Source organism: Lycium ferocissimum, chromosome 4 (genome assembly GCF_029784015.1).
Source record: "Lycium ferocissimum isolate CSIRO_LF1 chromosome 4, AGI_CSIRO_Lferr_CH_V1, whole genome shotgun sequence".
Taxonomy (NCBI): Eukaryota; Viridiplantae; Streptophyta; class Magnoliopsida; order Solanales; family Solanaceae; genus Lycium; species Lycium ferocissimum.
In genome coordinates, this window is record NC_081345.1 from 8,603,625 (window position 1) to 8,675,474 (window position 71,850).

The 71,850-nt window shown below is 34.7% G+C and overlaps 5 protein-coding genes across 8 annotated transcripts; 1 reads left to right on the plus strand and 4 right to left on the minus strand.

Moving 5' to 3' along the window:
- Window positions 1–15,402: 15,402 nt before the first annotated feature.
- Window positions 15,403–19,386, minus strand: LOC132051502 (calcium-dependent protein kinase 32-like). Its single transcript, XM_059442610.1, has 8 exons — window positions 18,360–19,386; window positions 17,720–17,843; window positions 17,501–17,644; window positions 17,164–17,316; window positions 16,940–17,055; window positions 16,620–16,787; window positions 16,004–16,234; window positions 15,403–15,837 (listed from the first exon to the last, which is right to left on the minus strand). Exons 1-8 carry the CDS (start codon window positions 18,870–18,872, stop codon window positions 15,682–15,684), a joined length of 1,605 nt encoding a protein of 534 aa, XP_059298593.1. The 5' UTR covers window positions 18,873–19,386; the 3' UTR covers window positions 15,403–15,681.
- Window positions 19,387–22,475: 3,089 nt separating this feature from the next.
- LOC132051503 (putative elongation factor TypA-like SVR3, chloroplastic) lies at window positions 22,476–36,593 on the minus strand. Its single transcript, XM_059442611.1, has 14 exons — window positions 36,303–36,593; window positions 35,688–35,797; window positions 34,811–35,014; window positions 33,054–33,230; window positions 32,411–32,563; window positions 31,681–31,770; window positions 30,223–30,357; window positions 29,976–30,092; window positions 25,510–25,661; window positions 25,357–25,441; window positions 24,874–24,968; window positions 23,674–23,839; window positions 23,197–23,392; window positions 22,476–23,033 (listed from the first exon to the last, which is right to left on the minus strand). Exons 1-14 carry the CDS (start codon window positions 36,505–36,507, stop codon window positions 22,900–22,902), a joined length of 2,019 nt encoding a protein of 672 aa, XP_059298594.1. The 5' UTR covers window positions 36,508–36,593; the 3' UTR covers window positions 22,476–22,899.
- Window positions 36,594–41,356: 4,763 nt separating this feature from the next.
- LOC132051504 (aspartate carbamoyltransferase, chloroplastic-like) lies at window positions 41,357–44,889 on the minus strand. Of its 3 annotated transcripts, none has more exons than XR_009413742.1 (7): window positions 44,681–44,889; window positions 43,951–44,470; window positions 43,729–43,868; window positions 42,940–43,113; window positions 42,513–42,749; window positions 42,262–42,422; window positions 41,357–41,709 (listed from the first exon to the last, which is right to left on the minus strand). XR_009413742.1 is itself a non-coding variant. In XM_059442612.1 (6 exons), the coding sequence occupies exons 2-6, from the start codon at window positions 44,453–44,455 to the stop codon at window positions 42,315–42,317; spliced, it is 1,164 nt and encodes a 387-aa protein (XP_059298595.1). In that variant the 5' UTR covers window positions 44,456–44,470; window positions 44,681–44,889; the 3' UTR covers window positions 42,175–42,314. The 3 variants fall into 3 exon arrangements, 1 of the variants encoding a protein (XP_059298595.1); XR_009413741.1 differs by having other exon boundaries at window positions 41,357–41,714; XM_059442612.1 differs by lacking the exon at window positions 41,357–41,709 and having other exon boundaries at window positions 42,175–42,422.
- Window positions 44,890–52,651: 7,762 nt separating this feature from the next.
- LOC132051505 (aspartic proteinase 36-like) lies at window positions 52,652–63,027 on the plus strand. The gene is made up of 10 exons (XM_059442613.1): window positions 52,652–53,159; window positions 56,342–56,471; window positions 56,601–56,848; window positions 57,671–57,895; window positions 59,350–59,506; window positions 59,605–59,672; window positions 59,756–59,846; window positions 60,431–60,503; window positions 60,981–61,052; window positions 62,610–63,027. Exons 1-10 carry the CDS (start codon window positions 52,906–52,908, stop codon window positions 62,759–62,761), a joined length of 1,470 nt encoding a protein of 489 aa, XP_059298596.1. The 5' UTR covers window positions 52,652–52,905; the 3' UTR covers window positions 62,762–63,027.
- Window positions 63,028–65,321: 2,294 nt separating this feature from the next.
- LOC132051506 (probable protein phosphatase 2C 33) lies at window positions 65,322–69,398 on the minus strand. 2 transcript variants are annotated; one of them, XM_059442615.1, is made up of 5 exons: window positions 68,955–69,398; window positions 67,516–67,905; window positions 67,312–67,429; window positions 66,078–66,301; window positions 65,322–65,922 (listed from the first exon to the last, which is right to left on the minus strand). In XM_059442615.1, the coding sequence occupies exons 1-5, from the start codon at window positions 69,207–69,209 to the stop codon at window positions 65,575–65,577; spliced, it is 1,335 nt and encodes a 444-aa protein (XP_059298598.1). In that variant the 5' UTR covers window positions 69,210–69,398; the 3' UTR covers window positions 65,322–65,574. The 2 variants fall into 2 exon arrangements, with proteins under 2 accessions (XP_059298598.1, XP_059298597.1); XM_059442614.1 differs by having other exon boundaries at window positions 65,322–65,992.
- Window positions 69,399–71,850: the final 2,452 nt, after the last annotated feature.

Below are 71,850 nucleotides of genomic sequence, written 5' to 3' on the forward strand. Positions count from 1 at the left end.
GTAAAGCATAATCAATAGCATAATGAAAGCATATGAAATAACATAGTATGGACGAGTTATGAAATGAGAGAGAGCTAGGTATACCTCTAGCGATGCTCGTTATACTTACTTATCCTCTTTCTACTAGGAAACTTCCTTGTCATACATTTGAATACATAGTAGTATCATACCCGACCATCTAAGTTCAGTGTCTTACGTACCCATCCATGATAAATCTTGGTGTTATACGTACCTGGCCCTACAAAGGCTCAGTGGTGTCCGTACCTGGCCCTACCAAGGCTCAGTGCTATCCGTACCTGGCCCTACCAAGGCTCAGTGTTGTCCGTACCCAACTACTGTGGTGTGCGCGCAATAGATATCATACCCGGCCATATAGGCTCGGTGTCACAACATAGCATTCATACATTTATAAAATACATATGTATCCGAGAGAAACATTTCGACACTGTGGGGGTTACCCAAAGTCTATATAAACTCCCGATTTCTATTATTGAATCACTGTCATCTTTATCGTCATCACTATTATCATCGTCATCATTATCACCATCACTATTATCATCGTCATCATTATCTTTATCATTATTACCATCGTCATCATTATCATCATCACTATTATCGTCGTCACTATTATCGTTATCACTATTATCATCGTCATCATTATCATCATCACTATTATCATCGTCATCATTATCGTGCTCGTGCCGTAGCTCTTTTCTTTATCTTATACATATATAGCTCTTTATAGTTATAGACTCATAATTTTCGTTATATAGGAAGATCATGGAAAATAGGAAGATTCATGCCATAGGAGGCATGCTTTAGAAAGAAGGGACTAGCATCATAAGGTGGGTCAGCAACAATGAATAATATCAAGAATCATATGAAGGTCATTAGCTTCGTAATAATATCATATCATGAGCTTTAGGGTCTCTAGACTTGGGCTCATCATCATATTCATAACATATCTCTTAATTTTATCTCATGAGAGCTCTTTATAACATATAATCATCATTTCCGGTATATACATATATGTAGAGAAGTCATAGAAAGATAGGAAGATTCATATCATAAAGTCATGCCTTGGAAAGAAAGGACTAGCCTTACATACCTTTTCGTTTAGCTATTCTATCGCTTGATCGTTCTCCTTCAATGCTCGCCTTTCTACCTTCAAGAGAGTTCGTATTAACATTAGCTAATCGATTATATGAACGTGCTTATTAAAGCTAGAGAAAATTGGGCAGCATTTCCTTTATTTATACAACTTTCCTCATATCATATATCAACTCCCAATCGTCTATAATAACATTCACAACATTATAACCAACAATCTTCATTCATCTACATCATCCCACATTTCACAATTTCACTTCAATTCCTCTATAATCATGGTCATAGTTCATTATGGCGTTTTCTCACATATAATACTTATCCCATGTTCTAAATGGCATTTATAGCACACTTACAATCACAGCATATCAATATTCAAGACTCATTCCAAACTACTACTCAAAATCTCATTGTTCCTATCTTTGTGACCCATTTTCTATCTCCCTCTATAATCTAAGTCTTTCAACCACTCATCATCTTAATCAACATGAAAAGATCATAAAACTTACCTTATATAGTGTAGTAATAAGCCTTGAGTGGAAATACTTCTCTTGCACCAAAACCCTAGTTCACTTCCATTGGAATTCCTTGGCTTGGATGAACTTCAATGTGTTTCATACACTTGATTTTTGTTGGTTTGATGAAGTTGATCATCAATTTCTCTTGGATTCTTGTATGGGAAGTGTGGAGAGAGTTCTTGAGGTGAGGAGAGGAAAATGAGAAGATGGGAAATGAAAATAATGAACTTGGGTCCCTTATTTAAAACTCAAAATGCTGTCCCGACACATTTATACGGACACACATACGGTCCGTACAATTTATACGGTCCCTATGTGTGACCGTATAATGGTTCCAGTGGAGGTTCTTCTCTGGACAGGTTATACGGCCATACATACGGCCAGTATCTTTTATATGGTCTGTATAGTGGACCGTACAATCCACAGTTTTCCGAAACTCGTGCTCTTCGACTCGTTTATCCTTATGGAACCTTCTTAACACTTGTTTAACATCTCATTAACAATCTAAGGGACGTTATATCTCTTCTCCAAAACATCATTAAGTCATCATTAATTCGTTACTCATAAATCCTTTCCGATACATAACGTATGCCTTGCCTTTCTTGGCAAACTTTCTTCTATTACCTCGAATGCCTTTGAAATCTCAATTAGTATCATCCAATGCTATTTCTTACTTATTGAAACATCGTATACTTCGTGCCCCTCGTTAGTCTATCCACTGTACATCAACGAAAAAAAATTTGAGGTGTAACACTCAGTATCGAAAGCATGTATAATCCGCAGCGAACTCAACATCTCGTCTATAAAACCCTGCGGGTCTTCATCCGGCTTTGACCTGAAAAATTCTGGCGGGTTCAAACTCATAAAATCACGAGCTCTGGCACTAGTGGCTCTATCACCGGGACACACGCACTGTCGCAGGCACAGGCGGCAACTAAGCACGTCAAAAACTAAATGGCCTCGGTCGTACGGTGACCGAGGCACCGGTGGAGAGGGAGCGGAGGCACCGGAACTGGAGCTAGAGCCCCTTCGTGCTCCTCCGAAACAGGCGGAGTATGAGAGGTGTGAGATGTAGCCTCATTGTAGGACTCACCCTCCACTATATTTACTGGGGGCTCCCGTTTAATTCGTCGTTCTATTGTAGCCTTGCCTTTCTGGGCGGCTGTTGCTTTCCTCTTTACCGGCATCGCTGAAATCATAACGCATAATTAGAAAAGGGAAAGATCTTATATTATAGCTCTATCGCATGATCCATAGAAGAGAAAAATGATCATTATTCCTAAATGCCCCGCAGCCTCTTGTTTATAAGTGTGGCGCGCTTCACACCCGTAAACAAGACTCTACTGGACACGGCTCGTAGACACCTGTGGGACGGGCGCTGCGATACCACTTTTGTCGGGACCCAACTAGGGGCCATGACGGAGCTACCGGCCCGACTACCGAGCACCGCATTTATCATGCGCGACTATTATGCTCAACCGGGGCATACATCATTCTCAATACAAACCTATCATGAAATAATCTCCCAAAACATATGTATGTACATAATATATAATGGAGAAGTCACATAACATCTATAACCCACATATAAGTATCTACGAGCCACTATCTGAAATGCTGAAATCATAAAGACGGGACAGGACCCCACCATGCCCCAAATATGTACACAAAAGAATAAACTAATAAGCTGCACCTCTGAAGTAGAGGGGTGCTCCTGTACAACTGCTGAGTAAGCTCCTAAGCGTCTGCACCGTCTCCCTGTCCACCTGTGGGCATGAACACAACTTCCATAAAAATAAAGGATGTCAGTACAAATAATGTACTGAGTATGTAAGGCATACACAATAACATGATAAAAAGATGCAAGAATATAAGATAAAGGGGATAACCTATAACTGATTGTCTCTTAAGGCGGAGTCATGTGTGCTAACTTATATATATATATATATATATATAACTGCCCGACCATGTAGGTACGGTGTGATCATCATTAGCCCGCGTTCGGGGTAAACATTTCAAGCCGCCCACTAGTGGTGTCTGCCCATGCCCTCTAGACATGGTGTAATCATCATCATAGCTGCCCACTACGCATGTCGTAGTGGTGACTGCCCCTTGACCATATAGGCACGGTGTAATCATACATATACATAATATGAGGCATGCATGGGAGCTCAAGTAAAATCTATAACTCTATCGGAGTGACGTAAGGTCGGGAACCTCCGATTACATTATGGAACATCATGATCGTTATGTCTCACCTTGAAGGAGCTAGCATTATAAGGTGAGGTTATGAACAATGAATAGCACCAAGGAATCATGTAAAGATCATTAACATCGTAATAGCATCACATCATTATCATGGAACATATCTCATCTCTATCTCGTAGGAAACTTTTAATACTCTTTAGCTTTCATCTTTTGGAATGTAAGAAGGTCATGGAATGTAGAGAAGATAGTAATATAGGAGTCATGCCTTTACGAAAGAAAGGGACTAGCCTTACATACCTTTGTCTCTTTTTAACTCTATTGTCTGCTTACTTGCCTTTCGAGCTCGCGATTCTACCTTCAAGGGAATTTGTACTAAGATTAGACAACCGGAAACATACTTAAGCTTAAGCTAAAGCAACTAAGAGTTAATGAAAATTTGGCGATATTTCCTTTGTTTTGAAAACTTCCTCCATAACATAAGGAAAATTCCAAACGTCGATAAGAACACCCATAATAACATAATCAATAAATTCTTCAAGTTAAACATTGTTTACTTCTTAAATCCACCTTCAAAATCATCCATAAACATACCTATAATACAACATAATATTCATTCTCATATAATACTCCTTTAACATCATTTGTATTATTCACCACAAGATTGTGCTCATAACATGTCAAGAACTTTTATTCAAGTCAAGTCATCATTCAAGAATATCACTATTTCCATATTTGCACTCCATATTCTTCTTCCTTCCATAATCCAAGTCTTTCAACCACTCAATATTCTTAATAACATGAATTGAACATAACACTCACCTTCGATGATGTAGGGATGGGCTTTAGATGAAAGTACTTCACTTGGAGAAAACCGCACTTCACTACAAAAGGACTTCTTGATCTCTACAAACCCTAGTGAGCATCCGTACACTTGATTTTCACTAATTCTTGGTGTTTACTCCTTGATTTCCCTTGGATATATGATAATATGGTGAGAGAAATATTCTAGAACCTTCAAGACTTAGAGAGAGGACGAAATCTGAAAATTGGGAGCATGACTCGTCTATTTATAGCTGAAACTGGAAAGTTTCAGAGAAGCAGTTCGACGAGCGGGTTGACGACCCGTCGGCGTGTCGACAGCCCGTTGACTTGCTTCGTCGACTTACACCTATAATTCCCCTGATTGCAGAAACATGTTGACGGCTGGGTCGACGGTCCCGTCGACGTGTCGACGGTCTGTCAACTTGGTCCGTCGACTCGCGTCTGCAGGTCTCAGTCTGTAGAAACATGTTGACGGTGCACAGTGACGGTCCGTCGACATGTAGATGGCCCGTTGGCACTGACTGGTGTCTGCAGAATTTCCTGAATCCATTCACATTGCGTCGATTCAATTTGTTCAACTTCCAACCCCATAAATCACCAGGAATACACCTAGTACGTTGTATTCGGGGTAAGGTATTCTCTACTTTAACTTTCTCCAAGAAGCTTTCTTGTCTCTCCTCATTGTCTTTGGAATCTTAATTAGAATCATTAAGCATCCCTTCTTACTTGTAGGGACATCATATACACCTTAACTAACGTTAGTCTATTCACCGCCCAGCAGCCCGAAATTCCGAGGTGTAACAAGATTGAAGTTAGTGACAACTCTATCTCTTTTCTTTGAGGAAGGTAAAATGACAACTCTATCATAATTCATCTACTTCCATGGGAATGATCAGCTGTAGTCTACCGATTTCTTATCTGTTTATGTATATCTTGTGATTCGTCACTCACTCAGACATTTTAGATTTAGAAAGCAAATCAAACTCTATTGGTTAGCAGCAGCACATTCAACCTGATTTGAACTGGAATCATTCAGAACCAGATTTTATGGGTAGAGAAGGGTCATGTTTCCATTGTGGCGTCAAGCGTAAGTTCTATTGACCACCTGTATCCCACCTTTTATGTTTATCAATAATCTCATGCTTTGCAGGATGCTAGATTCAGTGATGCTTAGAATTTACGTGCCTGATGTGACAACAAATAAACTTTGAAGATTCACATGCAGGAAACGCTAAATACCCAAATTTCCCTAAATTGCCTATCTGATAAATATAAAACATGGAGTACTTTGATTCTCTCACCTCTCGAGCCAAATGCTAATTGATTTTCAACACAGTAACCATTAGTCTAACAGGAAATGACGTCATCTAGGATAAATAGCAGATCCCCAATCCCTAGCATCCATGCACATTTAGTCCCATTTAATCTTTTGACAATTGTGGTCCTTAGCTTCTAGATGATTTATATTCCGAACTTTTTTCTGAGCAGAAGTTGTTCATAGACACTTGGTTCAGAATGGCAAGTAACAAGGAGGGGACCACGTCCTGAATGCACACATGCTATACTTTAACCATAAAAATAATAAAAGCTTAACCCCAAAAAAAGATCTGTTGTATTAATACCTTATTGTTTTACGTGCACTAACGTTCACCTTTTGTTAGGAGAAGCAGACAAAGATCCTCTCTGGAATCCTAACAGTGTCCCAAGAAGAAAGAGATCAGATCTTAGACAACACATTTTGTCACCTGTTGAAAGACTCCAAAGGCAACTTTATAACATTCTACAGGAACAAGACTTTGAAAATATATCTGCCGATGATGAAAATATTCTAATTTATGAAAAGAACATAAATGTTCCTACTAATGATATTGGTCATGGAGCTATACTTCCTGTATCACCAACTACTACTACAGAACGCTCGACGTCTCTATCTCCAATGGAAGAAGATAATGCCTCTTGCTCAGTGAATGTTCCTGTAGAAAAATCATATATGTAAGTGAATTTTGAGATGCTTGCATAAGTTTCAAGTTGGTATGTGAAGCCAAACTCTTACTGTCTAGGAAGTGCGATGTTAGTTAAAATCAATTTGGGGTGTTCCAACTTCACTGGATATTCCCAACGGCAACGCACAACAACTTGGGTGTTTTTTTTTTTTTTTTTTAACAAAAACAACAATTTAGGTGTATTGAGACCATCTAATTTGCCAGTTCTGCATACATTTTTTCAATATGTTGATTCATTTTTTTGGGTGCATTTAATATGTCAATTCTGATGTCTGTCACCGCGTGCTTACCTACAAGTTTGTTAGTTTGTGTGGACTCCACGATAGACTTACATAGTAACATCTCAAAGGGCATTTGACTTACATATGCTTGTCATTATAACTGTAATGGCTTGCATTATACTTTGTTTCAGGATAAACAACAATGCACTAGATTATGTGGCTATTCAAAATGAAGCTATTGGAAATGAGGGTGGAAAAGCAAAGGCACGTGAAAATAGATACGCTCTACATCATATTGATACTACATCAAGGGTATGTAAATAAATTATTCTCTAAGATGGTGCTGCTATTGAATCTTCTTCTGTATACTGAAATGAAAGTATGATTATTGAAGAAATAGGTATATTAGGATAAGGTATGCTCGACCACAAAAAGTTTGAAACTAAGTGGACTAAAAAGTCTCTTCGATCTCCTTTTAAGTATAACGACAAGTCGATAAGCTACTACACCTTTCAATAACATCAACACTAAAGAGAAGTTAGAGAGCTACCAATACATAATCCAGGAGCAATTAAGAATGAGAATAATATAGTACCGAGTTTCATAAATGCCCTCAAGTAGCAACATAGCACTTTTTAAAATAGATCTACACTCTTATATTACTTGGTAATCTTTGATGTAATTATGAAGTAGACATAGTACAAGCAAAAAGACAACACTCTTTTGTGGCATTCATGATTCAACTACCTATACTACTACTCTAGTAACAAGTATTGCAGAAACCGAAAAAATGGATCGACTATTCACAACCATAAAACTTCTTAGAAGGACAGAAAGTACTAAAACAACATAAAGGAGCAAAGAGAGTAAAACATGTTACTCCTTAGAAAAGGAAAATGGGACGTCGGATGAACTGAGAACGTTAAAATCTCTGGCATTCTTTAGAACCGTGGCAGGGCAATGTAGATGATGATATATAGCTGAAAAGATTAGGAAACAACAAGAATCGATTCATGGGACTGGATAAGCATATCTTAGGCTCCGAGCATCATCCAACTGAAGAAAGCTACTATTGTGTGGTACCTTTGTATTCTTAGTTTTGTTCGAAACTTAGGATGATTAATCTACAAAATTAATTATTTCGCCAAAAAATGAAGTAGAATTGGCAGGAGAGATAATTTTATGCCCAAAAAAAAAAAAAAAAAAAAAAAGAAGAAGAAGAAGAAGATAAATGGTGGAGTGAAAATTTTCTACTATATACTACCAACTGTGCTCCCTAATCCTGAAAGGAGTCCCCTCCTAATTTATGAGTTAGTTCACAATATTAGTCTAGCACAGAAAAGTTTAATCAATATCAAAAGCACCTATTAGCCGAAAAAGATCGGGGACATTAGACATTTATATACTACCTTAGATCCTATTCAAATGTCATTTAAGCTTTTGGCACAAATATTAAGAAAATCATTTAATAACATTTATTATACGGAAAAGGATTCATTAAATACCTTCGTTATCTTTAAGGCGATTATCCACTTTACCATTATCTTATGTATAATCAATTATAATTTATGTCTAACAAATGCGTATATCATCCCAACCCTTCAAAATTATTTTCCACTAAATAATAATTTTTTACCCACTAAAATAACCCAACCCGACCACTTTTTTTTCCAAAATAAATCGATACGGACCCAACCCATTACCCCTTGTTTGGAAAAAAAAAAAATCGGGTCGGGTTGGGTTATTTTTTAGGGTAAATAATTATTTGAGGGAAAATAATTTTGAAGGGTTGATGATGAATCGCAGGTAACCAAGTATAGACATAAGGATAATTGATCCCAAGATAAAGATAACCTTGCGATAATCGTCCTAAAGATATGGATGATGAACTGTTTCCCAAAGTTCAGGGGTAATTTTGGCCCTTTTCCGTTTATTATATGGTTATTTGTCTAAGTAACCCTTTATATCTCTTCAAATTACCCATTGTCTTTCCACAGACTTGTTAGATCATTTATTGGAGCAAGAGTAAATTTGGAAAGGCTAAAACGATATTTAAAAATGGACCGTAGGTAGCATTATTTCTTTTCTTTTTTCTTCATAGTATTATTTCTCTGATATGGTAAACTTACTAGCACCACCACCCTAATTAAACCTCATAACCAAGAGCCCAATAGTGACTCTTTTTCTAAATTACTCCATGGGTGACTCAAACCTCATGTTATCTCAGAAGGTGGAGGGTCCTTACCACTAGACCATCCCTCCGTTTTCACACTTATATACTATTTATAGAAAGAGCTTTTAGGAGTTATATGTTACGCGTAGTAGTCATGTTCCGTGCTCAATGTTGCTCTTCCAATCACACCTCATTTCTAACACTGAAGTTTTTCTATGCCATTGCAATTAAATGCTTTCTGAATGTATCAGCTCACATGCAAGCCTCACTTCTATCATGAAAATTGTAAATACAATTGACATAAGGAAAGATAAATATGTTAATCGTTGTTGAAGCGTGTAACCATCTCATCTAAAAGCTTAAGTTGTTAGAGATAGTACAATTTGGGCTCCTAGCACATGATTATTTAGTTTAATTATGGGTGACAATGAGACTCAAATCCCAGACCTGTGCCCCCTCTAATACCATTTTGAAGTGCGTCACAAGTCGATGCTATAAAGTCTAGCTAAAACCAACTTATCATAAAAAATAAAATAAAAAATACATGTTACGGTTAAAACCTTATCATGTAAATTACTTATCAAAAGAGAATTACCATTGTCTTTTTAATCACTACCCATGTCTACAAATTAATTACTTCTTGAAGTGACAAAAGATTCACTTTAGCTTATAAAATTTTCTGTCCCTTTGATTCTAATATTTTAGTTGTATTATTTTAACTTGTTCATTCATGATACAATATTAGCCAAAGTATGCACAGCTTGACTTTAGCAGTTTTTGTATGATAGCAAGTATCTTGATGATTCATGGTAACCATGCTTGTTCAACCTGATAAAAGACAACAGTAATAAGATAATCCCCACAGTCGAAAATAGTGCTAACAAAGAGACTAGAAATTAGTGCTAAAAAGGAATCCCAAAAGTATTTCAAAGTTCAGAGTGAATGAGGACAGATCAAAGCAGTGGCACCGCTAATCTAATTTTAGTAACCTAACCAATATGTCAACATGGACTACAATCACAAGGAAAAATCCAACTATTTATCCATAACTTCTCCGTGTTCAGGTTGGTTCCACTTCATTTCCTTTTCTTTTTTCTTCAAGCAGATTAACCTATTTTTCCTTCCTTTGCATCTGTCGCAAAAATAACACGTCTTCTTTTGTCCCTTTTTCCTCTTAATCTCTTGGGTAAATTATCCATCCACCAAAAAGATGTAATTAAGAGGCTATATTTGTAAGTCTTCAAGTACAAACATATTGACACCTGAAGCTTCCCAACTGAGAATTTCCATCTGGAAGATCAGCACCTAAGATCCTAAATGAGCAAAATGTGTATTTTCATTTTAACTAATTGCTAGGAAACTAAAATCAGAAATCTTCTAGTTAAGATAACAGCTGCATTATTAATCTACGGTTCATGTGGTGTTCCTATCCGTTCCAATAAACTGAAATAGAAAATATAGAAAACACCGGCCCGAAGTACTAATAGTCGCAACACGGAGGTAGAGACACAATTTGATTTGTTGAGCACACACTTCAAGAATCAGTTTACTTATTTTCAACGGATTCAATACACTTCTTATTTTTAAGAGACTTGTTATTCCAAACATTTCTTTGGCTTTTATCTAAGAAATAATTTGACATGCCACCTCTGTCCTGTTTTTGGTATGTACAAGAAGATACAAATATACAAGTTTTTCCTCATTGAAAATCTTCTTTGCAATCTAGAACTCAAATTGCGGCTTTCAAACTAATGTTAATGTATGGACAATAGTACACATAAAAATTAGGTAATAGTATAGGTTGAACCAATATTGTGATTTGGTACATCCTTGCATATTTCATAACCACGAGATTCCTTATTTGATTACTACTTGACATTCATTGCTCAAGGTCTCCAGCCAGAAACTCTATTCTCAAAGAGCTCACTGTGGAGCAAAAGTAGGATGCCCAGTTAAGAGGCCTAGAGGACGACCACGGCTCTCCACAACTCAAGGTGCAAAAGTAGAACTCCCAGTTAAGAGGCCTAGAGGACGGCCACGGCTCTCCACAACTCAAGGTGCATATCTTCTTTAGTTTGTTTTGGTTAATAAATCTCCTTCTGGAAAGCTCAACGAAATTGAAATCAAACAAACATCACATATTTGAAAGACAATTTCTGGTATATCTACCACCATCAACAAACTTATGCAGGGATAGGCACATCCCAATAAAGTTTTTTTTTTTTTTTTTTTTTTTTTTTTTTTTTTTTTAGAATCGAGAAATCCCTTGAGGCTCACAGTTCCAAACTAGGTGGATAATGGTCCGTCCCTCTATCATCTCAATAAAGTTTTGTGTTAGCCAATTGGGAAATTTGAAATAATTTACGATGAGAATTATACTTAGTACTCTTATGCATGGAGAAAAGTTGAAATCATGTAGTGTTATAGAGAAACTAGACCCAGTTATAGAGTTCAAGTCATGTTTCTCATAAGTTGAGATAGTAGAATACTAGAATGATAAATGAGCTCCATATTACTTTGTTTATCAAGGAGACTTGTATTAACAGAGGGTCTACAGAGGTGCTAACCTTATAGCGATATTTTGAGTTATGGGCAAAAATTATCCATTATCTATGGGTGTGGGTTCATTTTGGTCCCTCAAATATAACCTTGATCATATTTAATCCCTTAATTATGGGAGTTGGTTCATTTTGATCCCTTAGCTCTGAGCATATTTAATCCCTTAACTATGCTAAAGTGGAGCACATTTGTTCTACCTAACAAAACCCGTTTAAAAAATAATGGTGCTAAACCCATGTGACACTCACGTGACTTGTGAGAGGCTAAATCTATTGGACAGAATGCAAAGCAAAGTAATGGCATTTCTCTAATATGCCACTCATATAAGATACAAGCAAAGGTGCTCATAATATTTGGATCATGTGGTTGGTAATCAACTCTTAAATGGTAATATCTAGCAGCACACATGAATACACACCTATATAACTAGAAACAACTAAAAAATAATCTTGTAATTAATGCTTTCATTGAGGAAACATATAGTCAGCAGGTATGAATAAACTTCCACACAAAAGCACAATAAAGCAACTCTAAATGATATATAAGTGCTAGTCCGTCTTCTTTTCTCTTAGGTAAGACAAAGAAATTACCATCGGACAAACAAGAAGAAGAGTGAAAATGAGCAAAACAAGCGTTCCAGCTTTGACTATCCCACCACAGCCTTCATTCGAATCCTTTTTTAGTAACAATGCCCTCTTTCAGCCCAAGTCTAATGACCTTAGTTTCGAGTTTCTTCTCCGATCAGGTCCGATGGATTTAGCCTCTTACAAGTCACGTGAGTGTCATATGGGTTTAGCACCATTACTTTTAAAACGGGTTCTATTAGGGAGACCAAAGGTGCCCCATTTTAGCATAGTTAAGGGATTAAATATGCTCAGTGTTATATTTGAGGGATCAAAATGAACCTACTCCCATAAATTAAATATGCTCAAGGTTATATTTGAGGGACCAAAATCTAATCACAGAGGAATCTAATCACCCTGTGGTAAGGGAGAGTGGAGGGAACGTATTACTTAAAATAGCTCGTATTCCATCAGCTCTACAGGACTCCTGAGGATGATGGTTTTTAAAAAATTTAATATTATCTTTTGGGTTTTTTGGATTGTGTTTTTCATTACAATCTAATTTAAAGAAATTCTAATTGGGACGGAGGGACTAGGACAATTTGAGTTGTGCAGTCACTAACAATTTATTTTAAAGTTTCCAACCTAATAATTAATAGTAAAGGTAAAATAGGTATGTATTTGATTTCCAAACTAGACAAGTAAGAAATGGATATTCATTTTTGGGAAAAGGGCCTGATTTGTCCCTCTACTTTGGGAAATAGTTCATATTTATCCCTCGTTATACTATCAGTCCACTTATACCCCTGCCGTTAGAATAATTGCAATATTTACCCCTATATTTAACCCTTATCCACTGTGGCCAATATCGTGGGCCAGGCCTGTCCACTGTGTCCCATTACATTGCCGCGTAAGAGGCCATATCAGCTATCCCAATTAAATGAGTCTTAAAATTAAGAGACCAAATGATGCCCTTTTCTTCACCATTAAAATGCCTTCTGCTTATTAAAATGCCATTAAAATGCCTGCTTGATTCCTGCAGAAACATATATGCGTTTCTTCAAAAAATTTAAAGACCAATGCATTTGAAGGGCAATCCGCACAAAAAAATGAAGGGCAATCCGCAAAAAAAAAAAAAAAAAATGAAGAGCAAAAATTAAAGACCAGCCATTTGAAGGACAATTCGTGCAATTTCTTCAAGCAGTGCAGCAGATTATAGCACCGGATAAAAGCAAATCATCATCACAGCCCATTTTTCAGATCAATCAAGATCAATAAAACACTTTTTCCTCATTTTTAAGCTAGAATTTGATAAAGAACTTGAACAAAGACTGCAAAATCCTCTTTTTTTCTCCAAATACCTCTTTTTTAAGCTAAAATCTATCAACAAAAACTGCAAAAATCCCTTTTTTTCTCCGATTACCTCATTTCTGAGCTAAAAATTGACAAAGAACTTCAACAAAAAAAAAAAAAAATCCCTTTTTTCTCCTATTAACTCATATTTGAGCCTAAGTGCTTCAACAAAAACTTAAAAATCCCTTTTTTCCTCCAATTACCTCAACTTTTAGCTAAAAATTGCTAATGAACTTCAACCAAAAAAAAAAAAAAAAAAAAAAAAAACTTCTCCGATTACCTCATTTTTAACCCAAAATTTGCTTCTATGTTTCTGCAGGAAACCATATATGCGTTTGGCCATAGATTGCAAGTATATTTTTGCTTCTGCTGCTACTACTAGAGCTGTTTTTCGCAAATACCCACTTTTTAAGGAAGTTTTTGCGAGAATTTGAGGGTCAAAAATTAAAGAGCAATCCTAAATAGGGACATTTGTGCCAATGACCCATCTTTAAGAGTTGGGAACCTAAATGACGTGAATAAAAAAGGGCTATGATGATTATATTCTGGGCTAATAATCAATTCTTGAACATGTGGAAGACAGCACTTTAATGGTGAAGAAGAGGGCATCATTTGGTCTCTTAATTTTAAGACTCATTTAATTGGGATTGCTGACGTGGCCTCTTACGTGGCAATGTAATGGGACACAGTGGACAGGCCTGGCCCACGATATTGGCCACAGTGGACAAGGGTTAAATATAGGGGTAAATATTGCAACTATTCTAACGACAGGGGTATAAGTGGAGATAGTATAATGAGGGGTAAATATGAACTATTTCCCAAAGTAGAGGGGTAAATCAGGCCCTTTTCCCTTCATTTTTAGTATAGAGGACAAGCAAAAATGGAGGGAGTAAATTATTTCTGGTCATGGGTCTCCTCTGTCTCGGTGTAAAAGAAACTCATGTTTAAATGCTGACTTACTGCTCACTAGAACTATGTCCCTCGCGAAAGTTTATTAAATGCGTCCTTAAATGGACAAAATTCTGTGTCATTTTTACTTGTTACAAAATTCTAATGATAGATTGATGATCAGTTGACTAAACAAGGGAGATGAATCGAGTGCTGGAGAAGTTAATCAGAATGATATAGTTTCATATCACAAGGCACTATCAGTTCCTGAAGCAACACCACTGTTGGATCAACGCCTTACTTTCTCTCAAGATTATTGCTTCTGATTTATATGGAGTTTCTCATCATAAGATTGAAACTAGCTAGCTAACTCATGTAATTATATACTATCATTCACAGCTTGTAGCTCTAAGCTGAGAATATTTGTAATCTGATGCTAGCTCTTATTGAGAATGACTTCAATATATTAATATGCTTAATTATGAGTAACACAACTTTTTTCAGATTCTTTCTTTCAAACAATAATATATACATCTCTTTCTACTGCTAGTCTGTGACTTAATTTCGTTATTGGTTATGATTATTCGGGGTGCTCATTTATAAGTATCTAAATTACGTTAGTGCATGTGATGTTGACTGTTGCTCTTGGTTTTCATCAACTTTCACAGAAGAAGCTATAGCTGAAAGTGATAATATGATTTTGAAGAAAAGTTTCTGCATGATTTACGTAGTAGTTCATGTATAATTACTCTGTTAGGGGAATTTGTTTTAAATTGCTTGTTTATTGCTGCAAGATTGAAACTACATGAAATTTGTTTAGTGCTTGCTGGAACTCTTGTATAGTTACTCTGTTGGGCTTTTCTGAAACGAATTCAAAAAAAAAAAAAAGTATGCTGGTGTCAATGACATTTGTACCAACCAACCATACACATGTTATTTTTTATTTGAATTCTAAAAATAACAGGCGAAGACATGAAACACTTGAAATTTTGAACTTAAAATGCTTTATCTAAAATATGGATTCTTCATAGCTGAATAGTTGAAGTGCACCTGACAGCCTATATACAACCATAAAATAATCACCTTCCTATACTTCATACACATTTCTTTAACCCTCCAAATAAACAAAAGAAGCTAAGGAAGAAGAAAAGAAAACTTAAAAGGAACAACCACTGAACAGTATATAAAAAGAATGTTGGAAAGCTCAAAAGATGAGCTTTTATGTTTAAATTTTCATGTTTTGGCCAAGGATTTTACTGACTCAAGCTATCTACTCTCGCTGTTCCCTCTTAAGGATCCATCTGTCATCAATTTCAAGCTAAGACTATTATATCGTTCTCGTGAATACTGTCGTGATGCCTTTCTCCAATCTGTACCAGCCTTCATCATTGCAGCAAACTCATCAAAACTGATGCGTCCGTCCTGCAAAAGAATAGAATGCGAGCACATAAAAACAATGCATTATGATTCCATTTCTTTTCCCCAACTCCAAGTCCTTAAAAAACTAAGCGGGGTATCCTCCAAAACCCACATATATAGAACCACAAATGCTTTGGAAATCAGATAAGTAAAGATGATACCAACTGACCTTGTCTGTGTCCACGTCTTGCATAATTGCATTAATAACTTCTTCACTGTTGGTTTCAATCTCGTCGGATAATGCCTCCGTTAACTCTTCAATCTCTATATACCCTGTTTGGTTTGCATCAAAAATCTCAAATGCCTTCTTCAGGTGCTCATCATTGCCCATCTTCCTAAGGTGGACTGAAATTGCCACAAACTCACCATAATCCAGATATCCATCTTTATCAGCATCGCCCTGTGGAAGTATTCACTGTTTAGTTTGTTGTGGTTTGGCCAAATAAAAGATATGACAAACAAACTTCTATGCCTACGGTTACCATTCTTATACAGTATTAAGTTTTTTAGTTAATACCATGGATGACCACACAAAGGTAGGGGTAAGGTCTGCGTACATCCTATCCTCCCCAGACCTCACTTGTGGGATTACACTGGGTATGGTGTTGTTGTTACTATGGATGCCCAGATGCAAAACAAGGAGGTATGATGAAAGGTGATTCCACCGAAGCTACCAAGATTGAATTAAGTATGTAAACTCAAATTTTGCCAGGAGTAGATTAGCTAAGCATGTTCAATCATTTCGAGTCAAACAGGATAATGATTCAGGAAAAACAAACACTTACAGCATCCATAAGAATTTGCACGTCACTATCAGGGACTTGATGACCAAGCTTCTGTAATCCAACTTTCAACTCATTCATGTCAATTTTCCCTCTGTTGCCTATATCCATCAATTTGAATCCCTCATTTATTCCAGCCACCTCCTCCACAGGCAAATGCTCAGCAATAACCTGTGAGATAGATAAGGCAATTTAGAAATAAAATGTAGAGAATTCTCAAGCTACGTAATCCAATCAGCCAACCGCTAGCAGAGAAATATTTGAAGTGAATAAAATAAAATGAAGAAACATTGATCTTGTATTGCAAGGATCAGAAATCACACCCTTAAAGCTCTTTTCTTCAGTTTGTTCATCATAGAAAATTGCTTAAGCCTTGCTTTCACTGATTCTCCCAGAGAAACATTTGGTGCCTTTTTAGCATTTTGTATCCAAGGATGATCTGCAAAGAGAATATATTCGCTTATGAGTTGTAAATCAACTTCAACATACTTTGAAAGGGAATAATGAATTCTAAATCGGTATAGAAAATGTCCAGCGAATAGTTTACCTAGCACTTGCTGAGCAGTAAGCCTCCTGCTAGGATCAGGGTTGAGCATCTTCTTCACAAGGTTTTTTGCATTGTCAGAGACCTTTGGCCAGGGATCTCTTTTAAAATCCACAACGGATCGAATGATCGCTTGAGCAACTCCTTGTTCAGTTTCTGCCAATGATATTAGATAGCAAAGGAAATTATTGATGGTAATAGCATCAAGTATCAAATATCGACGGGGAAAGGAAGAAGGAAACGATACAACATCCCCGCCAGTAATATAGCATAGAGAAATGCGAGACATTTGGCAATGTACACCATTAATAATTAACTCTTGAAGAGTAACTAAACGAACCTGCCCAAAAGGGTGGGACACCACATAGCAAGATGTAAAGAATGACTCCAGCACTCCATACATCTACTTCTGGACCATAGTTTCGCTTCAACACTTCAGGAGCCATGTAATATGGACTTCCCACAATCTCATTAAATCTCTCACCTGTCACAATTGGCTAACAGTGAATAAAATGGTCAACTACGCATATCAGTAACACACAAATATTAGGAGTTTTACCAGGCTTAAAGAATACTGAGAGGCCAAAATCAATTGCCTTCAATGCTGCTGTTTCCTTCTTGTTTGAAAACAAGAAATTTTCAGGTTTGAGATCGCGATGCATAACCCCATGCTTATGGCACATCTGTTACCAAACAAAGAGGATCATGAATATTTCCCCAAAAATAATAACTTGGAGCAACAATTCGAAAAACAATGATTAACTCTGCATCTAGTCCGCTAGCTAACTGCTTCTTTATTCTAAGTTTCAAGCCATTTAGTCGCAGTTTCCTATATTTTTCATGTAATATGATACAACTGACTTGAAACTAGAAACCGAGAGGAGAAGATGTAACAAGTTTTGGGATCACTCTAAACACCCTAAAAGAGGCCTACTTGAAAGTGAAGTCCATTAGGTATCTCACTTTCTTAACAAACAATTGTAGCTACAAGCCTGCATCACTGGTTTATAATGTATCGATTGATTTTGCAAAATTCACTCTGACAGAACCAAATTGACTAAGCAGGTATTGGTCATTCATTAAGCTCTTTCTAAGTTCTCCAACTCTACCAGTTAATAACAGAAAGTTGACAACTGACCAAAACCCTTAAGATAGACATTTAGCTTATCACAAAGAAACCAAGAAAATTGAATTTTCACCTGAATGACTTCAACGATAGTTCGAGTGACAACAGCAGCATCCCTCTCCGTATAATGGCCCCTCACGACAATGCGATCAAAGAGCTCACCACCCTCACACAATTCCATCACTAAATGAACAGCAATATCATCCTCATAAGTATCTTTTAAGGTCACAATATTAGAATGATCAGGCAAATGCTTCATTATCTCAACCTCTCTCTTCACATCCTCAATATCCACTCTACTCCTTAGCTTCTTTTTCGATATCGATTTACAAGCATACACTTCACCAGTTTCTTTCTCCGTACATAAGTATGTAACCCCAAATTCACCTCTTCCAAGCTCACGTCCAAGTTCATATGTGATCTCAATATCATGACCAGTTGGATTTTCCAACACATATGACTTGTCTACACCATCTCCTTTGGAATGACTAGCTCCATTATGAATGGAAAATGGATTTGGCTTATTTTTTTCCTTTTTCAGCTCATCAGTATCAGAAGTATTTGGTACTGCACAACAATTTCCCATCTTTAAAAACCCAACCTTTCTTCAAATATTTCAGTGCTCAAAATCGTAGCTTTATCCAACTAATCAATAAGAACAAAGCTACAACGAAAGACTAGTCAAAATTTTGATAAAGGTAACACAAAGATACCAAAACAGCAAATGGGGTTCCCTTTAAATCTTTCAACAACTTCAATACCAACTCAAAGAAAAACTGAGATCACAATAATACCAAGTTGGGATTTCAAACTTTCAGGTAAAGACACAAAGAAAGAAACCTGAGAGAAGTTTAATTCCCCAAGAAAATGACACAAGAAGAAACAAAAAGGAAAAAGGCAGAAGTTTGACAAAAAAAAAAAAGTGAAAATTTAGAAGGAGTTGTAGAATTTGGAAAATGGAGATGAGGTGATTTAAGGAAGATTTTGGGGATGAAGAAGAGGAATTTAACGTGTGAAAAGAGAGAGAATTGGTCAAAACTCCATTTCTTGGCAACCTCCTATACAACTATAGCTCCCATACTTCTAGCTCAGGTCTCGGTTTTGGGAATGTTGTCAGCTTAAATATGATGTTTGGTTTTTATTGTTATTTAAATTTTATTGTATCGTGTAACGTTGAAAAGTCTTATTTTATAGAAGATGATCTGGTTTAGCTGCATCGTTACCTTATTTATTACTATTATTTTGTTGAAATGGAATACCTTTTTTTTTATTTATTTTGTCTTTATTTGTTATCTATTAATCCTATTTATTCTTCATGTACCTTTTTAGAGTAGGTTTACCCGTATCTTACTTTTCTTTTAAATTTATTTTTTAAGTTATTGATGTTTGACATTATGTAATGACGAAAAATGATATAATTTATCCAAACATTTATATTCATCAAAATAATACAGTAAGATACAATACAATAATGTGATATAATATGATACATTATTAAACAACATGTAACAACCATCCGAACAGATTGTCCAAATCAATGTCACATAGTAATAATGATAATGTTGTTCAATCTTTTTTATCTTTAATCTCTTATGAAAATGTCACTCTTTCTAGCAAATGAACATTATGAAATATGGTGAAAATATTTTTGGCTGGCTCTTGGAGAAAGAAATTATTTTTTAATTGGATTGGTTGTTTTACCAAAATACTCCTTGTTTTATATCCCTTGAGGATAATTAAAGTTTAGCAAATAAAGCCTTGTTACAATGGTTAAAAACCAAAGATATATGTGCTAATCAAGGGGTTGAAATTCAAATTTAATTCATCTTGAAAATGAGATTTAATATGTTTTAATTGATCAGAATATTTAACACATGTGCATGGTAAATATTTTATATTTTGAAGGTCCAAAAAGTCCTATACATCCACTTCTAGAACAGAGTAGAAGTTAAAAGTATATAATAATATGTGCACTTGAATCTTCAAAGCTTCCTGATAGTTGAGAATGTCACGACAGTTGGATTTTTATGAAATAATCGACTTGATCCTTTCCATCATATAATGTGGTTCTAGAGACTGCATTTAATGAAGACCTTTGTTATTTTACTTCCATTTTGTATATTAAACAAATTCCATAGCTGTATATAATTAAGTTAAAATACTAGTACTATTAGGTTGCTAATTCCTTTTCAGAATTTTTAACTTTTGTTCGTGAGCAAGGGAATTTAAATGACAACTACACCCATAGTACAGCCTCCATCCCAATTTACGTGGCATTTTGAAAAGGTTTACTTCCACTGTTATTTCTTCCACTTTATCTGTCTGCTTAATTTCTTTTCCTACAACCAATTTCTAGCAATTGTTGCTCTAAAATTAACTTTGATTGTAGAAAAAACAAAGTGTGGAGAGGACATAAAGGTATTTTCACCAAAGTAGTTGTCGAAATTGCCGTTAAATTAGGTGAAGAATTCCCAGCGGTCGTTTTCTATCCAAGATGTTGTGGATTCTACAAGTCAAAGAAGACCATCTAGAAACTATAAAGGCGTAGTACCTATTTGCCCTTCATGACTAAACTAAGGACATGTCAACTCCATTGACGTTGTTGAGCCGTCTTTTGTCATTACATAAACATTCTCCAAGATAACAGCGTGCTCTGACGGCTATCTGTCACGACTGCTCAGGTCACCATCTATCTATAAACTTTTGGATGTAAGTCCTATGAACACACAACCAGAGTCATTTGATTGCCGTGGCAAACTATTTCTAGAACAAACTTTTTGACAACATAATGCTATGTTAAATTGATAGCATAGGAAAGAATAGTTTTCAAAATTAATACTCCCTCCGGATCAAAAAAAGAGTTCACTTAGCCTTTTTTCCTTGGATAAAAAAAGAGTCCACTTAGCAAATCAAGAAAAATTCACCTTGTTTTTTCATATTTGCCCCTATTAAGTGTTATATGATCAAATTTCAATGCCTATTAAATTAGTGGTAGTTTAGTCAAATTACCTATTTTTGTCTAGGAGTTAATATTTTCTTAAGGGATGTGCAATTGGCTAAGCGGACTCTTTTTTTTATCCGAAGGGAGTATAATATTGGATTGCGCATAATTTCTGCTTTACTTGAGCCGGGAGTCTATCGGAAATAGTCTTTCTACCTGTTAAGGTAGGAATAAGGTCTGCGTACACTCTATCTTCCCAAGACCCCACTTTGTGGGATTACACTGGGTTTGTTGTTGTTATTGGATTGCTCATAAGAAAACATAATCTCTTCATAACTAATGCAACGATTTAGTCTGCGGTAATAAGCTTAATATTTACATGACTTGAACGAAAATTCACTTTATTTTATGTGTGAGATAATATGAAATAAAATATGTAAAATAATATCTGAATAAGATATAGGAGTCAATGATTCTAAAACTTTGCTTTCCTCTTGCCGCACGTTAGTCCTTGCTATTAAGTTGGGAGAGTAACACAGTCATGACCAACGAAACATCAAAGGGAAGAAGAAGGGGCAAGGGCTGAGTTTAGGTGGCTAGGTGAAATATGTGAGCAAGCTCATGTTTTTAATTTGGCCTTTGATATATGACCATCTACTTGCAAATTGTAAATTTAGTAAGTGGTTATCTTTACAGAGGATTGCATTTAATGAGATTTCAGCTTAAAACATATCAACTCACCCTCCTACCAAAAATTTTAGCTAAATCAGCAAAAGGAACACTTGGGAAGAAATTTTTTTTAACAAAAACAAAAAAAAACAAAAAACGAAGAAAGAAAAATCTATTTAAGCTCATGATTGGTAGCACTTGTTCCAAAAATAGGTATAAACATTCTCTTTTGAACTTTTTCCAACCAAAGGTCATAAAAGAAAAGTTCTTCAATTCTTTCAAAAAAAAAAAAAACTCGCAACTGATGTATAAGTTTTCAGTTTTTGTGAAATCCGAAAATACATTACTCTAATGGTATTTGGTTGGGGGAAAAAAATCAGACAAACTGAAAAAGTGCTTCGAAAAGCTTTTTCCACGCTTTTGAAAGAAATAACATATTAAGATTAAGCGTAGTTAATTTGGTTTACGAGGCACGAATCCTTGTAAATATTTGTGCATCTACGATGAAACAGGTATATATGCAAATAGCTGGCTAAGACATGAAGCAAAAATATGTATGCGGCTCCAGGCACAAAATCATACTCTTGAGTTGCATGTGGAATTAAATAAGTAACGGGCAGCCCATTAAGCAAATATTACACAACTAAAATATGGAATTTGTTAAGGCTATAGTTGTTACAATAACAAATAACCAAATATTGAATTGTTGTGCAGCTTTCCAATAAATGCTCTCTATTGTATCATCTAAACAAATTGTGAGAAATATACTACACCTTTGTATGCCTAATCAAATCCAACTACCAAAAGGTTCAACCTATTGTATTGAAGGCTTTGACTGTTGTATAGCTCTGCATTAACCAAAATCTTACTTCACATGTTAAAAGTACAACATGCTAAAAATCGCGTATGCGTTATCCCAAAGAGAGAGGTCCTTGGAATGACATATATTGTCCCGTCCTGTGTATACTTCATCGTGTCACTTTGCCTCGTTCTATGTAAACCTTCATCGTGTCTTTTTGGCAGCCTTTGGGTTTTTCAACATCCGGATACTTGATGGAGTAACTTCAACAAGCTCATCTTCTTGAATGTACTCTATGCAATCATCCAGACTAAAATCTATTGCGGTATCAAGAACCACTGCATGTAACGATAAAGGACTTCCGTTAGTATGAGGCGGACAAAAGCAAAGACGTATTATCAGAATGTTTTAGGTACACAAGAACAATTTCATAATTAATCAGAAAGGAAAAAAAAAAAAAAAGTTGAGATTCTTCCGCAACATCATTGGTGCTGACTTTACCTGTTACTTCTTTGTTTGAACGAACATTTGTGGCAGCTTTTCTCTTGCAGACATTCAGGGCAAGGTCACCAGACCGTTGGTGAATACCAACTATTTGACCTTTATAAACATCAACTCCAGGGCCAATAAACAATTGTCCTCTGTCCTGAGAACTTATGAGCGCGTACGATGTACTTGTTCCATCGTCGAATGCAACCTATGATGATATAAGCGAAATTTAGAATATATTATCATTCTGTCCGAAAAATAGAACCAAGATTCAGTGTACGAGGATCACTGCATCTAGAAATTGCACATCGATTTCTAAAAGTTTTTAAACAGAATTTACATAAAACTCACATCTTTTTAAAGTTACAAATATTTAAACTAAATTTGAAAAAACTCGAACTATTGGCTATTCAGGGATTTCTAAGATGTAAACCAATTTAAAGTGTGCTCTACACTGAGGAGAAGATCGTGCTCAAGGTGAGAAATTACCAGTGAACCTAGATCACGAGTAGAAATATCACCAGCCCATGGTCCATAGCAATCAAATACTGTGTTGAGAATTGCTGTGCCTCTAGAAGCTGTCAAGATTGAATTCCGCAATCCAAGAAGACCACGGGTTGGTATTTTATATCTGATGAAAGTTGTCCCTTCAGACCTGATAGATGAGTTGCATCAGCGTCTTGTATTCAATGAACAAGAATGAAAAAGAATTCTGCAGCTCAACACTATAGTGCCTTTCAAAAAACCAAAATTGAAGAAGGGAAACATAGAGGTACTAAGAATTGGAAAAAAAAAAAAAAAAAAAAAAAAAGATACCGGACAACAAAGTAGGAAGACCAAGAAAAGTTCTTTTTTTTTTTTTTTAATCTCACTAATGTGAATGCTGGATGGATGTCCATAGAATGCAAATAATTAAAAAAAGCCACTTTGCCGCTCCTGGGACAATCATTGAATAAACAAGGCCAAAATTGATTCCATGAGTCTGACGTCCATATGTGATCACAAACTATGTTGCTCGGCTCTCCTAATTTGCTGCTGTATCGATGTCGGATCCTCCAAAAATGCACTACTTTTGGAGGATCAAACACACACTGGTCGACATTTTTGAAGAGTCCGAGCAACATAGATCATATATATATATATATATCATTTTCCTTCATGGTATCCTTCAGCTGAGATAAAACCATAATCCAAAACAGTTTTTATTGAATAGCTATAGCAATAATTATAAGCATATCATTTTTTTCCCCTCACAGCAGTGGATCAAAACGGAAATCGGAAGCAAGTTAATCAATTCCTAACTTTCAGCATGAGTAGAAACTTGTTAACAACATATAATTATCTCAGAAGATAACAAACTGTTGAATTGCCAGAGCTAGGTAGGAAGGATATAATTAAAAGGACCGGTAGGATTGTATAAGATATTCCAAAGCAACTTTTTTAATCTATGCTTAGAATAAAGTTGGCGATTCATTGGGTATGTTGTTGTTGTTGTTTGTTGCTTAGAATAAAGTTGGCAAAGAACAGGCAGTTCCCTAGTTTCATGGTGGAAGACTCATGATTCTTAGCAAATATTCACAATTGGACTTATCTTAAACTATCTTGTTACCACATGCCATGATGCCAAACTTTCTCCACTAAGCTAACAGAATCTTTTATCAATTTATCAGCATGACAATTTTTACTTACCCAAGCCCTTGCATATCAATCATTTGCCCACGCCTTCTCCCCAGAAGTTCAACCACAGACCCCACATGTTCTTCGGGAACCTCAACAGTAGCAATCTGCAAATATGGAATACAACAGTCAGAGCTAACAATTGATAGGAGATAAACAATACTTTTCCTAGCATACAACTTTGCACTGGACAATTTTGGAATAAATATTGCAGATTCTCCAATGTTTCATCCTTGTGTGTGTGAGTGTGCGGGGGCGCTGCCGCGCTGGAGATAATGGAAAAATCATGAGATATTACCAAAGTGCTACCAGAAATACAAAAAGAAAGTTGCCAAGCATAAAATAATCAAATAAACAGCATTATGTGCCTCCTCTCCATATGACTGAAGTACACTAATAAAAACAGTCGAACCTAATATATTGAAAATGATCTCAAGTTATGTGCATTATCCATTTCGGCCAGTTATACACAAAGCAAACTCAGCCAAGGATTACCTCATAAGGTTCCATCAACTTGTCACCCTCCCTCTTATTTATCACTTTGGGAGGTCCCACCATGAACTCGTATCCTTCCCTTCGCCTGAACATTTCTGATCGTTAGTATGAGTAAGATAGCATAATCCAGGACATGTGATAGCATTTTCTTACATGTTCTCTATCAGGATGGTAATATGCAAAGTACCACGTCCACTGACAATGAATGTATCTGCAGTTTCACCATCTTCAACTTTCATGGCCAGATTTCTTTCCAGCTCACGGTACAACCGGTCTCTTAGGTTTCGACTAGTAACATACTTTCCCTGAAAAAGTGTTTAAAATCATTTCCCATGAAAACAAGCAAGTTCTATCTGTGGTAAAGGTGGAAAAATCCTCTTCGATTAAACTACGCATTGTTCTCAAATTCATCTACTGGAAACAGCCTCTCTACCCCACAAAGATAGGGGTAAGGCCTGCGTACATCCTACCCTCCCCAAACCCCACTTGTCGGATTACGCAGGGTATGTTGTTGTTTGCTGTCGTATTATCAGCGCAGAATGTGCAATCTTATCATGTTCTCAGATCTCAATGACTATCTACATGAGAGCTGGTTTGAAGCATAACAGACAAATGAGACACAAAGAAGAAAAAAAGATTATGTGCGTTGATATAGAATGGAGTATGACAAGTGAAACAAAGATTTGGGTGGTAAAGTTTGGCATAACTTCAGCCAGAATAGCTTCTGCTATTTACCAGATAATTCTTTAAAAAATAAAACGGTATCGTTTGTTTCATGTTTACTCATTTGTGGGTCCAACCGCAGGGGCTTTCTACCGTCATTTAGCTTTCACTCTCTCCATATAATATAGCATAAATATAATTTGACTTTTAACTCTTGTTAACTTACACTTCTGTTACATATTAATGGTAGTGAAATAAAATATTAAAATAGTGGTTGAAAAGTTGCCTTGATATAGAAAACATCAGTTCAAAGTTAAAAAGTGAATAGTTAAGAATTTGATTAATTGAAAGTTCTGAAAACTGTATGCAATAAATACTAGAAAAATTGTGTCAAACATTTTGAAAGTTCCAAAATGCAAAGAATGCCATATAGATTGAATCTGAGCTAGTATCACTTCCAGGGAATCAGACATAGATGTCAATTTTTTCCTTTTGCAATTGCTATATACAATTAAAGCTCATGATTCAGATGACAGAATGATTTTGTGAACGTAAAAGTTTTCATATTAAGTGACACATTTGGTTATCACAATTTTTACTCAAAACCAGTTTTGACTTCTATCATGGAACTGTTTGAGGGATTTAAAGAGGCTTAAGACTTCAACATTCAGGAACTTTGTTTAAAAGGCAGCAAGCATTAGAATTTAGAGAAACGAGTGCATGCAATATTTTAGGAGAATACCACATCAATATGTCCTAAAGTTTGCTGATGCATAACGCCATAACCTAGGCCCACTATGATATTTTTCACTTTGGGTCTAGGCCTGTACGGCTTTAAAACACATCATCAGGCCTTGAGCCTAGGTTGGACCGCTTTAAAACACATCATCAACTGTTGGGCCTAGGTTGCATAGCTTTAAAACACACCAACATTGCCTGGTATTTTTTTATGTGGAATTTGCTTAGAGTTTTACACCATGCGGTAATTGATTCCATATTTAACAACCCAACGTACTACTGATATAGTACGCATTGGACCTAAGCTCGCACGGCTTTAAAAGGCATCTCTATGGTCTAATACTTGTTTCCCATGTATACCTAGCATCTCTCCTGCTTTTTGTCAATGTGGGATTTGTCTAAATTGTTAGATACATCTCCTGCTCTTCGTTGAGGTTTGTTCCACTTTCGTCCAAGGTTGTACGCAGAGCGACTTTGATACCAAATGTAACAGATCACCCACTCATGTTATTGTCAAGTTTGGGCTTATATCTACATGACTTAAAAACGCATCATCAGAGTCTGAGGAATTTGTCAATGTAAGATTTCCCTATGGTGTTACATACAACCCCCTTAGGAACTCAACGTCCTCCTTGAGGTTTGTCCCACCATAAAAAAGATTGCACACAAGTGGCTCTAACACTACATATAACAACCCAGCTCACTAGTCATATTATCTACATTGACCTTCAACCTGCACAATTTTAAAACGTGTTACTATGATCTACTGCTTGCTTCCCTATATACCTAGTATGTCTTTGGTGTTTTCCCGATGTGATATTTTCTTAAAGTGTTGCATTGTAAAGAAGGGAAGAGGGAGATGAGGCAGACAAGTTTTTGGGAACACAATTGGCCATGGAAGATGATCTGGAAGACAAAAGCCTCTATGAAAGTAGCTGTCTTTGGTTGGATTGTAACTTGGGGAGCCAGTTTAACACAAGAAAATCTCCAAAGAAGAGGTCTTTTTCTGGCTAACAGGTGCTATTTATGTGAGGAGGAACAAGAATCAGTTGAACATCTTTTTTTGCACTGTAGAATTTCTAGACAGTGCTGGGACTTTTTTCTGAGTATTTATGGTATCTCTTGGGTAATACCTAATAACATAGGGGACTTTCTTGAGTGCTGGCACGGGCAGAGAATTCAGAAAAGCTTGAAGCAGATTTGGAATACTATTCCTATATGCATATTCTGGATCTTATGGCTGGAGAGGAATAGAGCTTGTTTTGAAGGACAAAGAGATCATCTTTCTAGAATTAAGAAAAAAAGTTTACAGAATCTTTTCTTATGGTGTAGGAGTAGTCTTATTGGTAGCACAAATGAGTATATAGAGTTTTTGGATTTACTAGGGGGAATTAGGTGTGGGATCTTTGTTTTGATCTGCTCTCCTTTGTTTTTTCTTGTACCATCTTGGTACTTTCTATAAATAAAACTTTACCATTTCAAAAAAAAATCTTGTGCCTGTCCGGCCTCCAACCCCCCCCCCCCCCCTCCTAGCCTAAAAAAGAGGAAAAAGGCCCCCCTTGCTTCCCTTTCTAGTCAAGAAAAAAAAGGCTCGAATGGTACGATCCCTCTTTTTCTACTGAGTTACACCTTATTGGACTATTCAAGAAGGGAATTTTCCTGATTATGTTGTATGTTTCTGCAATTTCATTGCATTCACCGGAGATAATCATATCAAAAACAAAAATGAAAATTCTTTAAAGGGAGTTTCTTTAGTCTGTGGTCGAGAGAATGTCCAAAGGGACCTACTGAGACATTTAGATTAGTTCGAAGCAACGCATTTGGAAGACTCATGGTCCGTTAGCTTTGATATGTGTAATTTTTTTCATAATGACTCCTAAAAAAAAAGGAAGAAGAAGAAGACTCCTGTAAGGTCTACAAAGTGGTAGTGAGATGCGGAAATGAGAATGCTGCGATGGATTGTGGACACACCAGAAGAGATAGGATTAGGAATGAAGATATTCGGGATAAGGTTGGAATGGCATCGGTGGAGGAGAAGATGCGGGAAGCGCAGCTGAGATGGTTTGGGCATGTGAAGAGGAGAGACACAGATGCCCAGTGCGGAGGTGTAAGAGGTTGGCTATAGACGGTTTCAGAAAAGGTAGAGGTAGGCCGAAGAAGTAGTGGGGAGAGGTGCTTAGACAGGACATGGCGCATTTCCAGCTTACCGAGGACATGACCTTAGATAGGAAGCTATGGAGGACTCAGATTAGGGTAGAAGGCTAGTAGGTTGTTCCCCGTATCCCTTCGTACTAGTAGTCACAGTTTTGATCTACAGTTTATTATCCTTTGATTTTTGCTACTATATGTTGTTTCTTGTACCTTGAATATCTCATTTATCTTTGGTAGCCACTGCTTCTTTTTTCTCTCAGATTGCTTTATCAGGGTTTTTTTCACTTTCGTTAGTTGCATTTTCATATTGCTTTGAGCTATTTGTGCCTATCTGACCTTTTTTCGTCATGGTTTTTCTTGAGCCAAGGGTCTTTCGGAAACAGCCTCCCTATCTTTCGAGATAGGGGTAAGGTCTGCGTACACTTTACCCTCCCCAAACCCCACATTGTGGGATTTCACTGGGTATCTTGTTGTAATGACTCCTGTAAGGGTGATTTCAAAGTTGGTCTGTTATTTCTCGGGTGGTTGTGGAGTGGTGGTTAGGGTGGTGGATGGTGGAGGAAGAAAGAAAGGAGAAAAAAATGTTTACAAAAAAAGATTTAAGTGGTAAATTACAAGTGTCACCACTTACTTCAGATCTAGTTATGGCATTTCAAGGTGGTGTTATTCCAATTCAAAAAAGTTCAGGGGGATAACAGGACCCCACAAAGGTCGGATGTGTAACTGAAAAACCGGCCTGAGTTCAGGCGGTGCCTATGCTTTTTCGCAAAGAAAAAAAAAAAAAGAAGGATCTAGATGACAAAAGAAATAAACAAATAAAGAAAAAGGCTGCTTTGGAAATGCCTTTGTAAGACGAAAATGTATACATTGAAAGAAGCAACGCATTTTTCAGACCTTTGAGAACGGAAGTCAATTCTATAATTTACCCCATAAAGGTTGAGGTAAGGCCGGTGTACATCCTACCCTCCCCAGACCCCACTTGTGGGATTACACTGGGTATGTTGTTGTTGTTGTATGGTGTGAAAAAACACGTCTAAAAAAAAAGATGTGACTACATAGTGATTTACCTCGCGGCCAACAAAGGGGGAAGTATTGACTGAAAATGACATTTTCACGGTAGGTTCTTCAACCTTGATTGAAGGTAATGGTTTTCCCTCGCTTTTATCAGCGATAGTCTCTCCAATCTAAATTTACACAAGAAAAACAGTGATTCAGAAACAGCAAGGCTTACATGATATGTTTGCAATTATCTCAAATGACAATTAATGTATGTAAACCAACCAACCAACATCAAGGTATCTAGTATTATCATACCTGAATATCATCAATGCCACACACCGCACAAATATCTCCAGCTTCTACAGTTTCTGCAGGAACTCTACTGAATTTCTCATACACAAATAGCTCACTTACTCTGCCGAATCTGCATGCGTCTTCAGATGTACATATCTGAAAAGTTAAACATTAAACAGAAGGGTAAAAGCTTATTGTATAGCTCGTCAAGAAAAGAAATTGACAATCAAAAGCACATATGGACATACTTAGCAAACATGGATAGGGGTAGCATGTATAACAAGTTTCGTAAACAAATGATTTCATAAGCTTATCATGTCAAAAGGTTTGATAACTCATCAAGAAGAATCCTAGCATTTGAACTTATATTCTCAAATTCTCATCCTAGATTTGACAATTAGAGGTGAGAGAATGGATGGAGACTCAAGACTTGCATTCCGTTAGAGCCGAAGATCTTTGTCATCTGTCATACCAACTGCGATGCTCCTAACTTAGCATACACACATCCATCAAGCCATATAAACCGTTGTTTTTGGCTACTACAGAACTTCCGTAGAAGTTAAATCTCTTGGTAAGTGTGTGTGCTTGTAAATACAACATACACATACACTGCTTGTATATGGGAGATTTTCCCATTATTAACAAAATTAATTACCTTATCAAAACATTGTGTGCAAGTGTGTGGACGTCTTCTAAAATCTCATGATGAAACAAGAAATTTTAGTCTAGAATTTTTGGAACTTAGAACTTTGCCCATGTGTGATTAGCCTTTCCATAATGGAGAAGATTAGTTCTTTATTTCAACTGTTAATGCACCTAACACATAACATATACCAAGTGACAGAAAGACTTCCTTTTATGCATGTTACTGAACATACTAACATAGGAGGAATTAAAAATTTCTTGGTAAGCCTCTTCAAAAAAATCTCTCTTGATAAGGCTCTTAAAAGATAATTTCTCTTGATAACTGATAAGTGTGTATACTAACATAGGAGGAATTAAAAATCTCTTGGTAAGCCTCTTCAAAAAAAATTCTCTTGATAAGGCTCTTAAAAGATAATTTATCTTGATAACTGATAAGTGTGTATGACAGTGGGATATATAATATGCATACATAATCATACCCTTTTCACATACATATATACATTTCTTGTTATCAGAAGGAAATTCTATATCCTGTACAATTCGGTGAGTGAAAGAACTTATGTTGCATCCTTGCAATAGATTCCCTGGCATGAGCATAAATTAAACGATGCAGACAAGCAGTAAGACAATACAGAAGTCAATTTGAGCTCTATTAGTAGGACAAACTGAGCTAGTAGGTAGTCATTCGAGAATAATACTTTTAAGAAATAGTATGTCGTGTGTACAAACAGGAACAACAGGAGAAGTTTGCAAGGGAATAAAGAAGACTGATGATCTATCTAAGAGATTTCATAGGATAAATACCACCAAATAAGAGAAGATAGTATGACCTACCCTCACATCCATTCCTCTGCGCAGACTTCCAGCATGCACACGTCCAATAGCAATGCGCCCTTTATGTTCTTCATAATCAATATTTGTAGCCTATAATGTTTACAGATTTGTTAGATAAGCTTTTTAGTTCAAAAAAAAAAAAATAGAGATCAGTTAGATAAGCAAATACATAATTATGGCTGCTTTGAGTTAGTTGAGACATAAACTGGAAGCCCTTGAATATGTAAGCAAATTAATCAAAATGTAAGTACTTTTTCCAGGTCCAAACAGTGTCAAGAATCAAGATGATATCACATGATAAGAATCCAAAGTTTGATTCTATATAATTCATAGTTGGCTTTGCCAGTCAGCTATAAGCTGTAGTTTTGTTTTCACTCCTTTACAAGAAAAACTACAAAGTACTTAGTGGTGAAGAAGAGCGAACATCTGAGTAAGCTATCCACATTGCTATTGAAACGCCCTCTTGAATGCAGTATTACTAAAGATCATTCTATTTCTTTTTCCTATGTAACAGTGCTTAAGGTGTTTTTCAATGCTTCAACTGTTCCCACAGCTTTCGACATTCCCCAGAACAAAGAGCTTCCAGAATACCACAACACAAGGAAACAAATTTGCACCTTTTAAAGAAAGCCATTTCAAAAAATAAAGATGGTTTACTGCATAAAAAATATGTAGACCAGCAGCTCTATCATTGAAGATGTACAAAAGGAAAGATGAAGAAAGAACTAACAAGCATTTGAAGTGCACCATCTTTATTAATCTTGGGTCCTGGAATACATCTAACGACGGCCTCAAATAATGGGCCAAGATCCTCGCCCAAATTTTCAGGTGATAGTCCTGCCTTTCCCTTGATACCACTGGCATATATTACCTGAAAATCACACTGCAAAAAAGAGGATAATGAGATACAGATCGCAATCAATGTCTTATCTAGGGTACGAACAACCCCAGAAAGCTCAACTGGTTAATAGCGGAGCTTAATGCTAACAACTGGCAGGCATCTTTAATTAAGAAGTACCTCTTTCAAGAATACCCAAACAACTCCAGAGAATGTTTTCACGTTCATTTTACAACTCCCAAATAATAAAGATTACAACTCCCTAATAATAAAGATGACTTCTAATTTATCTCATGCTCTACTGTTTTTTATGCGAGACTAGCTGTAGTTCATATTTTTATCTGTTTAACATTATAACAAGGGATTATGCATTTCAAAAAATCTGAGCAAGAGCATGTAGAACTATTGCTTTATTTCTTTTTTAAAAACCCTTGGGTGAGGGTTTAAGTACAGTGGTTCAAGTAATATACGATAAATGAAAAGGGAAATATCAAGGAGACATTTCACTCTGAAAAGCAGATGACGAGAAATGTACCTGTTCGTCCGTTGCATTTAATTCAATGAAGAGTTCAAATGTAGAGTTAACGACAAACTCTGGACGAGCAGAAGGTCTATCAATTTTATTGACTACAACAACTACAGCATGGCCAAACTCCAGAGCCTTCTTCAAGACAAATCTTGTCTGTGGCATTGGACCCTCGACAGAATCTACCTAAAAATATACCGAAAATACCTTTTAGCAGGATGAATCCAAAAAGAACACAGTTATACGTGTTTTTGTTACCTTCTTCGGGAAAAAAAGAACACAGTTGTAGGTGGCTATCCAAAAAAAAAAAACACCGTTGTAGGTTTTGTGTGAAGAGAATGCATCAGGAAATAAGATACAGAGACAAACATACTTAGGCATAAATAGCAAAAGAGTGGAAACTCTACCAATAGAGAAGAAAGAATTCTAGAATTTAACCTAAAGAAAAGGGCTACAATGTGGACTAGAAACGGTACTGAAAGATAATATATTAAAACAATGTGTACAATTGAAGAAAGCACTACAATATTCTTGGGCTCGTAGAAAGCAAGCAAACAGTTCTATCAACTGAAAAATAAAACTGCGAAGAATACTCTAGATCATATCAATTACGTACTTTTGTTACTACTTTATGTTAAACAGTAAAGTTGTATCACAAATGAAAGCATTATATTAATATTTATGGCAGTCAGCAACTTTGTACAGACCCAATTATAACCAGAGGCACACGCCCTAATTTCGATAATCTAACCATCATAAAAAGTTTCAAACTAAAGTAGGAGCAATAATGTATTACGTACCAAATCAACCTCGTACCAGAAGTCCAACAGTGACTTAAAATCTTTATCTACCACAACAAATTGAATTGTACATCAGAGTGCCAAAGAATGCTTTGATGTACATTCCTAATATAAAACGGGATAAAAGGAGAGGTGTTTCATTTCTTTACCACATGATTTAACGTTCTAACTTCACTAATCATATAGATTTAATGTTGAAAAAGAATGCATATTATTAGGATTAAGAGGTTTGCTAAATTGGTTAAAGCACAAGTTATTGAGTAAAACTTGTACACCTTTTCACTCCACAGTTCCCGAAATTCCCAGTTTGGTGCCCACCTGGATAACAGGAGAAAAACTGAAAAAAGCAAAGTACATAATTCATTGCTCAAAGTAGAGGCAATGGAATAATTGACTCGTCAGCTACCAACCCCAATTATTCATCTGCATTTAATAATTTAAGCGATCTAGAACTACCTTGCTGCAAGTTAAACTACTACTTAATATTTTTGGGTCTGATAAGCTACACTTTATGTTTTAAGCAGTTCTAAACCTACATTTCATCAAATTGATCTTCTTCTATCATGTCAAGTGTTCCAAATGAACTTCACTTTTCGGAAGCAAATACTTGTAGTAACATATTCATAAAGGTCTGATATTTACACTCTAAACGGAATCCAAATGGTTAAGTTGAAATTGTCAACAATGTCTGTCCCGTTAACTTAGCATAATTCAGTTCCTGTCCTAATAACTTAGCATCCTGGTTGACTGCTTTTCTTGTTTCCTTTTTTTTTTCAGTTCTTCATTCTTTTTTACCAGAAGTAAAAAAAAAAAAAACATAAATAAGTAAACAAAAATACAGCCAAATCCTGGCACACGCAAAAGCAAAGAAAAAAATTTGTAAGAAGACCCAAACATCACGATTGATCGTATTAAATTGGAAAAGGTCCCTCTTATAAAGTTTGTAGGTAAAAGTAATCAAAGTACCACTAGGAGAATCCCTTCAACCATGTTGAGGATGCGTTCTACTTCACCACCAAAGTCAGAGTGCCCCGGAGTGTCAATTATGTTGATTTTTGTATCCTTGTAAGTAATTGACGTGTTTTTGCTAAGTATTGTTATTCCCCTTTCACGCTCTATATCATTGGAGTCCATGATCCTTTCTTGTACAACCTGGTTATCACGAAAAACCTGCAACAGGGAATTGCAATAAAATTACACTTCAATACTTTAGTCAAATGGCTTCAAAGAGAGAATCATCCCAAAAACATAACGGTGATATCAACTTCTAAATTAGAATTTATAAGTTTTATGATGATTTTGAGGAGAGGATGATTTTTATCCCGACAGCAAAGGTGTGCCTCCCTGAAACAGAAAATATACAGATTCCACCAAAAATCACAAACAACATTTCATCAGAAGTTACTTTAAATTCTTAAGCAACAGCTATTTCTCCCAACGCACAGGAGCTTATTGCCATTTCTTTAGAGACATCAACTTTTCATAGACTAATCCTTTAATAGAAAATCTATATGAAGAATGATAGCATCCTGACACTACAGGAATTTCAGATTACCTGAATATATATCTTGTCAACCTTAAAAGTTGTGTATATCAAGTTGATTAAAGAGGAGGTCGGTCAACATAGTGATTCAGTAACTCTAAGAAATTTAGTACAATTCTTTTTTCTAGCCCAGGTCACACCAACATGAATTTTTCGATAGAATGATGAGGAAGAATTTTAACTTTAAGAACATGCTAGGGCAAAAGGACACGAAGGTTATTTAATTAACTTATACTGCCCCAGATAAAAAGGTGCAAACAAGCTGCCACAAGTGGGGCTATAGAAGAACTCATTACCAACCTTTGCTTGTTTCAGCATCGAATCAACCAATGTGGTCTTGCCGTGATCAACGTGTGCAACGATTGCTATATTCCGTATATCACTTCTCCTCATCAATTGGCCCTTCTTCTCTAAGGCAGTACATCAAGTTAGACATAGAAAGCCAACAATATGTAAATCACTAAGTACATGTACAACAATATTCATTAATACTTCTTTTCCAATACCATCATTTTCTTCATTTGTGCCCCCATAGCATGGGAGCACTTAGTGCATTTTTTTCTTTGCTTTTTCAATACATGCCCAAACTACTACTTCAATTTTTACCTTGTAATCCTAGTAGGGAAACAACAATTCAAGCTAAATTTTCAATCAGAAAAGCCTCCACTAAATTACAGAAAATTTTCAAAAAGCAACCATAAAAATAATACTCCCTTGACATGAATTCGGACATAGAAGCTATTTAAGTTTTTTGAAATAAAATTTATATATTCGGAAACTATGTAAAAAGTAGTATAAATCAAAATAATTAACAACTTAAAAGATATTTAAAAGGCATATAAAGAAAAGCTTGGTTGACTGTCGAAAGCATAAATAAGGAAGGCAGTAGCAAAGTAAAGAGAAGGGTAAACAAACCAGAAGGGGCTTCAGTAACAGCGCATTTGATAGACGTGCGAATAAGTGGGTTTAGGGAACAAAGTTTAAGGGGTACTTTAGCAGATAAACAACAAGGCAAAGTGGTGCCAAACAAGTGTTTTTTAAAGGGGAAAGGAGTTGAAAGAGGGTAAGTTGTCTTGGTACAAGTAGTGATAGAGAAAGATGAAGCCATTGACATCTCCATTGCTTCCTTATCTCTCAGTTTTGTGTGTTTTTGAGTGAGAGGAGGAGAGCAGTAGAGGATTGGGGCAATACTTACGTTCAAGTGAGAGGCTAGTATGTACTTAAAGGAGTTACAAGGGAGTGGGGACGTGGGTTCGTTAGGAACAACAATAGCTGAGGCTCTTATTCAGTTTGGATTAGGGCCAAGGGCGTGCATATTTCGCTTTAACCACAAATGCAATCGAAAAAAGAAAAAAACATTATATTAAGTTGGGTTACCAATTTAATATTGACCTATTGCTTCGGTTATTGATATTTTTAGTTTACTTAATGGTATTTTGAGTTTACTTAATGGTATCCCTGATTATATAAAAGTGGCTTTAAATTAGAAACCCTAATTCAAATTTTCTACTATTTCCCTTTCCGAACTTTGGTTAGCTTGACTATACGTATTTTGTTATAATTACGCACACATATGGTTCATAACTCACTTGAGATTTTCTACCTTGGTTTTGTATTGTATTATCTTCGTCAAAAGGCAAGAAATCTACCCTGTTATGTACCATCCATTTAGAAGCACACTAAATTGCCCGATAAAACCTCAATTAAATTGAAATAAAACCCCAATTAAACTGAAAGTAGAGGCAAAGCTAAGATTTTGCATTTATGGGTTCTAGATTCTATACGCAATTTACTAAGTTCTTAATATAACAAGTTAACGTAAATCATCTCATAAAGTTAAATTGATTCTAAGTATAGAAAAATAATTCTTTTTGGGACATACTAAAAAAAAGTATCATGTATTTTTCACATAATCAACTAGTATAACTTTCACTAAACTTTTGAACTGTCGAATCAAAGCTTAAAACATACAAAATATATTAATGCACACTATTGGTAAATGACTTTTACTATAAAAAGGCAGATAAAGATTGTGAAAACAAGGATAATACATAAATTGCCTCGAATGAATAGCAAAGCACCCCGTAGAGATGATACAATCTCCGTCCGGTAGCCAATCAACGTTTTTTAAATAAAAAAAATATAAAAAATAAAAAAGCCATCAACGGCCAAAATCCTTCCAACCAACTTTACTGAATTACCAAAACATAGTTAAGCCCAAACACAACCATTTCTTCAGTAAAACAAATACGCCCTCCGTATGTGTAACATATTTGCTTTTTAATTCCTGCCAAAAAAGAATGACCATCTTTCATATTTGAAAATGATGATTTATAGTCACACAAACACAAAATATTTGCGCCTCATTTTACATCACAAGTTCAAAAGTCTTATCTTTTTTCCTAAACTCCATGTCCAATCAAATAGGTTCACACAAATTGAAACGGAGGGAGTATATAATAAACTTTGCCTTTCAACAAGCATTAGAGAGCCCCTCAAACAATTCCTCCACAACACCAACAATAGAAAGCTTGTTATATCTAAATTTTTTTTCCCTCCCTCGTATCAATACTTAGCAAATTTGCATCTTCCTAAGAGTAGGATCAAGAAGGTTGTATCAACAGAAGATTAATTAACACAATTTGGAAATTTCAATAGCAAATAATCTTTACAATGGAAATGAAAATAAATGAAACTTGAAATGGCAATAACTGACACAATTACATATAATTTGGACAAAGAAAGCTGTAAGACTTCAGTTATGTGAATCTTGAACTCTTTAACTCCACAAAGCAGTATGACCAATATAAAAATCTTCAGAGAAAAGAGGGCATTGATCCTCATCATCTCGTGGAATGTAACGAGGAACCAATATGGGATTAAATTCGAGTATAGCCGCAGCATAGGCATCAAGATGTTTATGGTAAGATGCAATATCATTATTGGGACCTTGTGCACTTGCACTAATAACAGAGGGAGTCTGTTGATCCAATGCATAAACCATAGAGACAGAGCATCCTTCTTCTTCTTCGGTAGAGATTAGCGGAAATTGGGTTATTGGAGCAACATTCGATTCTGTCGTGAGTAAACTAAGTTGGCTGTTCCCAGTCAAAAGATTGCTATGACATGGAATTCGAGGTCCAAATTCTTGATTTTCTTGGAACTGATGACCTTCTGCACTAACAAAGGGAGTTTCTTGATCCAAAGCTTTAACAGTAGGAACAGAACATCCTTCTTCTTCTTCAGTAGAAATAAGCGGAGCAACACTAGATTTTGTTGTGAGTAAACTAAGTTGGCTGTTCCCATTCAAAATACTGCTCAACTCATCACATGGAATTACGTGACGTCCAAAATCTTGATTTTCTTGAAACTGATGTAACAGAGCATAGGATTTCGCATTTTCATGATGTTGTGATGAAGAAGAAATTGGGAGATAACTGGAAACAAAATTCTGCCCGCTATGAGATGAATTGACATTCCCGTTCAAAATACTGATCAACTGATCAGATGGAATTATGGCGGCATCGACTTGTCCAAAATCTTTATTTTCTTGAAACTGATACTGAAGAGAGGATTTTGAAAAAGAAGTATTTTGTTGATGTTGCGATGAAGAAATTGGGACATAACTTGCAACAAAATTCTCCCCACTATGATCCAATGGGACAACCTGAGACGATTTGACATTCCTCGTAACGCGGCACACAATAAAATCCTCATGTCGAATTTGACGACGTTGTCTCAAAGTATGTAGTATCTTATCACTAAGGTGATATTCTTTCATATGAATTTTACTAGGACGATTATCATCATCATCAAGAAAACGGAAGGTTTTCTTGAACCCAATTACCGACCCATTCTTGTCATAAACTGGTTTACTATTGTCGAGTCCCTTCCATGAGCCGCCACCAACAATTGCCCTGTTGAAGTTCTTACCTTTCCCTGTTTTCTTCTTTAAACGAGTAATGAAATAGTTTACATTATCAGTAGTTGTCTCGAATAGTTCAAATGGCTTCTTGTTGCCATATAAATCTACAAGTCGAATTTGGTTGCATTGAATAGGAATACCACAAACAAACTTGAGAAGAAAGCTCATAATTCGTTCATCATCAAGATTCATCCCCATTCTTCTAGTCATCTTCGTATGTATTTTTTCTGTGCAAACAAATTATGAAGTTTTTAACTTTTAAATACTGAAAGAGAGAGCCTGAGAGAGAGGATGTAGAAACACAACACCACAATAACTTGCTACTTATTTATAGGGACAGTCTTGAAATAATTAGGAAACCAAGAAATCAAGAAACCTTAGTATTTCTGTGATTTATTTTCACGTTATTTCCGAATTCAATAAGCACACAAATAACTAAGAAGTACGAGTATAATTTTATTCTTCCAGGATCGCTTAATTATAATACAAAAATAGCCTTACTCAAATGGAGTATTAATTAACTTTAATTTACCATTTTCTATAAGGACACAAATAACCATGAAGTACGAGTATAATTTTTATTCTTCCAGGATCGCTTAATTATAATATAAAAATAGCCTTACTCAAATGGAGTATTAATTAATTTTAATTTACCATTTTCTACTTTTATTGCTAGACATTTATTTTGCTTTGAAATCATGTCCAAACGAACCGTTAAACTTATGAAGTACTCATCTAGACACCTCAACTTAATACAGGGGTTTCTCGTAGACACTCAAATTTGACCTATTGTGTCATCTTCACATTTGAGCACGTGAGATGTCATTCCAACCAATTTTCAGCTTAAAAAGTACTGTAAAATTTCATTTTTGCCGTTATAATCTTCCTCTATTTGATTCGTATTGCCTCTGTCTCATTCTTCTCCATTTTTTTTTTTTTTCCTTTTTCTCTATCCCCACCATGACAAAATCTTTTGGAAATAACCGGCCCCCAAGATAGGTTTAATTTTTCATTTTTGTTATCTCTCTTATTTTTGAAGGCTTGAAAGAACACAAGAAACATAGACTTTGACATATGAAATTGAACTTTTTTATATATATTAAGCCAATTCCACAGGCTACTATTGTCTGTGGTCATTGAGGGATTTGACATTGACTTCTACCTTGTTAATTGAATACTCAAAACATACATGGAAGGAGGGCTACGCCATATCTCCCTCCAAACTTTTCTGAGGATATTTATGACCCCATCACTAATGAGAACATTACTAATTAGAGAACAACTTCTAACTAACTATGTTCTCAACACAAAACCAAGTTCTTTCTATATGTAATTTGCAATTCCAATTATAAGTGATATACTGTAGGAACAAATTTGGAAAGATGAAGAATAGGGGGTGGAGGGGAGGTTTTTCTATTTTATACATTTTTTTTCCTTTTGAAATATAAAAAATTTATGTTTTTAAGGGGAAAAAAACATGTGACATTCACTAATTTGTCAATTTGACATGTCACCAGCATGGAGTTCACGTGTGAGGTGTGCTGGACCGAGGTGTCCACGAGACACACCAGTGTTAAAGTGTCTAGATAACGAAGGTTGATTGTGTGTATGTATTTTGCCATCAAAAAATTAAGATAATTAAAATCGACATAAAATCCAGCTTCATTTCATAACCTATCCCGTAGGGACACTCGATAAACAAAGTTATCTGATAGCATGTCATGTTATTTTTAGAAAAATACCCAGAATTTTCCTTCTTTTTTTATGCGGAACATGCATCGTATTTTTCTCCGTGTTTCTTTAAATAAAGTGTAAGGTTATAAGATAAATATAAATGAAAAAAGAAACTACTATATATACGACCAAAAGAGAAGAGAAAAAGAAAAGAATAACTTAAATATTTTCCACTTTTTTATCTTTACGGAGATATAAAATATATGCATATAGTAGGATGGCATGACATCTATAGAGCAGACAACTTAAATTTGATCAAGAAGAAGTAAAAATAAAAAGGTAAATTTAGAAGGTACTTTAAAAGATGCAATGAAAACTGAAGATGGAACAGCGGAAGGTACCAAATATATGCCAACTAAATTGCAAGGGCAAGTTAAATATGTTGGCATTGAAGATGTGAACCCAAGAATCAATGAGCGTCAGTTCTTGCAAAGCTTACAGATACCACTTAAACTTGCTGCATAAAGAGAAGAAACTCTACAAACTTTCATTCTTTTTCATACTGGTGGCAGTCTGGCAGACCAGCTTGCACGAAATTTGAGTGTCCATCAGGTAGCTGCTACTTTCCACCGGCACAGATATCAAGTAACTCTGCAGACTATCATTTTCTCAAAAGATAGGCTCTACGATAACAGTTCATTTTTGGGATTTCAATCCTTTACTCTGCACTAAACAAAACCACTTCAATTATGGTCTCTCGGCATAGGTTTATCACTGTTGTAAAGCATTAATATCCTGAATAAAGAGCTTTTAACAGCATTGACATTCGCAACAGGATTCTCAATTATGCAATTCTTGCGACATTTATTTATTTAATACTTCAACTCCATTCAGTTCATATGACATCTTCCAAAGCATTGGAACATCCTAGCAGGTTTTATATAAACCTACTAAGGCAGTTTCTCACGCAGAATACAAAACCAATAGAAAACAGAAAGGGCCAAGATAGTTCTGTATACAACAAACTAAATGGACGGTGGACTCTATTCCAACAGGATGATTAGTAGCATAGTTTATCAGTATCTAAGGCAAGAATGTGCGAAGAGGAAATGAGGATATTCAAATGACTGATGATATTACGTACCAAAAGATAGAGATGTAAAAGTAGACCTTTTAAGAGAAAAAAGGAGAATAAAAAAAGAGGATCCATTTTCTTTCATGCTAAACAAGTTAACAAAACTCTTAAATTCTACAATGGGCTCAGAATCCACTCACATGGATAACAAGAATGGTTTCGCAATATTCCAAATATAAAAAGTTTGCATCTGTCACCAACCAAGGAGTAGAAGCTTCAAAAGAGCCATCCGAATGTAAAGACCATTCTTAGCTTGTCTGAAATAAGCAGCCCTTGGATCTCCATCCACATCAACAGTTATCTACAAGAGTTATACATGGAAATTAAATAGCACATTTGTGATATGAGAAGAGAAGGAATTTACATGCCAAACTATAAAACAGAATTTAACCTCATCAAGTCTTGGCAAAGGATGCATCACTACTGCATGTTTCTGCATAGCATTTACGACACTCAGATCCACGATATACTTCCCTCGAGCTTCTTCATACAAATCAACCCTCTCTCCAAATCTTTCTCTTTGAATACGAGTTTGATATACCACATCACATTTAGAAGCCACCTCCACCAGATCAGCACTTTCTTCCCACTGAACCCCCATCGATGTCAAATAATCCTTTATGTCATCCTAAATGACAATTGAGAACAAAAGAAACATCTTTTATTAATCTGTAACAATTCCTATGTTATCAAACAAAAATAACATTGTGTAATCACATTTGAGTTTAAAGAACAAAAGTTCATTTAATGGAATAAGCGGTAATCGTAATGCAATTACCAGCTCGAGATAATCAAGTTTCATCTTTTCTCAGTCATACCTTCATTTTAACTACATCCGGGGATACAAAGTAAATTTTCACATCTCGGTACTTCGCGAGCAAGTAAGCAAGTGAACGAACCGTCCTCCCATAAGCTAGATCACCAACAAGAGCAACTTTAATACCGTCAAGTTTTCCTATTTCTCTTTCAATAGTATATACATCTAGAAGGGCCTGTTTCAGATAAAATCAGGTCAATGCATTTGCAGTTAGAGAAGAAAAAACAGCCTAAGAAGAATACTACTATGATATAGAAAATTCCTGTGCAAACAAATGCATGCCCAATTGACGTGTCTTATGTACTCTATTAAGTAGTTTCCACCAATTAACTCTCTATATGATATTCAGGGTTTGTTATGAATTATAATAGCAGTGAACAACCTAAAACACATGAGAGGGATAAGTACGTAGTTAAGAGTCTGTGTTATTAGTGATGTCCAGAAACTCAGCTGGAATGCATAATCCAAACAAGTTACTGCTTCCTAATTTATATCTGTCAAAGGGGAAAGAATAGAATAATACCCCTACAAAACAGTCTATGGCTAGTTTCCCTATACTGGAAAAGTTTATGCTCAATAGCGATTCTAAGTTTCTAATAAATAACGAGTACAATGCTGTTTCAAGAGATGCGAAGCAAATGACTGACTGAGTTGTAAGCTTATCTACCAAAAAAACAGTTAGATTTAGAACAATTGCAGTAGTAAATATCAATTTAAATAGACATTTTATAGTAATTCTTGCCTCAAACTCTCTGTCCTACAACAAAAAGTATCTACAAGAGGTGCAAACCTGAGTTGGGTGTTGTCCAGGACCATCTCCTGCATTTATGATTGGAATACTGGCAGTGGCTGCGGCTCTTCTAGCAGCACCACTTTCAAAATGTCTCATAACAATGATGTCAGAGTACCCTTCAACAGTTCTAATTGTGTCTGCAATTCAAACTTCTATTTTAATAATCCAACATCCTATTGAACGTGAAAAATTACTTATTTTGTAAACTAATAGAGATACCTTCAAGCGTCTCTCCTTTTGCTGCAGAAGAAAATTCACGAGCATTTTCCGTTGTCAATACTTCCCCGCCTAAACGCTTCATGGCAGATTCAAACGAAAGCCTAGTCCTAGTTGAGGGTTCATAGAAGAGAGTGGCCATGAGATAACCCTTAAGTATCTCCCTTCCCGTCGACTTCTTCTCAACTTTCTCCATCTCCCGTGCCACTTCAAATATGGAACTGAGAGTGTCTCTATCAAACTGCTGAGATTCAATTACATCATCAAGCTGAAACTTATTCCCCACTATACTTGAAGACTTATTTTTCATCTCCAATGCTCTGCTGCTATTCGTTGACATAACGTATTCATTTCGTCCCTCATTAAACAATTCAACAGAGAATGATTTAGATTTACAGTGCACAGGTTGCTTTAACCATACATTATTGCCTCCAAAACTCTTTCTAGGAGGTGACACAAGTCTTTTCCCATGGAATCCATGAGAAGAAAATGTTGCGGAAATAGCCATATTCAGATCACTCACCTGCAACAACAAAAGAAAAGGTTTATTCACAAGCTGCACGCCACCAATTAAATATCATCTAACTTCCATCAGCAAAAGTAACACATGAGTATGAATTAAACAAACACTAAAATGAAGACAAAAGTGCAGTCATAGTAATATATTAAGCATGAAAATAGCAGAGTAATATTGGGCATAAACAATTAAGGATGAAAATAGAGAAGAATAGACCTTGAGTGAAAAGCTCTCTTCCAATATACTAAAAAATTTCAAGCATCAAAAGGGTTGTTGATACTAAAAATAGTTGATCCATCCATCTAATATTTGATGGAAAAACAAGTGAGATTCGCTTTGTTTGTTTAGCTGTTTGTGATATATGTCTCGGTGATTTAGTGGCTCAACCTGAAGATCAAGGCACCTCATTTCTTTTTCTTTTTTTTTTTCTTTTCCTTCTCTTTCTTTTGTTAGGGTTTAACTACTTCTTTTTCTTTTTTTTTTTTTTACGATAAGTCGTTTGAAACACACTTTATTTTAATCAAAAACCAACTAGCAATTTGTCTGTGGTATTATCTATTGAAACACACTTCCGGTTTGGCTAAGCTTATATTTCCCTCAAAAATACTTACTAGGCCTATTCATTTTTTAATTCATGCTAAAATGAATAATTTCTTTCCTAATTTAAAAATAAATTCACTTTATAAAATAATTTACAGCCACATAAATATTCAACACTTATTTTGAACCACAAATTTCAAAAGTCTTCACTCTTTCTTAAATGTCGTGCCCAGTCAAATGAGTTCACATAAATTGAAATGGAGGGGGTATTTTTTAATAAGTGTTTATTTTAAAAAACTAAGGTGTTTGGCCAAGTTTTGAGAGAAAATAAGAAGCATTTTCTCAGAAGCTAAAAATATATTTTTTGACCAAAAACACTTTTGAAAAAAAATACACTTAGAAGCACTTTTTAAAAGCTTGGTCAAACACTAATTGCTGCTTAAAAGTACTTTTTAAATTAATTGGTCAAACACAAACTCCTTTTGGCCAAAAGTAATTTTTTTGAAAAGTACTTTTGAAAAAAATATTTTCTAAAATAAATTGATTTTAGAAGCTTGGCTAAACAGGCTATTAAACTATGTCCCATAAATTTATTTTTTTCATATTATTTACCGCTTTCACTAATGATTCGAATAATCTGTTAAAATATTATAAATTAAAAGGCAGCATATTTATTTTGTATTATTATGACCCCCTAATATTTATTAAAAAAAAAAAATGGCTTGTCATATCTTGTTTAACCTGGAGTCCATTTAGTCGTGACTCATTGAATAAAGAAGGTAATAACTTTCATTTTTTTCCACGGATTTCACTTCAAAGGCGCTGGGGCTTTAAATTTTGGCCCTCAAATTGCTGGTCTTTAATTTTTATCTTTCGCTTAAAAATGGTTGAATAAACTAGATATTTTGGGTTTAAACTCCCACTCAGTAAAAAAAAATAATTAAAAAAATTGCAAGGTAAGCTTCGCGACCGCTCAATAAAAAAAAACAATTTTGCAAGGTAAGCTTCGCGAAAATTCTGCCTTAAGGCAAAAGTTTGCCCTGCGAAATTTTGCAAGGCAGATTTTTCTTACTCTGCTGAAATTCTACAAAAGTTAAGCCTAAGGTCAACTTTTGCCCGAATAGGCCTAATTCTGTTATGAAATTCTGCCTTGAGAATTATTATTTTTACTGAGCTGGAGTTCGAACCCAAAACCTCAGTGTATTTTAGGCAAAGGCCATCAATTAAAAGACCACCCCCGAATAAGGGTAATCATGCAAATTGCCCAATAACTTTTAACCATCTAAGATAAGCCCTTAGTAGCAAAACTCAATTTTTTAGAGCCCGTTTGGATGCGCTTATGGCTTTAGACTTATAAGTCAAAAGTCATAAGTTAGGAATTCTAGCATATGACTTTTGATTTACTTTTGTCATTTTAACTTGAAAACAAGTCTTTAAAGCACTTTTTTATTTTACCTAAACACTACAAAAGTGCTTAAAAGCTATTTTGACTTTAAAGCACCTAAAATAAGTCAATCCAAACAGGCTCTTAATCTTATCATAAGTTGTTTTGTCTTCTTCTTCAAATCCTCCATTGGAGATTTCTCAATCCACATAAGTGTTATCATCAAGATCATTTGTTATATAAAAACTCTAGGTTCCACCTTTGAACTATATATATATATATGGCCTTCAAGAATCAAGATGGGTTAGCATTATTTTAAAAATCTTAGATTTTGGATTTAGGAAGAAACTCCCTCAAATTTGTGGTAAGCTTGTTATTCAACATATTTTGGTGAAATATTCAAGTTTTTGTTAGATATTTTGAAATCTTGAAAATAAAGAATTTAATTCCGCTTTTGAACTGGCAACATATACTAATTTGATCATGACTTTATACCTAGAACTCGAAATGCGGCGATTCAAAAGGCCGTAGAAATATAAGAAGATCACCCACAACTTTCATGTTTTATAAAATCTTAATTCTTCTGTTTACTATGTCACATATGGGACGCAATGCAAGGCAGAGTTGCTGCTTAGATTTTCTCCTTAAGAACTAGGATTAGTGGTGACCATCTAGCATCGTTTTTTTTATTCATCATGATTTAGCTTATATATATTCTTAAACTCCAGACCTTAAGTGAGTATTCCATTATGTATTTAAGGTACAAGAGACACTTGTACAAGCTAAGGAGGTCGACATGATTACTTGATTCGTTGCTTTGAGGATCTATAATCTATTTATGTTTGTTGAGCTTTAGAGACACTAAAGCTCCAAAGTTTGCACATAAACTTGACTTTTACATTTAATTTTGTTGGAGTATTGTTAATATCTTAAGCTTTAGTAAAATTTGTCTTTACTTTAATTTGTTCTCCTATTCGATTGGTTGTTGCTAGTTAGTGTCTTATTCCGCCATGTTTAATGGGGGATGAATATTTTGAGTAACTTGGAAAATTTGAATACCAGGGTACAAAATATAGTTGAGTAAATGGTATATTAAGAGTGTATTGATATCACGTGAGACAATTTTGTAAGACAAACTAACTCACCCACATATACGGATTGCTTGAGCATTATAGCATTCTTGTTAGGACTTTTATCCTTCTTGTGATAGTGACTCTGTCACTTATGTTGGGATGCCTCTTATTGTATGGATCTTGCCCCATCTTGACTTGGGATTCACATTTCATCTTAATTAAGGACCTTTATCCATATTAAGAGCTTGTCTAGATGGGCTTAAAATAAGCAGCTTATAAGCTGGAAATAGCTTATAAGCCAAAAAAAAAAAAAAAAAAATTGGGGTAGGCTAACTTACTTTTTTTTTTGGCTTATAAGCTGTTTTAGATAAGCTAAGTCAAATGGGCCGAATTATTTTTTTAGGCTTGTTTTATGCACAAAATGGCTTTAAGCTGGTTAGCCAAACACTCAAAAAAGCTAAAAACAGCTTATAAGCAACTTATAAGCCAATCCAAACAGGCTCTAAGTATGAATGGGAAAGCCACTTTCAACATGGATGAATTGGAAAGCCAATTTTAACATGGTTCTTGATTCTCTTGATTATTGAGTGACGAACCTACTTGATTTAGGACTCCAATCCTTCTTGTTAGTCGATTATGCTTGACGTAATTGCATGACATATGTGTTGGGAAAAAGGGATAAGGCACCGTTACCTCCCTGAACTATACCCGAATTTGCTACGACACACCTTACCTTTCCCAGGGTCCTATTACCCCCCTAAACTTATTTAAAACGGAATAATTACCCCCAAACGCCGATGCCCACTCTCATATGGGAGAGTGACATACACTCTCCTTGCCACATGTGTATTTATTTGTTTTCTTCTTCTTTTTTTTTTTTTTTAATTTTTTCAGCTTACGTGTCAATTTTTTTTAAAATAAAAATAAAAAACTGAATTTTCATTAAAAAAAATGAGTTTTAAAACCCGTCTTTTTTTTTTAATTTGAAAATTTGATTTTTTTTAAACCCATTTAAAAATAAAAATAAAAAACTAAAAACATGGATTAAAAAACTGAATTTTCTTTTAAAAAAAGGATAAAATTGAAAATTTGTTTTTTTTAAAAAAAAAAACCCGTTTTTGAAAAAGAAAAAAAAAGCGAAAAATGATTTTTTTTTTAAATATGGAAAAATGGATTTGTTAAAAATATGGAAAACTTGATTATTTTTTTAAAATGTCTTAAAAAATCTTGATTTTCATGATTTCATTTTCTTAGGACACTTTTATTTTTCAAATAAAATCCGGAAAAGTGTTTTTCTTGCCAAAATGTGAAAAAAAGCTGAATTTTTATAAAATTTTGAAAAAATTAATTATTTTCTTAACATGTGGAAAACCCGTTTTTAAAACTAAATGTGGAAGACTAGATTTATTTTCAAATTTTTAAGAAAATGCATTCTTAAGAAAAAAAAAATTAAGTTTTCCCCTTTTTTATGTTTCTCACTCTCTCAAAGAGAGTGAAACACACTCTCTTTGCCACATCGGCATTTAGTAATTATTCCGTTTTAAATAAGTTTAGGGGGTAATAGGGCCCAAGGAAAGGTAAGGTGTGTCGTAACAAATTCGAGTATAGTTCAGGGGGGTAATGGTGCCTTATCCCTTGGGAAAAATTAATTAATTTGTGGACTTTCTTTGATTAGCTTTGGAAAGCTTCTTAACATTTGGGATTTGGAATATTGATATCTTGAAGGACTTTATGGTTTGATAGTTGATTCTCTTGAAACAATTGTATCTTCATTAAGTATTTAATACGCTCATTTGCAGAACTTATTTCTTGTACTTCTTACATAGCTTACTTGTTAATACGAACTGTGATTTGTATGTTTTAGTTCGATATGATATATTTATGCTTTATATGAGAATTGGAGAATTTAATGGCTTCAAGCTCAAAGTTTAAGTGCCACTAAACTTTTTGTTTAGCGATAGTTTCTTATTATCATAGATGATGTATTGGGATAAACTTGAGGATGATTATTTGAAGTATGCTATTTAAAAGCATAGATAAAAATCACATGTGCTTGAGCACATATTTTTGTAGACTTTTGGGGACTTGTACATGATCCATATGACACACTTAGATATGTACTTTTGAATGAAAATTGGGTCATGATGTTAATATTTTGTAACTTGATTTTGGTGAATGATTTGACTATTTTGGGAGCGTCCATGCTTAAGTATTGTAATATTTTACTCTTTTAAAGCAGGTTTGGTTGTATGTTTCAGGCAAAAGTTGGGTGGTTTTGTCGGTTTATGGAAATTGAGTGAATAAATCATATTTCATGTTTTTTTTTTTTAAAAAAAAAAAAATACATTTATGACCAAATATACTTTTCAAATATGACCAAACACAACTCCATCTTCAACTCCTACTTCAAAAATTCCAAATAAAGTAACAAAAATGTTTAATTTTTGTGGCTAACGCCTAGTTAAATGCCGAAAGTGGACCAATTCAAACTAAATGTCAACCCCTCTGAATGTATGATGAGCATAGGGGTGGCAAATGAGCCGTTTGGGCTGAAGTTAGGTGGGTCAAGATGGGCTGCATCAATAGATGGACAAGTGCCCAAACTTGCCTAAAGCTTGTTTGGGCTAAAATGAGTTGTGTCAAGATGGGCTAAATGATGGGTCAAAACCCAATCCGCCCAACTTAACCCACTTTTAAACATTTTGAAAAACTAAAAATATCGATATTTTTTAATTGCAAATATTCTCTCGCTCATACTTTTCCGAATAAATGTGTTCTGAAAATCAAATCTAAATACATTTTGGATATACGAAAAACTCAAACATAAGATTTCACTCAAGATAATAAAGATATTCACTGTAAATATTTCCTCATAAGTTGTCCCAACACATAAATTCTATTCGAAATGATTTTAACTTTGTTATCCAAAAAGTCAATAAAAAATAAAATTTTATTTAAAGAAATAAACAATGATTTTGTCAGATTCCTATCTTTTACCTCTTTGTCTTATTTATATATTTCTATGATTATATCGTACATAACTAAGAGCGGCAAATGGGCCGGTCGAATATGGATGAGTTGAAAATGGGTTAAATAAAAACGGATAAGCTTAGACTCTTAAGCAAAATAAAAGATTTTAAAAAATTATTAAACAAAGAGTTAATCATGTTCTATAGCCTTTACACTTCTGAGCGAAGGACAGTTGATGAGTCAATTTGGGCTCATTTGATGGATCAGTTTAAGCTGATGGTTTGTGATAAGCCAACTTGGGCTGACCCAAATCAGTCCATCTTTAAAATTAGGGAAAAGGATATTGTGTGTCCAACCGGCCCAAACTAATCCCACATTTGGCCAATGTTTGGGCTTAATGTCACCAAAAGTCCACTCGGCCCAAACTAATTCCACCCTGTAGCTGAGCGGTTGAAAGCCCACGCCTAACGTCTTTATTTCCATTAAGCTAAGGGAAAATGACAGAATTAGGGTTTCCATCATCGACGTCTTCTCTTTTCAACATAACTGAAAGGGGTTTCTTCATTATCTCCTATTTTTAAGCTCGATTATGTTCGAAATTGACACGTTCTCTTCAGATAACAATGCCTATTTCCATTAAGTTGTATCTATTTTGTATATATACACATTTTATTGTTTATATTTTGCATATTGTTTGTATAGTGAACTTTGTTGTATGTATAAAACTTGAAACTAGTTTGATGTGCTCATGTATTGTGTGGTTGAGAATCTGAACCAGAGGCTATTCCTTTTTCAGACACACACACAAGATGTGTATATAAATTGTATATTTTCTCTATATATACACAATTTTGTATATATAGTGTATATTTTGAACCTGCTCTATACAGGGCATTGTACTGATACATATTTTATACGAAAATGATACATATTATATACAAAAATGATACAATTTTCTATTCTATACAAGGCACTGTGTTGATACATATTATATACACAAATAATACATATTATATAAAATGATACAGTTTTCTATTCTATACAGGGTACTGTGCTGATACATATATATACACAAATGATACATATTATATACAAAAATGATACATACCTTAGTGATTCATATTTTATACAGTTTCTATACATTACAGATAGGTACTGATACATATTTTATACACAAATGATACATATTATAAACAAAAATGATTTTTACGGTTGTTGTTTAGGTGTTATATAGGTTGAAGTTTCCATGTTTAAGAGTGATTGAAGGAGGAAATCGCCTCAGAGTCTTTTGCGTTTGGGTTTTTACTTGAAAATTACCTTATTTAAGTTTTGGCTAACAGATGAGATTTGTTTAATGGCTACATTTTGGGTTTGGGGAAACTTGGGCCAACGGGTGGGTTTAATTTGGGCCGAACAGCCAGTTCTTTTCCCTTAAAATTACTCTAGCCCAAACCTATTAAATTCTGAGCAGGTTAAATGGATTTTGGCTAGTTTTGCCACCCGTAGGTGAGCACAAGAGAATGTAAAGCATACAACTAGGGGTGGGCATGGCTCGGTATTTGAAACTTCTAATGACGGTAATTTCGGTTTCTAAAAATACTATACCATTACCGTACCAAATTAATTCGGTATGGTTTGGTATTTTAAAGTTCTGTTTCGGTATTTTACTTTACAGTAAATCACATACATAGTTTGTCCGACTTCGACTTACATATATTCATATCGTGGAGAATTATGACTTCCACTACTTAAGAAACGTCTCAATTATTATGTACTAAACACCTTACATATGTAAAAATATTTAAAGGAAGTACAAACAGTCCCCTTCATAAATCAATTACACAAAAAAGACATTTAAATCAAGATAGAGTAGTCAAAGTTCCAACGTTTAAACAATTAGTTTTCTAATAACACTAGTTTATATATTTGTTAGTGTTATAATACTAAGATATATGAATTGTATATGTAATTATATACTTCGGTAAGGTATTCGGTATTTTGATATTTTCTTTATAAATACCGAATACCATACTGAATTCCAAACTTTTTAAAAATGCATTCAAATACCATAATACCCCGACATACAACAACAACGCGACAAAGCTATATATTTTTGTATAAACGCACGTGTAGAGAAAGAGAATGCCATTGGAAAATTTCGAAGAATTGTTGGTACTCATGAAAAAAGGGAAACTCAAGGTATTTCAACTCTCCATTTGTCATTTCCTTGTTAATTCCTCTCTCTGTCTCTCGTTTGGTTTTACTACCCCTTGCTTCCATTTTCCCTTTGGTCTCTCTCTTTACCCCTTCCCCTCATTCAGCCCACCCCATCTGAGGCCACACCCACAAACGAAAAAGAAAAAAACATATACTAACGCTCTAAAGATTCATTCATACATACATACATACATACATACATTGTACAGAAATACATTCACGTTAGGATATCTATATACAATATTGTTGTTGTTGTAATGGTGAAGATAATGGATCTAAGGAGAAACGGGTACTTGAATATTCTTTTTTTGTTGGTTTTGTTGGGTGGTCATGCACATGTGAAGGGGGAAAATGTGGTGTTTAATGTGGAGCACAAATATGGTGGGCTACGTGGTTATAATTTGAAACAACTTAAAGCCCATGATGTCCAGCGTCATGGCAGAATGCTCGCCGCAGCCGCAGCCGCAGCCGACTTCCAATTGGGTGGCAACGGCAGTCCAACCGGTGCAGCGTTAGTTCTTCAATCCCCACTACGTTCCCTTGTCCTATCACATTGGAATTTAATTTACTCCGTCCCAATTTATAATAAGACGATCATTTCATAGGAGTCAAACAACCCTTCTTTTCGCTGCTTTTCTCCCCATTCTTTTTCAGATATTTGAATTACTATTAACTATGCAGACTTTATACATAGTTTCTAAATATGTAAATTTTATTATAAATTTATATTTAAAATTGAGTCAAAGAAAAAGTTATTTGACTCCCTAAACTGATCAACATAAATTGGGACGGAGGGAGTATATCTTATATTAGTGATGATCACAAAAACAATATTTTAAAGGCATAATGGTAAAAAAAAAAAACACGGAGTTGATTCCTTGGATGGTCACCCAAGTTTAGAGAATTTTCTATAAAAGTCACTTTTGTTTCATTTAGGACAAAAAAGTCATTCAAGTATCACTATTTTCCTAAAAAAATATTAAACACCTCAAAAGCCCCCTTCTATCCTAGGTTGCATGCCACGTCATTAGAGCCCCATATCTTTTAATAATAGACTTATTTAATTCAACAAACTCATTTAATCAAATTCATAGTTCATATCTAATCAAATATGACCCGGTTAAAAAGTGGCAAAAGAATAAACTAGCATGTAATCTAAATGAATTAGAATTAAAAGAGAGAATTTTTTTAAATCCATAGATAAGTATTAAAATTTAAAATTAAAATATAAAAAATTGTTTAGAGCTTTAGTTTAATATATTGCTAGGTATTAACATGATTAACATGACAAGTTGGAATATCTATATCATAACATGAAATAAATTAAGAATATATTATATTTCATATAAGACTAATAATATAATATTTCAAAATAAAAAAAAGAGTTATAATATAATATTTCAAAATAAGTATTATAGTAATGAAAATTCTATACCTTTTGCATGAGAAATAAAAAGACCTCGATGGTATGAAAATGAAAATGCAAAAAATTGCACACTACATATATAAGAATAGATAGCTAAAAAAAAAGAGAAAAAAATTACACTAAATTTATTTTTTAAATATACGATTTAATCAGATTTTTTAAAAGTTAAACCAATACGTATGTAATTTTTGTGTTATCTATGTAATTATATTTTATTGTGGAAAGAATATGTTGTTTAATGTGGAAAAAAATATGCTATTTAAAAAACTTGAATTTGAATAGAAAGATTAAATTACTTGAACTTTAATTTAAATTGAAAGATAATACATTTGAATGAGATTAAAAAGAATTTAGATTTGAAAAAGTGGCTTAATAAAAAGTATGGTTTGATTCTTTTGCCGCTTTTTAACCATGTGATATTTAATTGGGTACAAATATGAATTTGATTAAATGAGTTTGATGAGTTAAATATGTCTATTATTAAAATTAAAAAATGAGGCTTTAGTGACATGGTATGCCAACTAGGAGAGAAGTAGGCTTTTGAGGCGTTTAGGTACTTTTTGAGGAATATGGTAATACTTGAGTGACCTTATTGTCCTAAATAAAATAAAAGTGACTTTTGTGGGAAATTTTCTAAATTTGAGTGACCATCCAAGGAATTAACTCAAAAAACACATGTGAAGTACTTTATCTTTTTTTTTTTTTTTTTTGCAAGTTTTACACGCCAACTATAAGTTGTTCCCTTTTCATAACTGAACTATCACCGTATATGTATAATTTAGGTAGGAAAAAAGGGAGCTGATAATTGGGGGTGTGAAACTCGCGGAAAAGTGACCATCAACTCATACTCCTTCTGTTTCAATTTACGTGAACCTATTTTCGTATTAGTCTGTGTAAAAAAGAATGACCATTTTCTATATTTGGAAACAATTTACCTTTATGCAATGATCTATAGCTACACAAAATATCTATGACTCATTTAACACCACAAGTTTAAAAGTCTTTCCTTATTTCTTAAACTCCGTACCCAGTCAAATGTGTTCACATATAAATTGAAACCGAGTAGTATTTAAATAATATTTCCTCCGTTTCAATTTGTTTGTTTGGTTTTGACATAGAGTTTAAGAAGGTAAAAAAGATTTTTAAATCTTGTGGTCTTAAATTAAATTAAAGATATATAGAAGGTACCAAAATGCTCATTTATCTTATAGTTTAAACATGTCACGTAGAAAATTGGAATTAAAGAGTTGTCAAATAAACAAGATATTCTTTTTTAAACGAACTAAAAAGAAAAGTAAGACAAATCATTGAAGGAGGGAGTACTTGCTAGTTAAAAAGTGAGTACTTTTTGTTTAATCACCGTGTAGTTCAACTCCAAACTAACGAGAATTATGTGTAGGCCGCAGCAAAAGAAAAAATGCTTCATACAAAAGAGTTTCTCTATTTTTAGGAGAGATCTCATTGTCCCACCATATTCTTTGGTGGTGTTATATAGCCAACAAATTGAGTTGAAAGTTTATAATTTGAATAGTTCAATAAATACTTCTTTTCGGACTAATTCCATGGATACCTATTAATTCCTATCAGATAGATAGATACGTATCGAGTAATTCTATCCATCAAGGTTTAAGATTTGAATGGATAGTAAGAAATCACCTAATGCTCTTTTGCCTCTGCTAATAACTAAATCTGAATTTTCAACCCACTTCATTGACCAGTAGACCATACCGATTGGTGCTTGAATAGTTTAATAAACACTTCTATGAGATTTTTCAACTTGTAAAGATGTATAGAATAAAGTGGACCAGAATTTCGGGACGTCCCAAAGAAAAACAGGAGCGAGTACTTCTTATATCTCTTACTTTCTTCATGTTGGGACAAATTGTTTTGTTTGTATTGAAAAGAATAATATCGTTGACTTAGGTCTGTAGATCCAGTCAGGCATCAGCGTTTCTGCTTATTTGATTAACCTGTTTAAAGAAGAATAGCTGTAACTCCTTTTTAAAATTTTTAAGGAATTTTTTTTTTTAGAGAAAATGTTTTCTAAGAAGTTTGAACATGTGCAGCTTTTTTGTTCATCCCTTTTTCTTTAGTAACTTCTTTCTTTGACTAAGTAAGTTTAAGAGAAGATTTTACTATGTTTAAAGAAAAAAGTGTTGACAGATATAGGGAATAAATTGGGGTAGTATTGGTGGAAGAGTCGGGGTTGAGAATTTGGTATGCTTTCACTGTGAATATTTATTTAGCTCATAGAATAAGGAATGCAGGCTGTATTTCACTAAGATTGCAATCGGGACACCTTCAAAGGACTATCATGTTCAGGTCGATACTGGAAGCGACCTTTTATGGGTAAACTGTGCAGACTGTAACAGATGTCCTACAGAAAGTAAACTCGGGGTATGATCCCTCTTCCAATTTATGCTTCAAATTGCCTTTCTTCGGTTCAGAAGAATGGAACCATTTAAGCATTTTAAATTTGTTGAACAAATTATTCAGTTATTTGTCTTTTGAACTTTCTTGTAACAGATCGAGTTGACACAATATAACTTACAAGCGTCAACAAGTGGGAAATCTATTACCTGTGAGCAAGATGTTTGCACTGCTATGTTCGACGCAACCAGCTCAGACTGCAAGGTGGGAAAGCCCTGTGAATATATGGTTACTTATGGAGATGGAAGCTCAACTGGAGGATACTTTGTAAAGGATAACATTTATTTAGATCAAGTCTCCGGAGACTATAAAACATCACCCCTGCAGGGAAACATAGCATTTGGGTAAGTCTACTCCTAATTGTTACTTCAAATTCTATCTATCTATACAGGTTTTTGCCAAGTAATATGATGCATGGACTCAAATGAATAATCTAGTTTCAGTTTTTGATTTGTTATTATCTCCATGGATTCGTTGGTGATAATCTTTTCTTTATTTAGTCAGTCCTTCACTACCTTATTTTTCAATATCGTTGAACTTGTCAATAGCGTGATCGTTTACTCAGTTGCACTAAAAACAGAATCTGTTATATATTTGTGTCGTAGTGAAGCTTAGTTGTAGCATATGAGAGTATGAGTTCAAGTAATACTCTATGCCATGTGGAAAGTAGATGTTTGATCACGAAATCAGTTATGATTGTTAGGTTTCAAACGTTTCTTGAGTTGGATAACTGCAGAATGTAGGTGTTGAAGATATTATGTTTCAGCTGTACCATCCGAAATGAAGTTGTATGAATTGGTGAAGCATAATAAAGTTGCTTCTCCAGATCACAATATTAATAATAATGTTGCTTCTCCAGATCACAATATTAAGCTTTCATCTTCTTTACTATTTCACAGGGAAGCTTGCTAACAGCTGAAATTGGTCTTTGTTTCTCCTGAATATCTCTATGCCAATAATTTATGTCCTGGTAGACATTTTAACTACGTACTTCCGATCTTTACTTTCGTCATTCTATGACTGGTTGTCCTTGTCCTGTTTTCTTATGTATATTTGAATGCCCTTGTGGTAGATGTAAAATAATGGTAGTCATATTATAGCCTGCATAGGCAACTAGTTCATGTTGTGTAAGTGTGTTTATATTACCTGTTTTTGATCCAAGATAGGTGCTCGTCTAAACAAAATGGAGACCTAGGTACATCAACTAATGCAGTTGATGGGATAATTGGTTTTGGAGCAGCAAACATGTCCGTCATCTCACAGCTAGCTGCTGCTGGAACCGTGAAAAAAATGTTTGCACATTGCCTGGACGGAGTTAAGGGAGGTGGTATATTTGCTATTGGACAAGTAGTTGAGCCAAAAGTTAATTCAGTTCCATTACTCGCAAATCGGTATGTACTTTTACTCCACCATCCTCCACACACACACACACAGAGAGAAAAAAAAAAAAAAAAAAAAAAAAGAAGGAAAAAGAATGAAGAAATAAGACATGCAGACAGAAAAATAATTTGTAGCTAACTTTGTTGTGCAACTGAATTTATTTTCCTCTTCTGCACCTTATAAATTAGAAAGGATTTCAACTACTGCAAGGATCTCAACTACTGCACTGAAAATCACTCTGCTACCTTTGCCTCCTAAATTATCTATAGTCAGTTCCAAAGACTGTTAATCAAAATTCTGTAATTGCTGATGTATGTCAGATGAATTGAAACTATTGTTATACCTCCTGCATCCTAATTTAGATGATGAGTTCTATTCGGGGTGTGCCAAAAATATATTTCAGTGCTCACTTCTTTCAAGAATTAAAATCTAATTAAATAGGTCTAATTTAATAATGAAGTGCTCTTCTCCTGATCAGTCTAAGTTATCAACTCATACTTGATATGTTTTTCCTACTCTTATCAATGTATTAAACATGTTAAATTATCTGATTAAGCTTTGCCTTCTTCAAATGCATCACATTAATGAGACAGAGGAAGTTCTATTTTTAGTCTAATTGCTAATACTAGCACTCTCTTATTCAAACACTAATAGGATACAAATACTAATACATATTCCTAGCAACTCAAATAACCTCTGTCCAGAAAAGCTGTGCATCTGGAAAGTGCAAAATAAACGGTAGAAGACTCGACGTTCTCCCTTTACAACTAAAACTAAGCAAGCCTATTAAATTTACACAATTTATCGAGTTAACTTTTCCTTGATTATACTTTACAGACTTCATTACAGAAATTTAGATGAAATCAAATTATTGCTGAATTAGGAGGCAGTTCCATATCCTTTAGTATTTGTTTTTCTCCTGTCGGATATGCTTCTTTGGTGCTAAAGCCATGAAGTTCTTTCTTCGAGAATAGCAAAACCTAAAAAGTTTCATCAGTCCTAGTTTTCCTCTTTCCCATTGTTGTCCACAGCATATGCTCCATTTTTGTGTATCTGCTTGATCAATAACTCTCATATCACTTATGCGCTAAAACTTTTTAGTTATGTACGTTTAACTGTCAGAGGAGTTTCTTTGCGCTACAGTAGTATGGTAGTCCCGCTATCAAAGTATGTGAGAGAAGGGAAGGAGTGAATTGTATGCAGAGGCAGAGCCAGGATTTGAAGTTTGTGGGTTCGGGGTTCTAATATTTTAAAGTTACGGGGTTCTAAATTAATAATTTGTACATATTTGACAAAAAAATTAATACAAATATATGGTTCGGACCAAAGCTACTGGGTTCGGCCGAACCCACATTCGAAGGGCTAGCTCCCCACTGATTGTATGTATATTTATTTGCTAAAAAGGGAGAACTGATTACCAGATGATAAATGCTTGATTGAACTGAAATGGTTCTCTCCTCTTTAGGGCACATTATACTGTTTCTCTGATGGATATTGAGGTCGGTGGTGAAGTTGTAAACATTCCGACTTCCATCTTTCAGTCGAAGTCTAAAGCAATAATTGACAGCGGAACAACCTTAGTATATCTTCCAAGGAAGGCCTATAATGCTCTCATGAACAAGGTAATCTAGAAACTGCTAAATACATTTATCTCTCTGAGCATACATGGTTCTTTTATTTGTCCCTTACTGCTTGAGTTTTGCATTCTCTGCTCCTATAGCTTATGGAAAAGCAACAATTGAAACCTTCTCGTGATGGGGACTTCGACTGCTTTATGTACAAGGGAAGGTAAGGTTCTGATAAATCACGTTAGTTTCAAAATTTATTTCCACTGTTATCAACCTAATTTTGGTCCTAATCTGCTGGTGCAGTGTTGACGACGGTTTCCCACCTGTAACATTTCAGTTTATGGGAAATCTTTCTTTAACAGCCTATCCCCATGATTATCTTTTTGAAGTTCATGTAAGTAATCCAACTATGCACTCTCTCTTTATTTGATTACATTATTCTTAACATATCCCAAAAAATAAGAAAAAAGATAATCACATGATCTTGTTTTTGCAAATGTGTGCTGAAGAGAGGTGGGGGACGGATTATATTGTTTCTACGTGATTGCTTGGGTTTACACGATAAACCCATTTAATACTTTAACAACGTGGATATAAGCATGAGCATAATAAACAAAACACGACGATGCAATAAATGCACACTTGAATCATTTATTGTGTCAACCCATTACCTCCAGCAGTATATATCTGCATGTGTTTGTCCCGTTATGATTTTTTTGCTTACTGCATTCTTTTTCTGCATGTATTTGTCTAACCACTAGATTTTTCTTACTTGAAGATTTAATTCTGTCTTATTCATTTTGTGCTTTCTGTACTAAAACTAGGACAGGGTAGGTCCTAATGAATGTTGACAGCTTTTGCTATTAGGCTGCAGGGGAAGGCAACATGATACATGTTTTTTGTAGCTTAGATGACATATGAAGTAAAAGTCTCGTTTGTTGTTAATCGTTTTCTCAGTTTCTCTGGTTAAATTTTCAGGACAATGAATGGTGTATCGGTTGGCAGGAGGGAACGCCGGGAAAGGATGGAGATGAAATTTTTCTGTTAGGAGGTATCACTTTACCCTCTCCTACTTTGCCCATATAACTTCTAAAGTAATCTTAGAATTTTAACTAGGCTAGATTAAGAAGAAAAAAATAATAATTCTGACTATGTTACTGAACTTAATGGAACTTCACCTTGTTTTAGAGACCTAGCTTTGTTTTAGACACCTAGCTTGGGTCAATATTTTTTCCCTTTTACAAATCCTTTTTATTGATGAACCCTCGAAGGGTAATTTTGCAAGGAAGTTTAATAGTCAGAGATATCCTTTCCACACCTGCGGCAAAAGTGAATTCAATATATAAATTTCATAATTAGCATCTCATTCTTCTCTAACTGTATTTTTAGATATTTCTCCATTCTTTTGTAAAAGTACAGAATTATGTGGCAAATGTGCAGCTTGTCATAATTGAGCTCAAGTTGGTACAATATTTTATAGACATTTTTGGTGGCATATTTATGTTAAATTTTGAATTTTTTGATGCAGATCTTCTGTTATCAAACAAGCTTGTTCTGTATGATCTTGAAAAAAAGACCATTGGTTGGACTCAATATGACTGTGAGTATCACTTTCATACTTATTTGGATGGATTTTCTTGCTTTACTTTCTTCTATAGTGTATTGAATAAAACTTGTTGTCTGAACAAGTATTATTATTCTCATCTATGCATTTGATGGCATTTATCTTGTGAACTCGATTGGCTTTCTGTCCTTGATGTTTGTTGTGTCTATAGAATTTTAGTGGTTGTGTTGCTCTTTGCTGAATTCTTTTTGAATTTATACTTGATGGAATGAACTGATGTTAGTCTTGATGGTTGGTTAGAACCCTTTTAGAAAAGGCTTTAAGTTATATACAATGACAATGTAAAGATTTTTTACCCTATCAATTTAGTTTAACTAGTGATGGTAAGTCAGCTACCATTTTATTGAGGTTATCACTTGATGCTTATTATATTATCTTGTAAGTGACCTAGTTGTGTATATACATCAGCAGTGCACAGAAATTAAAAAGTTAAAGAAATGGACTAGTGCAATCATCAAAGTCAATTTGCAAAAAAGACAATCAAAATCACACGAACTGTCTAGTTAGGTGTTCTACTTGATGCTCTGTTACAGTCTTTGTTTTCCCTTAATAACCTATATTAATCGTATCAGAGGGAACTCTTTCACATAATACCATGTTCACAGTTCATTGGCCTACTCATCTAGATGTTAATACAGGCATATCCTTTGGTGCTGCATTCTGTGAATTTAGATAACTTTTCAATTAGTGATTCCATTTTCGTTTTGATGTTTACTTGATAGTGTATTGTTTTGCTAAAATCGTTTCTGGTCATCTAGTCAGTAGCCTTGTTCATTATTTTTTCCAAAATCGAGTTATATCTGGAGGATGCCACTTATTCAGAAAAGGAAAAGAGATTTTTGAGAAATACATGTTAGATAGAAATGTTAATCAGTGCCATGTTCATACTCTCTCCGTCCCATATTACTTGTTCACATTACTAAAAATATATGTCCCGAATTATTCCCTCCGTCCCATATTACTAAAAATATATGTCCTAAATTACTTGTCAATTTACAAAACCAAGATAGAATTAATTAAATATTTTCTATCTTACCCTAATATTAAGTGTCCTTGAAAATAATCAATATTAATTAGAGTACAATTTATTATAATGATAAGGGTAAGGTAATAAAACTACACATTTTATTTATGATTTCTTGAGGGACGTGTAAAGGGGAAAGTGGATAAGTAATATGGGATGAAGGGAGTACTTATCAATTTACAAAATCAAAATAGAATTAATTAAATATTTCTCATCTTACACTTAATATTAAGTGTTCTTGAAAATAATCAATATTGGTTAGAATACAATTTATTGTAGATAGATATGGCTAAGGCTATAAAGATACACCTTTTATTTATGATTTTTTGAGAGGCGTGTATAAGGGAAAGTGAACAAGTAATATGGAACGGAAGGAGTAGAAGTTTTCTTTTTTGTTGATTTCGGAAATGCATGTTAGATAGAAACGTTAACCATTGCAATGTTCATAGTTTTACTGAAGAGTGAGAATTTTTCCCTTATAAGGTTTTCCTTTTGTTTGTTGATTTCAGGCTCTTCAAACATTAAGGTGAAAGATGAAACCTCTGGAAATGTGTATACAGTGGGTGCTCACAAGATTTCATCAGCATCTACTTTGGATTCAAGAATGGCTTTTACATTCTTCTTCTCCATTATCGCTTTCCTATGCTATTTGTTGAAATGAGAACCATCACAAAAACTGTACCCATGTTACATACAACATTTGAAGGTTTCAGCATGATTTTTTATTCTTAAAAAGGAAATCGGTTTTTGTGAAACTTTACATCAGCAGATTTTCTTCTCTGCTTATATAGGAACCATTCGCAAACGCTAGTGTCAAATATTTCTTCTCTTTTTTCCTTATTTTTATGTTCCTTTTCTTTTTTAATGTGATACAGGATACAGATAGACAGTGGATATTAAGTAAAGTAAGCTTCATATTTTTTCGGATGGTTCGCATTCATCATTTTGTTTCAGTGTAGAGGTGGCAATTTGAGCTCATATTTAGAAAATTAGCCATTTCTTACCGTGTTAGTGAGTTAGTCAAAACCATATTTCGAATGAGTAAATATGAAATTGATCTCTCTTTAACCCATAAAAGTATGGGTATCCATATAAAAACACACTAGACCCAATAGCAACTAATTTTGAAAATGAGAAATTTCTTTCTTACCTCGCACCCCAACCCTTACCCCACCACTCACTCCGCCATGCCCCCCTACCCCCACACACTTTTTTTTTTTAATTTCATATACTTTATTTTTCTTTTATAAAAAGGAGAAATTTTTTTCTTACCTCCCACTCCGATCCCTACCCCCAACCCCACCCCCACCCCCACCATAACCCCTCCACCCCCCGCCCAACCAAAAAAAAATAAATTCAATTTCATATATTTTACCTTTATAAAATTTTATAAAAAATGAAAAAAAAAAAAAAATTCTTACCCCCACCCCTTCACGACACCCCCCCCCCCCCCCACAAATTTAAATTTCAAATATAAAAAATTAAAAAAAATTCTTACCCCCACCCCACCTCTCCCCCCCCCCCCCCAAAAAAAATTAATTTCAAATATTTTACTTTTATAAAAGTTTTAAAAAAAATGGAAAAAAAAAATCCTTACCCCCCGCCCCACCCCCTCCATGACCCCACCCCAAATTTATTTTCATATATATTACTTATATAAAAAATTTATAAATAATGGAAAAGAATTTCTGATCCCCCACCCCCTCGCCTACCTCCACCCCACCCCCAAAAAAATCAATTTCATATAATTTACTTCTATAAAAAATAATTAAAAAATGAAAAAAAAAAAATCTTACCCGCACCCCACCCCACCCCCTCCACCACCCCCACCCCCACGCCTCACCCCTCACCCCTCACCCCTGAAATTTATATGAAAAAATTAATTTAACTTGACAAAAGAAAAAAAAATTATAAACATACACTTGAAATAATATTACATTTGTATAATATGGGTTAACCCATAACCAACTCAGCCATTTATCACCCAACCCATATTTACCCACATAAAATATGGGCGGTTTGAAAACCAACCCATTTTTGTTCAAACCATTTTCAACCAAACCAAAGCCAACCAAACCCACCCATTTGCCACCCCTATTTCAGTGTGAATTAGTGTATCCATCTTTGTACGAGTATTGTGCCCTGTTTGTTTTTGCTAGTCACCTTGGCCCCTTTTTCTCACTCTTTTGGTGGTTTGTTCAACTCGCCAAAAAATCACAATAAAAAAATTTGTTCTTGCCGAGAGAGTAGCATCGAAAACATCTTTATTTGAGGATGAGTTTCCTACTCTGATAGCATCTCTGAACAGCCAAGGGCAGAGGCAGAGGGCTCCGGGGGGGGGGGGGGGGTGTTGAAACCCCCTTAGTTGAAAAATTATACTACGTAACTAGGAAAATATGAATTTTTTCACATATAAATAAGTAACTGAATTCCTTTGGCATAATTCTTTTTTTTGAATCTTCTTATTTGAATTCCTGGTTTCGCCACTGTAACGGCAGGTACCCACCCTTACCAACTGGACATGGGAAAATTGAAAAATATTTTCCTCCGCACCGAATACAACCTTCATCTCCAACTTCCAGAGGAGCATATCCCATAAAAGAGTAGGAAACAGGGTTTACTAAAGGGAGTAAATTTAGAAGTAAAAGTTGAAACCTATAGCAAAAAGAGGCAAATGCAACCCTCTACTTCTCCAACCACCCTTTCAAAAGAAAAGAGTAAGGTGAGGTGAGGCAGGGTGGAATTGGTGATCACTGTCAATTAGAATGTGGACTCTTGAGATAGAAATATTGTATTTTGTAAATAATGGAAGAAAATATGTTGGTCCGTGAGTTAAAGAATCATCCAAAAGATTCGAGGATGCTAAAGAAACTTTTGGTGCACCAGTTAACATTAGTTTTCTTAAACCTCTCAGATAGACTCCTAGCTACCACTTGATAATAACATTGAGAAAAAAATAAAATACAAGATCCAACCCCATAAATCCAGAGAAGCATGTCACTTGCTACGCATTCTTTATTGTTTAGCTTTTAACAAGTATAAAAATTAGTAAGACTAAGTGTTTGGTGGGAGAGAGAGAGCAATGAAAATCTATCTGCATGTTGAACCAAAAGGCTGGAAGAGGCTGCATTGCCAGTTGCCACACATTATTATCAATAACAACAATAATAATATTAATAACAAATGGCGCAACACATTTGAGATATGACAAAAAGAGAAGCTAGAAAACCAAGGACGAAGAAGACTGCGACTTGGATTATGCAAAATTCAAGTTCCTACCTACACTAAAGAAGAGGATGATTCCCAGACACGCTAATATATAGGCTGCGGACATGACACCTCTCCGGACCACAGAAATGAATATTTTTCAGTTTTCTTTTCCTCAGTAATGAAATTAAGCATATAAAGAGATGGACAAGGCAAAACAAACTGAAATATCATTTAAACAATAAATTCAGAGTTGGATAGGAAAGTTCACCCTCTATTTTGATTTGCTTCCTCCGGCAGCTCTCTTTTCTTCATAGTCAGGAACAAACCTTGGCAATGCCAATAATGTGTTGGCCCGAGAAACCCCATTAAGCGCAGACCATGCATTCTCCTCCTCTGAAAGCACCTCCTCTCGATCTGAAACTTCCTCGTTTTCTTTTTCTGAAACTTCATCGCCTTCTGGAACAGTCTTATCATGTTTTTTTGTACCGCAAGCGGTGGACGAGACAATTGAGTTTGAATCAAGGAAGAGGCAAACAACAGCACAATCATCAACTTTAGAAGTTGAGTATTTGGTCCTCCAGCCTCGTACAGCTGCTTCAACCAGTGATCTAGCTGCAAATGAACGGAGTGAAGCTGAAGCCACAATATTTATCACTTCCTCATTTGAAAGCACATCCCAAATCTGTCACAGTCATCAAGTAAATTTTTGACGTGGAGATAATATAAATATATATGTATTGATAAAAAAAATACGAATAAACTCATACTCCATCTGTTGCCAGAACAATGAACTGATCATTTTCTGTTAAAGGTCTATATGAAATTTCTGGGACAGAAATAAGGCCAAAATCTTTCAGGCAAAAATCTCCAAATGCGCGTGCCATGGCTAGTCCAGGAGAGTTACTGCTCGGCAACCACACTCTTGCAACCTCTGGTTCATTGCGAAGGGCAAACACGCGCCCTTTACATTTGCGAATCCTCTCTGCCTCCTCTGTAAGTTTAGTTAAACAGAAAAGTATAGTAGGATGAGCCATCACTAGCATTGTTCGAGTCAACAATGCAAAAACAGATTCTACTTTCAAGAATACAATGTAGAATGCTTCAGTTTTAATGAACATAAGCATTTCCTGAAGAAAACATCTATCACTTCATCTCTAAATTCATCCACCTATAAAACGACTGTGTAAAAATTAAGCATCTCATTGGTCAAAATTAATTTCAATAAGTTTTGAATCGTAAAAATAGATCTCTCTAATCCTTCTTTTCCTTCTCTTTCTCATACCATCCAAATCCAACTGTACTGCATGCAATCTAGTTTACATGATTATGTTGTCATAAACAATACAAGTAATTGAAATCCATTGCTCATGGTAAAGAGAATGTAATTTGTACATTTCTCAAGTTATCAATCTAAATCTGCAAAATTTCAAGAAGGGAAGAACCGTCTCTTGATACTTCAAATTATCTAAATGAATGTGCATAACCAATTTGACTCTCCATGAGATACAAAAGATGGTGATTTAGTAAACGGGACTAGACAAAGAAACAGAGCAAAGCGAAGAAAAAATTTCCATTTGAATAGCGGACCTGCTTAACCAGTCCCGTTACAATGAGCCTATACCATTATCGATGAGACTACAATCTTTCTATAATATTTCAATCAACAAACTGAAGACATTCAGCTTCTGACTAAGTCCATTTGTTTCAAATGAGGATGAAAGGGGGAAAAAAGAGGAAGAAGATTGCGAGCCAAACAGAGGCATAATCGTTTAACGGTTCTGATTTTTGCCCAACTAAATGGCATCGATCAATGTCGATGGCTATTGGCTACGTAATTGCATTATTGCGACCTCATAGACAAGTGATAAGAACTGACATGAGAATTAGGGCCAGTCGACTAGGCAGCAATACGTTATCATAAAGCTGAGGATAAATCATAATTTCATGAATTGTTTAACGCAATAATGAAATTCAGAAAGCAGCATGCAGGGTTATATGCACCTGGTAGATTAGGCTTAAGATCTACTGTCAATTGTACTGCCATCAAAGAACCATCCTTATCTTTCATAGCCAGTACAGCTCTAGAATCTCCAACATTTCCAATTACAAGATCCTGACCCTGCAGGAAAAAAAAAAAGTTACAGGTTTACTATCAGAATAACATAGCACAAATGTAGCAAGGTCCTTCTGAATTTGTTAAAGGACCTGCTTAACAAGCGTTACTGCTGTTGTCCCACTACAGAAGCAATTGATATTGTTATAACTGCTCAGTTCTCTATCCATAAACTTATAAGCCTTCAGAAATGAGTCCTTTAATGTCTGAAAGACCTCCGGGTGCTTTTCAGTGTCTTCAACATCAATTGAAACCTTTGACTCCTCATCAGCAGATATAAAGGAAGCATCCTCAGAGTTTAGACTGCTCTGAGTATTTGGACTATTCTCTCTTACATAGTCGTCATCTTTTATATTATCTTCCCACTCTGCTCTTAGCTTTAAAGGAAGAGAATCTCTGACTCGCTTTGCAACAAAATGACCATAAGGACCATGGCCATCAAAAACGCCACAGAAAATTGTATCTGTTCTCGAAACAAAATTCTGAAATATTTATTACAATGAAAAATTAGGAAATGCTTTCTAACATGTATATTGAGACAAAAATGTGATCAAGGGAAAACACTACAAACGATATCTGATAAAGGATGAATAAATCCTAACTTGGCTCAGATAAAATAAAACAAAATGAAAAAGAGCGTCAGAGGGGAAACACATCATATAACTAAAAAACTATATTAAGTAACGGGCTGACACATAAAAAGACAAAATAAAGAAAGAAGATTCCAAAGGGAAATGTTTTCTTCTTAATCCTGTCGAGAGAGTAAAGCCATAAATAGTCTATCCAGGAAGAGCATTCAGTTGTGGCCAAGCGTATTCCTATACTGGTTTCTTCCACGGATGTGAACATGCAACAAAAATGAACCTAAAGTATCTATTTAGATTTCCTACACATTCTCAGCAAGCTGTGTATTTATCCATGCCTGAGAAGCTAAGTTACTCGGACTCTCCTAAAATGTCACCGGATGCATGTCGGATCCCTCGAAAATAGTGTATTTTTGGAGGATCCGACACGGGTACGGCAACACTTTCTAAGAGTCCGAGTAACTTAGCTGAGAAGAGTACCTAAAATTTGACTTATAAGACCTTCCACCAAAATGTTAGTTCTAGGTTCTAATGAATCGATCTTTTTTTTTTTTAATTAGTAATAAAACTAAAGGGTGAGAGAACTGGTAGAGCAAGTATGAATACCTTAAAGTTGCATTCCCAAATTCACAAAAGCGAAAATTTGAAAAGAAAAGTAGAAGAAGGAGCTGAAACAAATGTGACATTATAACCACTCATACAATCAGATGGTCACATGTAGATTCAGGTAAATTAAGCACATCAACATAATCCTCTAATAACTATACAAGCTGAAACAAAAACAACCATCATTAGGCACCAATACTGTGATACAATGTTAACTATCATAACTTAACCCCTAGAAGTTTTACAGTAGCCATGATGGATGCATTTGTCGTTGCTCATGCAAATTAAACACCTATTGATCATTATTTTACAACAATAATGAGCTGAGGAAATTGACTAACCTCCCAAACAATCATGGCATCTTGATTAGGTCCTTTTTTGCCCTGCTGAGTGAAGAGTGAAGCCACTTCACTTGATCCATTCAAGAACATACGCCCAGGAATCCCTTGCAGCTGTTCTTCCTTCCTATAATCAAACGAAGAATTCCTCAAACCACCCAGCCTATTTTTCGAGCTCCTCCTCTTTGTAGTTCTAGTTGTAGATACCGGAGATCCGGGGACAGGGCTCCTGCTTTCTAACGAAAAGCAGGAGCCCATCCATAGCAAAATATTCAATAAGCACCCCACAACAGCAAAACGATCACGATCACACCTCCTATTTTCCGCGTTTGGATCCGTTACAACCCTTTTTAATAATATCCTTCTACACACTTCAATATCCAATATCCAATCCTCCACTCAATCCAACAAATTCACCATTAATGAACTTTTGACAATGTTTGAAAGGTTATATGTAAAAGAATAGTATATGAAATAATTATTCACGAATATTAAGAATGAAATTATGATAACAGCAACACCTCTTATTTTCCGGTTTGTATTCGTTACAACCCTTTTCAATAATATCCTTCTAAACACTTCAATATCCAATATCCAATCCTCCAGTCAATCCAACAAATTCATTCACTATTTTCAACCACACAAAAAATCCAATAAGCACAATGACAAACCCAGTCCACTTTAACAGTCACTCAAAAATGTTTCAATAAACTTTTGACAATCTCTGATAACGATATTAAGAATGGAATTATGACAGGAAAAATAATATTTACTAACTTTAACTCCAAGTTCTCCCTCCCAACAACTAAAAGAGGAATAAATAAAGAGTAAAGAGTAGATCTATTAACATCACTCCCTTTGTTCAATATTTAATAACAATAGCCCAATTAATACCTTAAATCTTCATATTCCCACTCTAAAACTAAATATAAGGTACAATTTATTTTAAATAAATAACCCACTCCGAGCTAAAGTGAATTAAGTAAAATACCAGGATAGAGTTGAGCTCCAAAGCAACAAAGAATGAAAAATGGTAACTGCAAAATTGAGTGGTATGCAAATAAAGAAAAATGACAAAGAGAGAATATAGATAGCAAAAACAGCTACTCGTTTTTGGGATAGTAATTCGTTACATACATTTTTCCTTGTATAACGATTCTGTACGTATAGTATATAATACCCACACACAGACAGAGAGGAAAAGTGCTTGAGTTCGTACTATACGTCTTATTGGAAATATGAATTTATGCAATATATGTCCTTTTTTTCACCTTCTCATTACTATTTTATTTCCTTATTTATCCGTTACAATAAAATGATAGTATCTTTTTATATTTAAAATAATTTAACTTTATATTTTTAATTTTACTTTTAATAGCACAATTTTTTATAGTTCCAAAATGTCATGGCATATTTTTTTATAATTTTAGTTTTTTACTCTCTCTGTATAATTGTGATAGTTTTCGCTTCTCGATATTCAAACTGCAAGAAAAGTTTTGACCAATATTTTAAGATGTATTTCTTTTACCAAATTGATATGAGAAAAGTTACAACTTGTAGTACTTTTCATGTCGTTTTAAAATATATAAATTTTAATTTTACAATATTGAGTTAATCTAATTCAATACAGCTTCAAAATTTAATCAAATTGACTCTCGAAAAGTGTCACACAAATTAGGACGGACGGAGTATTTATTATATAGTCGTGGTATATTGCCAACCAATGATTAAAAAACAAAAAGAAAAAGAGACACCATGTTCTCTCTATTCTTTTATTTATAAGGAGCTAATTAAATACGAGGGCATTAAATTGAAAACGATGTTCATTCGTGAACTAATATATCCCCTTGTTTCTGAAAGTCGAATTTAAGCCAGGGCTAGTTGTGAGAGAAACAAATATCTTATCTCTCAATAATATCATACATAGGCTTGGTCAAACATTTATAATTTAGCGACAAAATCTAATTAACCTTATTGTGATCTTATTTCATCTATTTCAAATTGAATGACTTCTTCTTACTTGGAAATTCTATCTTTTCCCGAATTGGTTATATGCGCTATTGAAGCAACTACGCAAAATTTCCATTTCTATCTTTGCTATTTTAAAAGTTACAAGTAAATATCTATTTATTAAACGTATTTCCTTTACCTCACAATTTCCTTGATAATAAATCTTAAAAACATTGACTGTTAACAGAAAAAAATGAATAAAATTTCCTATTATAGTCTAACAATGGATTTAACAAATGATACGAAGGTATTTTTTTCATTAAAAAATTTGTATTTCACTTTACAAGATGACCTAATTCTAGAAAAAGACAATTCATTCTACTTACAACCGAATACATGAAAACAATAATAGTGCAGGTTCGTCATTGTGTGCACCTACACAGGCCAAGGAAAAAAAAAGAAAATTCCATTAGAGGAAAGCTTTTGTAATTTGTCTTAAAAATATGGACGAGTACGTGAATGAAAACAAAGTAAAGATAACTTATTCAGAATTAAAGAAAAACAAACTGTTAGAAGTTATAATTCTGTACCAAACTCTATTAATCCATTTCGAATCATATATATATATTCTATAAAAGTATATAAAGACTCACTTGTAAGTTGTTAGTAAGTAAATTAATATCGCTATTCAATCTCTTCAGGTATATATGGTATAACAATCCTATGTAAATAGTATAATGTATATTTTATTCCATGATTTTTAAACTAGATGTTATTGAAGCCTCTCTCGAATACTACGAGTAACAAACATTTGACAAAAGTAGTAACGTTTTGTTTTAGAGTTAGAATTTCATTTGATAAAGTTTAACTTCAGACATATTCTCTAAAAAATATTTAACATCAAATTGAAGCTATATATACGTTGATGGGGTCATCTATCCAATAATTG

Bases quoted from the DNA above. Each gene is read 5' to 3' on its own strand.
- LOC132051506 (XM_059442614.1), bottom strand. From the start codon at position 69,209: ATGGGCTCCTGCTTTTCGTTAGAAAGCAGGAGCCCTGTCCCCGGATCT. The intron at 67,906-68,954 runs GTTAGTCAATTT...TAAATATTTCAG, and splicing joins ATGCCATGATTGTTTGGGAG to AATTTTGTTTCGAGAACAGA. The intron at 66,302-67,311 runs GTGCATATAACC...CTAAACTTACAG, and splicing joins TCTTAAGCCTAATCTACCAG to AGGAGGCAGAGAGGATTCGC.
- LOC132051504 (XM_059442612.1), bottom strand. From the start codon at position 44,455: ATGGCTATTTCCGCAACATTTTCTTCTCATGGATTCCATGGGAAAAGA. The intron at 43,114-43,728 runs GTTTGCACCTCT...TATCTGAAACAG, and splicing joins CTGGACAACACCCAACTCAG to GCCCTTCTAGATGTATATAC. The intron at 42,423-42,512 runs GTTAAATTCTGT...TAACTCTTGTAG, and splicing joins CTTTGCCAAGACTTGATGAG to ATAACTGTTGATGTGGATGG.
- LOC132051502 (XM_059442610.1), bottom strand. From the start codon at position 18,872: ATGGGAAATTGTTGTGCAGTACCAAATACTTCTGATACTGATGAGCTG. The intron at 17,645-17,719 runs GTAAAACTCCTA...CAATTGTGACAG, and splicing joins CTCAGTATTCTTTAAGCCTG to GTGAGAGATTTAATGAGATT. The intron at 17,056-17,163 runs GTAAACTATTCG...TTCTCTTTGCAG, and splicing joins TACTGCTCAGCAAGTGCTAG to ATCATCCTTGGATACAAAAT.
- LOC132051505 (XM_059442613.1), top strand. From the start codon at position 52,906: ATGGTGAAGATAATGGATCTAAGGAGAAACGGGTACTTGAATATTCTT. The intron at 56,849-57,670 runs GTAAGTCTACTC...GATCCAAGATAG, and splicing joins CAGGGAAACATAGCATTTGG to GTGCTCGTCTAAACAAAATG. The intron at 57,896-59,349 runs GTATGTACTTTT...TCTCCTCTTTAG, and splicing joins GTTCCATTACTCGCAAATCG to GGCACATTATACTGTTTCTC.
- LOC132051503 (XM_059442611.1), bottom strand. From the start codon at position 36,507: ATGGAGATGTCAATGGCTTCATCTTTCTCTATCACTACTTGTACCAAG. The intron at 35,015-35,687 runs GTTGGTAATGAG...TCCCTGTTGCAG, and splicing joins CGATGCTGAAACAAGCAAAG to GTTTTTCGTGATAACCAGGT. The intron at 25,662-29,975 runs GTAAATCACTAT...ACACTTTTTCAG, and splicing joins CCCCCTTTGTTGGCCGCGAG to GGAAAGTATGTTACTAGTCG.